This window comes from Ictalurus furcatus, chromosome 26 (genome assembly GCF_023375685.1).
Source record: "Ictalurus furcatus strain D&B chromosome 26, Billie_1.0, whole genome shotgun sequence".
Classification (NCBI taxonomy): Eukaryota; Metazoa; Chordata; class Actinopteri; order Siluriformes; family Ictaluridae; genus Ictalurus; species Ictalurus furcatus.
The window spans coordinates 1,236,861-1,304,291 of record NC_071280.1 but is presented as its reverse complement, the minus strand read 5'-3'; the positions used below and the strand labels follow the sequence as shown (position 1 = coordinate 1,304,291).

Below are 67,431 nucleotides of genomic sequence, written 5' to 3'. Positions count from 1 at the left end.
CTCATGGCTTCTCATATCATTGCTATGCTGATGACACCCAGCTCCATTTGTCCTTCCAGCCTGACGATCCATCCATCTCTGCACGCATCTCTGCTTGCCTTTCGGACATCTCGGTCTGGATGAAGGAAAACCATCTTAAGCTTAACCTGGCAAAATCTGAGCTTCTCGTGATCCCAGCCTGTCCCTCAATCAACCACAACCTCACTGTACAGCTCAGCTCACTCACACTCATGCCAACCAGGACGGCCAGGAACCTTGGGGTGATTCTTGATGACGGCTTGACCTTTACAGACCATATCTCGGCAACTGCAAGGTCCTGTAGGTTCATCCTTTACAACATCAAGAAAATCCGACCCTACATCACCAAACAGGCTACACAGATACTAGTCCAGGCTCTTGTAATCTCTAAAATGGACTACTGCAACTCACTGCTTTCAGGCCTCCCAGCCAGCTCCATCAAACCCCTTGAGATGATTCAGAATGCTGCAGCGTGCCTCGTCTTCAACCATTCCAAGAGAACCCATGTGACACCCCTCTTCATCTCCCTCCACTGGCTTCCTGTAGCTGCCCGCATCAAGTTCACGGCCTTGATGCTCACCTACAAGACCTTGTCAGGAACAGCACCCTTCTACCTCAACTCTCTCCTGAAGGCCTACGTTCCCTCTCGCAATCTACGAATCGATTAACGACCGACGTTTAGCAGTTCCAACTCAGCGTGGCGCAAGGTCCGTTTCCAGAACCTTCACACTAACTGTTCCTCAGTGGTGGAATGCACTTCCAATCTCAATCCGGACCGCAGAATCTCTCACCGATATATTTCCATGTTTTAAAAAAATGGACCTGAATGCTAGACACATACACTTTTGTCTTTATACAAGGATTTTTACGACAGAGTAAGATAATAATGTGATTAAGGTGTTTACATGAGTCGCTTTTAGAATACTCCTGTCATGTTCCTGTTTTACATGTTATAGAAAATAGATCGATTAACGGCACACGTCATTACGTCCCCGCGCCACGCGGTCCGATGTTCCTTCCAGAATTTCACGTATCAACATACAGTTGGTCTTCGTTATGGGACCGTATACCATTTTGGGTGTTTTTAATTAAAATTTTTACTAACGCTTCAAGTGCAGTTAAATATTTGTCGTGCTATATGTGCAAATAGACGACTGGTTGAAACCGTGAGCTGCATCCAAAACCGTGTACTTTCCTTCTATATAGTAGCCGAGATACATGTATTTCACCTACTACAGGCCTGTAGTAGGTAAGTATGCGGTTTGGGACGTAGCCGTGCTCTGTTGTTTGCTGTAAAACAGTTGAGCACTGCCGTGTGTATGTGTCCTGTCACACAATGTGGTGAAAACTCTCACACGACGTTAATAGTGTGATTAAGGTGTGTACATGTCTGTAACACACGCCGATAATGCGACTAAAACAGGAATACTCCACATGTCTTAATTCCATTTGTGTTACTTCGAGTATGACCTTAATCGGATTAAGGTAAGTAAAAATTGCTGTTTACATGCTAGTTTCTTAATCAGAGTTTCGTCTTAATCGGGTTAATATCGGATTATTGTTGTCCATGTAAACATACTGAATGAGGCGATGGAACTTTCATGAAATATTGTTTATAAAATGCGAACAAGTCAGTATTAGAACTCCTCCATATATTACCATCAAATTAACTCACCCCTTAGTTGGTTTAATCAACATTTTATTGGCTACCAGCTGCTATAAGAAACCATGGTCACGCTAACGTACTTCTCTGTTTTCCTCTGAAAGCAGGTAGCCAACTGGTTAGCACGTTATTCATTTTCAGTTTAAACCTAAAGCACCTGTTTCGTATTATCACCTGAGGAGTCCACCATCTGGACTTTGTCAGCATAAAATTTTACAGCAGCCTAAACTAAGTGTTTACGTATTTACAAATTCAATCATTTATCTCTCAAACACAGATCAGACAATTTGAGAAATTGTCTGTGAAATATCGCAATTAATTTTTTTTTGGTGTGTGTATAAATATCATCACGAAGAGGTTTAAAATGAAAGACAGAGAAGCGCACATGTGGGCAAACAATTGCCGTTAGTGACTGAACACAGTAGATTTTCTTTTCTCTTATTTAATGTTAAACCGTTCTCTTTTAACCTCACTTTATCCATCCAGCCATCCATTTTCTATACGGCTTAAGCTACTGGGTCATGGGGAACCTGGAGCCTATCCCTGGATGGGGTGCCAATCCATTGCAGGGCACGATCACATTCACACCTACGGACATGTCAATACAGCCTACAATGCATGTCTTTGGGCTGGGAGATTAAACCCCAGCCTGGAGGGTTTCCCATTCTCCAGTATCTGGAGGAAACCCTCACAGCACAGGGAGAACATGGAAACGCTGCACACACAGGGCCGTGGCGGATATCGAACCCCGAACCCTGTAGGCGTGAGACGAACATGCTCTGGATTTTGTCCTTTTCAGCTACTTTGATGTTGTTATAGAAAGGCATGAGTCAAAATAACTTTTACTCCCTCTGAGATCTCTATTATTGCCATTTGCTCATCATTTTAACAGTGAGCTTGGCCTTTTATGGAGTTTCGTAGGCGTTACCAAATGCAAATTGGTGAGTAGGAAGAAAACCAGTGTTTCTGAAAGTGAAATATTGACTCGTCATGAGGCTTAAGCTTACCGTATCGTACGAGCCTATATGCCACAATGTACTGGGATGCCGGAGTTCCTGTCCTTCTGGATTGATCATTCATCTACATCACTACTCCATCTCTTTAAATGGTGCACAGATACCCATTGATAATCTTAAAGGTTACAACTGGCTGTTAAAGGTTACAACTGGCTTCAACAAAAGAAACAATAACTTCTAAATCATCACTTTCCTTTTATTTAACACATGAATGTTATATATAACATTTTTTCATAGTAATATTATCTTATAGTATTATTCTAAAATTTTAGACAGAATATTTGTATTTCTTTTTCAAACAATGGCCTTAAAACGCCAGCGTAGTCGGCAGAACAAACAAGACGACCAAGATTTCTTTGGAAATCTCACAATTGGTCAGTCTGGGCCTGCCCCTATACACTATATAAGAAATATGAGAAAGCGAAACTTTATTTAGCAGATGTGGGCATACTCTATACAGATTTGAAATCATCACGACCAGCTATAGTTAAACACAACGCTCAAGAGCAGCACGACCTTCCAAGGTAATTGAGTCTTTTTATTTTTTCCACAATATCAATATTGAACGAAAGGAACATATAATTATACATATAATTCACAAGTACACTTTCTGAGTAAAAGGTTGCTAAAATCTTGAACAATGTATTCTCAGTAGATGTGATTTACTTCAAACGGTCACATATTGATTGTTTTTCTTTTTATTTCGCCTATGTAGCCTTCCCATTACACAGAAATGGGAAATCGACAATCCACTCCATCTCCTTCCTCACAAGGTGAGTTTTATCTTTCAAATAAGATTGGGTTTTTAATTGTTTTTTGTTGTGACAAAGAATTTGAGTTCAAAAATAAAACTAAATACTAACACGGGGGATATGAGAGCAGAACGAAGTAGATCAATGTTTCACAAAACTGGTCCTGGAGCATGTTTCTGAAATCATACAAATCAAATCAAAATAAATTATGTTAACCATTTTTTAATTTTTTGTACAATTTTGACATTTAGTGCACTGGTACACAGTTTGGGATGTAGCCAGTTAGGGGAAATAAAGTGACCATTATTTCTGGTTTTCTGGTTTCAGATCTGTTTTTGCCAGTTCCTGAACCAACCGGTAAGACTCGCCAGGCGTGTTGTGTTGTGATGAGAAACACTTAGATTGGCAGAAGGGTTCATATTTAGCAATATACTTTTTTTTTTTTTTACAACATATCATTTATATACAATATATTGCAATATAGTTATCACAAGGGCTGGGAATCATTGTAGAAATCATAGAGCGTCATGTCTTTGTAGGTTATGAGCAGAGAAACCACCAAAAATTGCAGAAAGGGCGGTTGTACTTTAGGACCAGGATTGAGAAACACTGAAGTGCTTTTCTTCCCTTTTTTGTGTGTAATAATTTAATAATAAATTAAATAATAAGAAAAAAATGAGTCTATACTGTAAGCTATATAACTGGTCATAATGGGGTTTTTTTGTATGTTTTATGTGGGGTAATAATGAGTCATGAAGCTAATACTAATAAACATATCATCTCCGTATTATTATTAGTAATATTTTTCCTCGCATATTTGTATTCCCAAACGTTGCGCCCAGTGCCCCTGAATTAGGCTTGGGATACGATCCGGTGCAGAATGAATGAATGAATGTTTTTATTTATAATTCACCTTTCATTTAAATGTAAATCCTGTGCTTTAAAATATCATATTTAAAACAAAGGGTAAGCTCCATATTGTTTTAGCCAGGAGGATGAGGATACTGATCAAATCTATCATTCTGTGATTCTGAGAAAAATGGACTGGTAAGAATCTGTGTTCAATTCGTTTCATTACATAAGCAATTACTTAGCCAGCCTATTATGTAAATATATATTTGAATGACTTTAGTCTTCTTACAAAACTCTTTCTGCTGACAGTGAAAGAGAGGAAATACTGCACGAAGTGAAAGAATTCAAGCCCAGCACCGAGGTCCTCAGAATTGTGCTGTATGGACCGACTGGAGTTGGGAAATCATCCTTCATCAACTCAGTCCAGAGGGTCCTCTCAGGCCGGAACGCCATGATTGCTCTGGAAAACTCCACACTTACAGGAAAAAGCTTCACAAAAAAAGTAAGTAACAACCAATTACGAGGTACAGAGATGTACACATGATACTAATATTTATAATAACCGTTGAATTAAGAATAATAGTTTGTTTCATTGTGGACACTGAAAAATGGCCAAGTCACTAGAATAAATAAGTTCCATCATTTCCACAGCTGCAAAACAGGGTTAAATTATTAAAAGTATATCCTATAAATGTCCTTCCACTTCAGCAGAGCTCATTCTGCTGAACAGATGGTTCTCCTGGGTCTCCCTCAACAGATCTTTCCTAGTCTGCATCATTTTCAGCCTTGTCCTCCATTTCAGACACCTCCTCTCCCACTCCTTCATGTCCGGTTATGTCTGGGCACATTTTTTCTTTATCAGAGTCCTAATCAGTATGTAAACAAAATCCGCAAAGGATTGTATTCAGAGCTGGGGACTTGAGTCTAAAAGGTGACCTACACCAGAGGTTGCCAGATTCTGTTGAGTAGAGATCTATCTATCTATCTAGTACACCGCCTTTAAACACAAGCTCTTGCTTTCAAGCAAAACATAAAATAAAATCAGAGATAATGTGAAAACCTTGTGGTTTTCATTGTTTTTTTGGTTGCTAGAACTCATTATTATGTTCTCATTATTCCTCATTATTATGTTCTCATTATTCTTGAGCATGCGTTAACTTAATATGAATTTGTCATTGTATATAGGTATAATGCTGACAAGTGTTTGCAGTAGGTTAGAATTTCACACACCTGCATCCTCCTCCTCACTCCTATAGTAATTGTTATGGTAATTAAAGGTTAAAGACGATTTGCCTAACCATGTTTAAACGTAATTTAGATGAACATACACAAGCTGAAGAAGGGCCGAGGTGAGCGTTATCCTCTGGAGATCGTTGACATCATGGGGATTGAATCGACAGATGGAGGAATAAAACATGAAGACATCATCAAGGCATTTTTGGGACACATTTCAGATGAGTACATCGTAAGTACGTATAGAGTACTGTGCAAAGAAATGCTGTAAAGTAAAGATGACTTAAAAAATAAGTAAATGAAATCTTTCTACTGCTCGCCTTGTGCCCGATGCTCCCTGGGATTGAATCCAGGATCCCCGCGACCTTGAGAAAGGAGTAAGCGGTAGAAGATGGATGGATGGATGGATCTTTCTACTGAGCACAACGTGCAAAATCTCGCTTGTGGTTAAACTGGTTTTAATTTAATCTTTATAATTCAAAATTAACTTTTTTTTTCATGTTGTAGTTTAATCCTGGGGCAGCCATAACCGATCACGACCCAAAATACAAAAAGAACCCAACTTTGCGTGATAAGGTTCACTGTCTGGTGTGCATTCTGTCTGCGGACTCTGTTTCAAGAATGGACGGCAAGGTCTTTGATGAATTGAGGCTCGTTCGAGAGAGTGCTAGCCTGTTGGGTAAAATATATGATTCATTATGATTTCAGTTTTTTTTCTGCTCTAGCTTTGCCCCGAACCCGTTACTGATTATTATTTTAACCCATATGTGTTACTAAAGCCAGCTGGAAATCTGTGTAGGGTAGTGGTCAACAGATATGGGTTTTTCATGGGCAATGGTGCCAATAAGACATTGATACCCCCCAGATAAAATAGAACATTATAACAATTAAAAACACCATATATATATATATATATATATATATATATATATATATATATATATATATATATATATATAAAATTGTGTATATATATATTTACATTATGAAATACAATATCCAATATCAAAAAATGAAAGAACACATTAAACTTAAAAAAATAAAAACTGTTTAGAGAACATACATGAAACAAGTTAGTTCCTATTTTCACTTACATCATGGGAGCTATAAATAACCTGTTTTTCTTCTTCTTCTTTTTTTTTTTTTTTTTAAGTCTTTTTCAATTAAATCGAGAGGAAAAATTAGAGGTTTTTCATGCTACCAAAAAATCTTAAATGTCAAATTTCTACCTACAACTTTATCTCTGGCTGTTGCAAAGTACTGAAACTGGACACTCCTTCCATAAACGTCGACTAAACATCTGTAATGTTGCCACTCTAAGGAGCGAAGTTTGGTAGCAACATTCTCCTCGGAGGCAGAAGGGGAGCGACTTCCATCACAAGGCCAGAGGGGGGAGCGACGTTCTCCACAAAGCAAGAGAGGGTTGAGGCATCCTCTGAATAGCAAGAGATAATAGTAGTAATACATTTTAAATGAATAAATAATTAATCATGATAATTTAATAAGTAATAATAATAATTGCTTACATTTATATAGCACTTTTCTAGGCACTCAAAGCGCTTTACATAGTATGCAGGAATCTTCTCAGTAATCACCAGTGTGTAGCATCCACCTGGATGATGCAACGGCAGGCATAGTGTGCCAGACCGCCCACCACACACCAGCTATTAGTGGAGAGGAGAGTGATGTAGCCAATTCAGGGATGGAGATTAGTAGGGGGCCATGATAGATAAGGGCCAGTGGGGGAATGTGGGATTTTTAATGACCACAGAGAGTCAGGACCTCGGTTTAACGTCTCCTCCATCACTATACTGGGGCATTAGGCCCCACAAAGACCATCTGGCTCTGGGAGTAAAGTACACTGCTAAGCAGAGAGGAGGAGCGATGTCCGCAGTGGAGCAGGGAAGCAGAGAGATGTCCTCAGTGGAGTAGGAAGGAGGAATGACATCCGAAGTGGAGTAAGGCATAGTGACGTCCGAGGCGGTGCAGGGAGATGGAGTGACATCCATAGCAAGACTGTGTTCTGTAGTGGTGTTTACTGCGGGACAGGGAGGCAGAGCGACGTCCTCAGCGGAGCAATGTCCTGTAACAGCCCTTAAATAAGGTGGAGGCAGTTGTCAGTAAATACTGAGAAGCAGCTGGCCAGGGCCGGTGTGGCCTGACCCTTACATTCTCCTTACAGGAAACTTCACCATATCAACAATTCCACAAATGTATCAATCCATTTATAAGTGGCTGTGAATTAGCACTTATTATTGAGACAACAACATTTTACAGTAACAATATGTCACTGTCTTTACCTATTTATAGTTACGTTTAATACTGTGGACCCTCTACAAATGAAGTTAGGTTATAGAAAAAAAAACACTTGTTTCCTCGCCAGTGTCTGTTTTCCCAACTACAATTATCTTGGTAAGTGTTCAGGGTTTAGCTAGAGCAGAAAATAAAGGAAACCAAGCATGAACATTGTTTGAGTATTCAAGAATTTAATTTTGATTTTGTAGGAATCCCTCAAGTCATCGTCATGACCAGGGTGGATAAAGCCTGTGAGATGGTTAGCCAGGATTTAAAGAAAATCTACTACAGCAAGAAGATCAAAGAGAAGGTAATTAGTGTGTGTGTGTGTGTGTGTGTGTGTGTGTGTGTGTGTGTGTGTCTTGGCATGTTTTAGCACAAGCAATAGACCCCCATTTACAGCAACATTTCACACTTTGAACCCTTTGCCAGGTCCCCACAAGGTTCATGTTAGATTTAAGTGGTCATGACTTTATCTCATTCCCATATCTTAATGATCTCATTCCCATTCCTTACTAAATCATGTCTCCAACAGTCTTCTCTATTTCTCCATATAATGCATGCTGATCTTTATTTCCTCAGGTGGATAAATGCAATGATAACATGGGCATCCCATTAAACGCCATCTACCCTGTGAAGAACTACTCTGAATCCATCACCCAAGATCTAGTAATCGACATGCTCCTCCTCACGGCATTGAGAGATATTCTAAATTTTGCCAATGACTATGTGGAACGTGAGATGGAAAAAGATGAGTAGTAATGAGCGATATAAAAATATACATTGAAATGTGGATTGAGGTCAACCTTAGTTTAGGTGTGTACTGTACTTTATTCTTTAACTTCTCCCTTCTTCATACTCGTCTCGTTTGCATCATTCAAGTTGATCAAGTTGTACAAGTTGATCTTCATCTCATCTGTTCGTAGTATGTTGTTCTAGATGTGTTTTTAAAAAAGTTTTTGGCAAACCAGTGCTTAACATCTTGTGGTAAAACCTCGGTATTTAGTCTGGTGAAGTCTTCTCTTGATTGTTGACTTTGACACAGATATGCCTACATCCTTGAGGATATTCTTGATCTGGCCAACTGTTGTGAAGGAGTTTGTCTCCTTCACAAGGAGGGAAACTCCTTCTTTCAGCAGGGGAAGAATTCTTCTGTTATCCACCACAGTTGTTTTCCATGGTCTTTTATGTTCCTGAGCTCACCAGTGCATTCTTCATTTTTAAGAAACTACCAAGTAATTGATTTGGCCACACCTACTGTTTCTGCTATCTCTCTGTTGGGTTTGTTTTCATTGTTTGTTTCAGCCTAATGATGTTATATTTCACTGCCAGTGACAACATTTTGGACTTCCCATTGAGAGCTAACAGCAACAGATTCCAAATGCGAATGCCACACTTGAAAGCAACAGTGTACTGTATTTAACAGCAATTTGCCGTTATTACAATTTCTTATGAATAAAAACCCAACATCATATTTTATCCATTTGTAGTTACGTTGAATTGTTTAATCGTGAGATGTCCACAAAACAAGTTATCATTCACATTATAGCAGTTGTAAACACTTGTTCCCATATTGGCCTCTCTTTTAATCTAAATAAATAACACATTTAAATGGGTTTGTTGTATAAATATGTAACTACCAGTGATACTGTATCTTGATAATTTAATATATGTAAACATTTTTTTCAGAATCACGAACACGCAGATATGTGGAAATGCTGACAAGACCAAGCACAATAAAGTTGAAATGTACAGCACATCTAGTCGAGGTATACGGAACATATATAGATAGGATATATAGATAGTATATATAGATATATAGATAAGATATATAGATAGGATACTGAATACTGGTCATAATAAGGTATTTGGACACTTAAGATTAACCTGGTTGACACAGTTAAGCCATAGTTAATTTAATGAACTACTGCACACATTGTGGTTACCCTGCCAGGGGACCTGAATGAAATTGAAGGTAACTGACTACATATAGCCACTATAAATAACATTGGGACCAGCTGGTTAAAAGGAATTGCAAAAATGACTAAGAAGAAGAAAGTAAGTTTTGCGAAAGTTTCTAGCATCATCTGTGTGCACAAAGAAAGCCTCTCTATTTGGCAGATAAGGAAAACTTGTAAAGACAAAACAAAACAAAACAAAAAAAACCTAGCACTAACCCAAGGACTTGTGTAAAAAAGTAAGAAAGCTAGCATTTCATTTGAAAAAGAACACACACAAGACAGCAGTCCCTGGAGAACTGATTCATCTGATTATTTTCAGATGAATCAAAATCCAATACAAGTGACTTCCTGACTTTCTGTTGAGGCACAACCACACACAACCACACACACACACACACACACACACCCGCACACCCATACACACACACACACACACACACAAAGGATAAAATGATCATAAACATGATCTTGATTTTCTTAGTCTGTGTTAAAACATTTAAATAGCTAATTTAGCTAGTATGCTAATAAAATTACATTGATAAATGATGTTAGCTACCACTTTGTAGCCTAATCAATTAGATTTACGGGCAACCACAACATGGTACTGGACAGCATATTGGACCCTTCACTTGCTAAGAAGGCTAGATAAAAAAAAAGATTTGTTCACACTTGATGTTTACACTAGTTGTTTAATTTGCGCAAGCTAAATATGAGCAAATAGCTGTTTGTACACACACAGTTTGAGGAGTACTGAGGTCTTTGTGGTCAGTACTGCTAGTAATGTGGTTAAGGATGTAAGTTAGCTATGAATAGCCTAGCCACAGGTCCGGTTAATTAGGAAGCAGTGAGATTGCAGACCTTAGCTAAAATACGGTGCGAGTCCCCTCTCATTGTGGATACAGATTAAAGACGCCTAATAATGATGATACTTAATCACTTCTATGAGCAGTTCCTGAAATTATCTTAAACATGTACTGGTTTCCCTAGCATGTTACCACGTTACATTATGGGATATTTATTATAAGCAAAAAGAACAATTACAGCAGTTTGTCCCAGATCGGTTTGAGGTTTGGTTTTTCAGGGCATCAATAGCAAGGCTCACAATCTGTTCAAGTGCCTTGAGGATCAGGACATCTATGTCATCATTCGTGTCCATCTCCTCGTGGTAGAGCTTCACAGGAAAGATGTAGTTAACTGGAATACCCAGCAGCTTACTACACTCTTGCATCTGAAAAAAATGACCAAATAGACAATTTATTATAGTGATAAGTAATATTAAAATTGTGTGAGGGCTGTCAAACGTATTGCAGTCAAATGTTCACACAGAAGATGGCCTTGATAAGTGAAACAAGCATATGAATAATTTTTTGCTAATTAACCGGTTGTTAAATTAAAGTGTACTGCACCCTCGAATGATTCACGCTTGTGCTATAAAGATAAATAGCTTTATTTTTATTTTTCATTTTAATATTTAATTCAGAATGTACTGACTAGCATGTTCGCCTCACACCTCCAGGGTCAGGGGTTCCATTCCCACCGCTGCCCTGTGTGTGCACAGTTTGCATGTTTTCTCCCCGTGCTGTGAGGGTTCCTCCAGGTACTCCGGTTTCCTCCCCCCTTCCAAAGACATGCATAGCAGGCTGATTAGCATGTCCAAGGTGTCCATAGTGTATGAACGTGTGTGTGGGATTGTGCCCTGCAATGGATTGGCACCCTTTCCTTTCCCTTACACTTTGGGACTGTTGCTACTCTACCATGAATTGGACGCCCAGTCAAAATGACACCAAGAGCACATCGAAGATTGTTGATTCAGGATAAGAGGTAATCCTTTGCTATTGGCCGGGCATGCACTGCAATTTAAGCCGGTGAATCGTGTGTCCACCCCTTCCATTGATCAAGGTCTTCCTCAAAAGAATTGGTACCGACCTTGTCAGGCCATTATAATGCAGGAGGGCATCGCTTTCTGTTACTTCCAGCGGGTTAAGCAAATTGTGTCACCTACACTTTGTACGAATTATTAGAGATGCTCGGATTTGGGATAAGTGGTTTGCATTCAGAGAGGTCCCACAAGCCTCGATGGGGTACTTCCCATTTGAAAGACTATATATCCGCAAGCCTCATAATGTCATACGTCATTCAGACACGACCTTCACAGAGTAAAAATGACACTCAAGACACTCCTTATCTGACAGCTAAACTCCACACATTGGGTCAAATAACACAGGAGAATTTGCTACAGGATCTAGAACCTCAATCCTGGCTGTATATCAGGGATGCTTGTCTAAGTGAGTTATCACTGAGAGTGCATGTATTATTATCCACTTCCTCTTGAAAGGAATTTTTGTCTCACAGACCAAGAGCTTCTCTCAGGAGGCTTCTTTCTTCAACTCGATGTCTGGCAATGTAAACACGCTTGATGACTTACATGAAACGAGTCACTTATGTGCGCTGAGCTCTCCGGCTCGGGGGAAATCCCTGACATTACTGAATGTGAAGAGTCCACCACAAAAGTCTCTGTATTTTTGTTACTCTGTAAGTTGTTACTATAGAAATAGTGAAGAATTAGATTGAGTCTCATTAATATAAACTGGTGGTTTATCTTGTGGCTGGAACTACTGTCAGAGTTCCTGTTATAAAAGATTCATTAATACCTTCTGACCAATCGAACATTCAGTACCACTGTGGGGTAAATAATATTAACATTAAATTGTAGGTACTGGATTGTTGCCAGTGGAACATCTCATAGCAGATGTTTCAATTGTAAATACATTGTTTTATTAAATAAAAGTATATTTGTAGAATTTGTGCTGGTGACATGTAAAAAAAACCAACCAATTTTTGTTTGTCCCCTCAGTGATGAGTAGCAACCAGCTCCACCTGTGACTATCCTGAAGGGCTTGAAGGGCTTCTTACATGTTAATCAAATGTTTAGTCTTGAGTTCTCCTTGTTGAGTGCTGTATTGAGGATAAGCCGGTAATTTTGTAAACACTCTCGAGTTTATCTCTCAGGTTTCCCGTCTCTCTGAAGCTTTCTCGCTGTGTCAGACCAAACCTCTTGGACCTTGTCTCTTGGGGTTCCTCTGGTTTTCTCCAGTTCCTTGCTTTAAAAAAAACTTGTTTACTTATTTCCTTTGTAAGTCGGTCCTCTCTGACTTTATTTTTCAGTTTACTCCTCGTGAGCGTTTGGCTAGGCCCACTCCATGGTCTGTTTGTGCAGGGTTGGTAGTTCACTACGCTGCACGTTGGTCTCTCAATCCTCCAGCCTCAGGTTCAAGTCCAGTGTGGTGTAACCCTTTGTTTCCCCCTCTTTGGAGGTGTTCTTCCTTAAGTTTATTTCCCGAGGCCTAGCCCTAATTACTGAGAGAGTAGTTAGTCAGTGTTCCTTGGTAGTTAATGAAAGAGGATTCGTTCTTTGGATGTTTTAGTCCTGCATATTTATGTATGAACTATGAAACAGTATTGTACATTACTCGTGTTTGTGTTATTTGTATCTGTCAAAACATGTTTAGTGTAATGGTATAAATCTTAAAAAATAAGTAGGACCAAACATCATTATATTTATTAATTTAATGGAATATAAAAAGTCCAGAGTGCAGTAGGAACGTGACAGCGACAGAAACACAAACCAGTTATGATTACAGTAGAAGAAATTAGCTTTACTTTAATAATGTACTTTAGACACAATTTCATGTCTTTTCACTGTCAAATACTCTGCACTGGTGCAGGGGTGGAAAAGAACAAAAAAAAGCCTTCACTCAGATTTCTCACTAGGGTTTTGGTTTTCCAGAGCATCGTTGGCGAGATTCACGATCTGATCGAGCGCCTTGAGGATCAGAACATCCATGTCATCGTTCTTATCCACCTCCTCGTGGTAGTTCTTCACAGGGAAGATGTTGCTCAGTGGAATACCCAGCAGATTACTACACTCCTGCATCTGAAAATATATAGAAAAAACAATGAATCAAACAATTTATTTAACCGATAAATTGTAAAAATCGGTTTTTAAAAATTAAAAAAAGAGCCAAATAAATAGAAGTTCCTTCTATTCATATCAGTATTTACATTCATTGAGAACATATCTGTTCAATCCCAATATTGTAATCAGTTACAATCCTAATATACACCATTTTATTACACAATTACCTTTTCTTTGATCTTCTTGCTGGTGTAGACCTTTCTTAGGTCCTCTTTAACCAGTGGACAGGCTTCATCCACTTTTGTCATGATGATAACTTGAGGCAAATCTGTACAATAGGATGAACAGTTTATTATCTACAATAAGACTAAAACAGGAATTCTAATATGATATGAAGATGATTTTCCTATAACAGCACGTCCTGCAGTGTTTAATTCTTATCACAGTCATTTCTCACTGATTACAATTTTTATTAATTAAAGTTTTAACTTTAATAAATTAATTAACAGTTTCTCTTACGAGTCTCTCTCTTTATTTTCTCCCCTGATGTTAATAAGATAAAAATCACAGCTTGTCGTGTTACTGAGAAACCACTAATCATAATCTCCTCTGTCCTGAAGATCAGAAAACTCTGTTGCAGCTTTACCTCTGACTGTTACAAAGTGTTGAAACTGGAGACTCCTTCCAGAGAACAAATAAAAGTCCCTGTGTGAGTTGTTACTATAGAAACTATTAGAATGAACGGATTAATCTAAACTTGTGATTTGTTTTGCAGTCAGAACTACAGTCAGGGCTGCTGTTATAGAAAAACAATCAACACCTTCGGACCAAATCAGACACAGTGGTATGTTTTTGGGGAATAATTGGGCCAATATATATATATATATATAAAAAAAAAACATTTCGAGATGATTCTAAACTATAATAACAGGACACGCACACACACACACACGCACACACACACACCCACATACACACACACCCACACAGATGCGCGCACACACAGATGCGCGCACACACAGATGCGCGCACACACACACCCCTTTCTTGAAAGAGCATGATTTACTGTAAACTGAAACTGAAAGTTTTTACGGTTATTTTTTACACCCTTAAACATGAGCTTACTCTTTACACGAAGTCCGGTGATTTCCGGGTGCACGCCCTGTGTGTTTACATCAGCTGCTGTTGTGCAGTTTTGTAGTAGTGGTCTTATATTAATGTCTTATATTAATGTAGAGTTTTAACACCTCAGGTACAGTTTATTTATATAATACAGAAATTAATAATCATGCAAATAATGACAACGGCCTCAAAAGTAAACAATCTGTTGTTTCATTCAGACATCTCTAATACAATATTACATATTTTTAGATGTTATGTTTTGTGCTGCAAAAGGTTATTAAAATGCACTTAAATCTGTAATTAATGGCGACAGCACGAAAAGCAAGGCACGATTTCAAACCACAGACCAAAGAACTTGGCTAACATGATAATTCTGCTGATTTTCAAATCTGATTTATAAACAGCTGATCTGCTGGACTGAAGGACTGAGACTGAGACATCCTGGTCAGAGTCTTACATTTACGGTGTATTAACTCTGAAAGGGAGTGAAATCTTTGTCTTATTCTAACTGTAACTAAAGTAACATAACATAATCGAATATATTCCATAAAGACAGAATATTACATTACTCTTATTTTAGCGATGCATACTTGGTACCCTTCTCCATTTAGGAATAACTGTAATCCTAATGTGTTTTTAATGCTTTGTAAAGCACTCTGTGTTGCACTAATGCCACTGAGGCGTTTGGGATCTGAGACCTTACTCAGATTTTTCACCAGAGGTCAGAGATGTCTTTTTTCTCAGTGCGTCACAGGCGACGCTCACGATCTGATCCAGTGCTTTGAGAATCACAGCATCCATGTCATCGTCTGTGTCCATCTCCTCATGGTAGTTTTTAACAGGGAAGATGTGGTTCACTGGAATACCCAGCAGATTCCTGCACGTCTCCATCTACAAAAATACAAACATATAACGACTGATGCTGAAGACCATAAATATTATGAAAGAAATAAAACACAAGGGAAAAATGTAAAAGTCTCTGTATTTTGTTACTCTGTAAGTTGTTACTCTAGAAATAGTGAAGAATTAGAATGACTCTCATTAATATAAACCTGTGTTTTATCTTGTGGCTGGAACTACTGTCAGAGTTCCTGTTATAAAAGATTCATTAATACCTTCTGACCAATCGAGCATTCAGTACCACTGTGGGGTAAATAATATTAACATTAAATTGTAGATACTGGATTGTTGCCCGTGGAACATAGCATATCTCATAGCAGAAGTTTAAATTGTAAATACATTTAAAAAAAAATTAAAGATATTTGTAGTGCTGGTGACGTTAAAAAAAAAAAAAAAATAGTTTGTTCTCCTCAGTGATTAGTGGCAACGTTAATCAAACGTTTAGTCTTGGAGTTCTCCTTGTTGAGTGCTCTACTGAGGCTAATCCGCTGTGTCAGACCAAACCTCTTGGACCTTGTCATTTGGGGTTCCTCTGATTTTCTCCAGTTCCTTGTGTCACGTTACCTTGCGAGGAGACAAGCGCGGGCAGGGCAGCAGCAGGGAGACGCAGAAATCATCGTGTGAGAAGTCCGTGATAACTTACAATGTCCAGCTCGAACTCGAGCGCAGGCGTGGACGGGAAGTGTAGTTCTTGTCGGCGGTGTAGCCGCGAATTCGCCGTGGCATAACACCTTGCTTAGAAAAAACAAAAACAAAAAAAGGCTTCAGTTTACTTATTTCCTTTGTAAGTCGGTCCTCTTATTTTTCAGTCCTTTTATTTCAGTTTACTCCTCGTGAGCGTTTGGCTAGGCCCACTCCATGGTCTGTTTGTGCAGGGTTGGTAGTTCACTGCGCTGCACGTTGGTCTCTCCATCCTCCAGCCTCAGGTTCAAGCCCAGTGTGGCGTAACCCTTTGTTTCCCCCTCTTTGGAGGTGTTCTTCCTTAAGTTTATTTCCCAAGGCCTAGCCTAACCTTGGTTTTTAATGAAAAATGATTCGTTCTTTGGATGTTTTAGTCCTGCATATTTATGTATGAACTATGAAACAGTATTGTACATTACTCGTGTTTGTGTTATTTGTATCTGTCAAAACATGTTTAGTGTAATGGTATAAATCTTAAAAAATAAGTAGGTCCAAACGTCATTATAATTATTAATTTAATGGAATATGAAAAGTCCAGAGTGCAGTAGGAACGTGACAGCGACAGAAACACAAACCAGATGATTCTAAACTATAATAACAGGACACACACACACACACACACACACACACAGATGCGCACACACACACACACACACACACCCCCTTTCTTGAAAGAGCATGATTTACTGTAAACTGAAACTGAAAGTTTTTACGGTTATTTTTACACCCTTAAACATGAGCTTACTCTTTACAGGAAGTCCGGTGATTTCCGGGTGCACGCCCTGTGTGTTTACATCAGCTGCTGTTGTGCAGTTTTATAGTAGTGGTCTTATATTAATGTCTTATATTAATGTAGAGTTTTAACACCTCAGGTACAGTTTATTTATATAATACAGAAATTAATAATCATGCAAATAATGACAACGGCCTCAAAAGTAAACAATCTGTTGTTTCATTCAGACATCTCTAATACAATATTACATATTTTTAGATGTTATGTTTTGTGCTGCAAAAGGTTATTAAAACGCACTTAAATCTGTAATTAATGGTGACAGCACGAAAAGCAAGGCACCATTTCAAACCACAGACCAAAGAACTTGGCTAACTTGCTAATTCTGCTGATTTTCAAATCTGATTTATAAACAGCTGATCTGCTGGACTGAAGGACTGAGGACTGAGACTGACATGTGAGACATCCTGGTCAGTGTTTTACATTTACGGTGTATTAACTCTGAAAGGGAGTGAAATCTTTGTCTTATTCTAACTGTAACTAAAGTAACATAACATAATCGAATATATTCCATAAAGACAGAATATTACATTACTCTTATTTTAGCGATGCATACTTGGTACCCTTCTCCATTTAGGAAGAACTGTAATCCTAATATGTGTTCTTCTGTTCAAGGTTCGTCTGTCCAAGATCCTAAAACAAAGCCTGTTTGAGCTGCCTCAAACCGCTTCTTATCGGTACACAGATTTATGTCATGCTCTGCGTTTCATATCTATAGTAGTGCTTTAGTACAAGCGCTTCAGAGCGCTCTCATTATTCTCTCCTGCTTTATTCTATCCTGTATTAACCATCTTTCTGTAAGAAACCTTTTTACCTTCAGAGGACGAGTCTGCGAGTGTTGTCTAATGTTCACGACAATTTGGCGTCTCCTGGCTGGGCTGCGTGAGTCCTTCAGGTTTTCTGGACAACAAGCAAACCGGAGGACGTTCGTGGAAAAGTTTCACCCTGAAGTAAGTGTTAACACACAGGCAATTTGCCCTTTAGTGCAGAGTGAAGACCAATGAAGCCTTACCACTGACCGGTAGGAATCTTCAAGAATTTAGAATTAGAATTAGAATTTTATGAAGTCATCGTGTATTGCTCTCTATGGAAGGGAGTGAATGATTTAGAATTAGAATTTTATGAAGTCATCGTGTATTGCTCTCTATGGAAGGGAGTGAATGATTTAGAATTAGAATTTTATGAAGTCATCGTGTATTGCTCTCTATGGAAGGGAGTGAATGATTTAGAATTAGAATTATATAAAGTCATTGTGTATTGCTCTCTATGGAAGGGAGTGAATGATTTAGAATTAGAATTATATAAAGTCATTGTGTATTGCTGTCTGTATGGAAGGGAGTCAATGATTTAAGAAATGTGTGTATTACATTGAGAGAAGTATTACATGGAGCAATTTCTTATAAGAAGTTCCAGGAACTTCGCCTCTGCGACGGCAGCGATATTGATGTTTCTTAGATCACAGCTTCAAAACTAAGATATATAACGACGGAGATCTCACAAAAGTGAGTACACCCCTCACATTTTTGTAAATATTTGATGATATCTTTTCATGTGACAACACTGAAGAAATGACACTGTGCTACAATGTGAAGTAGTGAGTGTACAGCTTGTGTAACAGTGTAAATTTGCTGTCCCCTCAAAATAACCCAACATACAGACATTAATGTCTAAACTGCTGGCGCCAAAAGTGAGTACACCCCTAAGTGAAAATGTCCAATTTGGGCCCAGTTAGCCATTTTCCCTCCCCGGTGTCATGTGACTTATTAGTGTTACAAGGTCGCATTTGTGAATGGGGAGCAGGTGTGTTAAATTTTGTCATCGCTCTCACTCCCTCATACTGGTCACTGGATTATTCTCAAGTGGCATGCCCCATTGACTCATTTCATCATTTCAGTGGTACATGATACATTTGGCAAGTTTAATAAAATCCCTAGTGTTGAATTGACACCCAGAGTGTTTGAGTCCAATGGACTCATATAAACACTGTAGGGTGTGAATTCAACACTGTGGGTGTTTAATCAACATTGGTGATTTTGCTGTGCATATAGCCTTCTAGCTCCATTGTAGTCAGTTTGCTCTTTGAGCAGAATTAGCAGCCTTTGGACTGTGGATAGTTCTATGAGAGAGATAAAAGTAGTAGACGCAGAGTGTTTCTTTTTTGTCTATATTGCTCATTTCGTTCAGTGCTTTAATGTCTATAAAACCTGCAAAGATGTTGAGTATGAGATTTGTATTGTAAACTACACCGGATTTTAGTTACTATTGTTATACTTCAAGTTAGTCATTTCTCCTGGTTTAAAATTCTGTATTCTACTGGAGAAAATGTAACTGGAGCAACGTCATTTTAAAATGATTGTCAACTTAAAAACTTGTGTTCAGAATTATGGTAATTAAGTACACAACACTTAAAATCCTGTTAAATAATGTGGAAAAATGTGTCATATTTTTGGTTGGATGTGTACGGAAATTCATTATTTGCTTATTTTTTCCACCACCACGCCATGTGTTTGTGTGTGTGATATTTTTGGTTGGATGTGTACGGAAATTCATTATTAACCCTCTTACCCCTTAGTTCCCACGGTATTATGTCCTACAACCCTATATTCCCCATAGAAACAGCATGCCAACCCTGAGTTCCCGGGCCAAAATTGGCCCCAAAATCAACATTTTAATTTTAACATTTTTAGGCCTTGAAACAACTTATAATAATGTATTTATTTTTATTTTTTATTTTATTTATTATTATATTACATTGAAATTGAAGAAGTTCAGTGTTTTTACTCCACTTGGAGCACAATTCTTAACTAGAGAAATGACAAAAAATGCTCACTAAAATCCTTATACTCATTTAGAAGTACCATACGAGCATTTTTAGTTAACTTCTACTATTACACCATAAGTTCATCAACTACATTCACGCTTATTCAGCGTAATCTTCAGCATAATGACGTCATCAACCTTCCGGGTCCAAAAATAATAATTAAATAAGTAAGGTATCACAGCAGAGTAATGCCGGTATACTGGCCTTACGGGGATAACGTTTACACTGTAAAGCCGCTATATCGGCCTTACGGGTACTTGGCATAGATGACCAAGCCGGTATATCGTCCTTACCGGAATAGGTCAAAGACTGTCAAGTCGGGTTTTCGGCCTTACGGGGTTAGTGGGTTAATCATTTGCTAATTTTTCATCAGCCTTATATATATAAAAAATGTGAGTGTGTGTCATATTTTTGGTTGGATGGTTGATTTATTTGTTGTCGTATTCTCATTATTACAGAAATGTAATGAGAATAATATCATGTGCACACCACTGTATCAGCTCTTATTGTTTTTGTGCAGCTCTCTCCAGCAGATGTCACTTCCTCTGTTTGACTACAATTCTTCCTTTGAATACGCTCTCCGTGGAGTTTATAAAGCAGGATCTCCCAGCCCCAACGGGTCCATGAAGCAGGATTCTGAAATGGCTGATTCCTGGATAGTTAAGCTGAAATCCACTTAACTCAGATTTCAAGAGTTCCTTTGCATTGTTTGGGACAAATAAGTTGACAGTTTAACTGAAACACAGGCAAAAACGCAACTTTCTGAGGGCCACATTGAATTGTTTCAGCATATTTGGGTTAATTAAAAGACGAAATGACATCAACAACCAGTGAAATGTTTGTAGACCATCATGCTAATTATTTTTTAGATTTTCTACCATTTCCTTTTAATTAATAATGAAGACATTAACACTATGAACTAATCGGAGCTATTTTATACACAGATCAGACATAATGTTTAAACCGTGGGCAGGTAAAGTGAATAACATTGTTTATCTTGTATGGCACCTGTTGAGGGGCGGGATATATTAGGCCGTGTGTGAGCAGTCACTTCTTGAAGTTGATATGTTGGAAGCAGGATAAATGGGCAAGCGTAAGGATCTGAGTGAGTTTTACAAGGGCCAAATTGTGATGGCTATGCAGTGGTTAGTACCTACCAAAAGTGGTCCAAGGAAGAACAACCGGTGAACCGGTGACAGGGTCATGGGTGATGAGCAGAGTTGGATTTCTACCAAACATAGCACTTTGCACCAGGAAAAAGGAGACTCGAACCTTGCTTTCCATCATTTGTTATGGGGAATGTAAGATCACTGGCCAACAAGTCAGATGAGATTGAAGCACTGACGAGTAGCCAGCACGAGTACAAGGAGGCCAGTTTGTTGTGCTTCACGGAGACATGGCTAACAGGGAACATTCCTGATTCTTTGGTCGAGCTAGCTGGCCTCACACTAGTGTGAGCAGACAGAGGAAAACATAGTGGTAAAAAGAAGGGAGGAGGTATATCCATCTTTGTCACCTCAAAATGGTGCAATGCTGGGCACATAACAGTGAAGGAGAGCATGTGTACTCCAGATCTAAAGCTACTGGCTGTAGGACTGAGACCATAGAACTTGCCCAGGCAGTTCTCTCATGCCATTATTGTGACTGTGTACATTCCACCATTGGCAGTAGCAGCACGCACCTGTGACATCATCCACTCCACCACTGCAAAACGTCAGACACACCCAAACTCACTCATGATAATTAACGGGGCCTTAATTTGCTTGTATTTTCTCATTTGTAAATTGCTTTGGATAAAAGTGTCTGCTAAATTAATAAATGTAAATGTGCTTCAACCATGTCGCCCTCTCTAAAACCCTTACAAACTTCACACAGTATGTAAAATGCAAAACAAGGGAAAATGTAATCTTGGACCAGCTGTATGCCAATGTGAAGGGAACATACAGCTCCACCGCCCTTCCCCCTCTGGGCAGATCAGACCACAACTTGATCACTTCCGGTTCTGGTGACAGGGTATGCTGGCGCATGTTGCTGCCGCTTCTATTACTGTTTTTTTTTTTGTTTGTTTGTTTGTTATTTTAAGTCATAGTGTTTTAAATAACTGCGAGTTTTTTAAGTTACATTGTTTTTAGTGCCATTATGATTGCGATGTGGTGGTGCCATTTTATATACTTTGGACTATTGTTTTTATTTCTGTGTCCCACCTGGAATAACCTGCAGCGTGCAATGGGGAATCAATGCCTCGGTTTGGCTGCGTGTATGTATTATACGACTTTGTGCTCACAGTGCACTTCAGAGTTTCAACGCCTTGGCCTTGTGAGTGTGCACTCAATGACCATGGCCTTAAGGTACACTACACTCCAGATTCTGAAGTTAAAACAGAGCTTTTATTGCCTAGCCAAAGACTCTTACAGAATCTGTCGAGACTCTGGATTGCTACATCCTAAACCATATATCCATCGTTGTTTGAGGCACGGTTTTGCTGTCTCATCCTCTCCTAACATCTTTGTCCCTACCTGTCGACGTAAGACCAACAAACTGTTTCATACTGGTGTTGATCACAGTAATTTAATATCGGTTCCCCGCGTGGAGATTAAACCACCGTCGTCTCCGCTTCAGAGCCAGGCTTACGCCGCATTATTCAGTGCGAGGTCCGTGAATAACAAGGCACTGCTTTTATCGGATTTTCTTACAGATAAAAAGCTGGACTTGTTGCTTTTAACTGAAATCTGGCATAAAGAAAATGATGGGCTCCTGTTTAACCAGATCACTCCAGCGGGCTTTGGAGTATTTGACCTCCCGAGGCTATCTGGCAGAGGCGGAGGCATTATTGTGGTTTACAACCTGAAGTTCAACACAAGCTCTGTGTCCGTTCCCCAGTTTTCATCATGTGAATGCCTGGTCTTGAGTATTTCTGCTCCTATATCCACCGTCATCGCTACAGTCTATAAGCCACGTAAGGCTAATACACATGCAGCTTTTATGTCAGACTTTGCTGACTTCCTGTCAATGTTGAGAATGAAGTTTGACAGAATTGTAATTGTGGGAGATCTTAACATTCATGTGGACTGTAGTGACTCTGGGGAGGTCAAGGAATTTCTGTCGCTATTTGATTGTTTTAGCTTCACACAGTTTGTAACTGACCCGACTCATAACAAGGGCCACACCCTGGATCTCGTGATCGCAATCGGCTCGTTTGTATCGCAGTTTTCATCTGATGACATTGGACTGTCTGATCATTCAGCGGTCTTTTTTAATCTGGAACTGTATCATCCAAGTGAGCCGACCATCCGAACAGTAACCTTGGTGGAAGTCTATTGATCAGACTTCTCAGACTTCTCCAGTCTATTGATCAGACTTCTCCAGTCTATTGATCAGACTTCTCAGACTCACCCAGTCTACTGATCAGACTTCTCAGACTTCTCCAGTCTATTGATCAGACTTCTCAGACTTCTCCAGTCTATTGATCAGACTTCTCCAGTCTATTGATCAGACAGTTTTCTCCAATTCTGTTGTTTCCACCTTAACCGATCTGCATCCCTCATCGCTGGAAGAGAAAGTTCTGCAGATAAATTCTGCTCTTGCTGCTAATCTAGACTCTTTTGCTCCCCTAAGGTCACATTCTCCCGCTCTGCTCCCTGGTATAATTACAACCTGCACTCTAGAAAGGCTGCTTGTCGGAAAATGGAGCATAAATGGCGCCTTACTGGACTGAATGTCTACTATCAAGCGTGGACGGATCTTCTTGGTGATTGCCGAGCATTAATCGAGACGGAAAGATCATCTTACTTCTCTCAGGCTATTGTAAATAATCAAAATAATCCCTGACACTTGTTCCAAACCATAAACAGATTGCTTCAAGTTAATGCTGTTACCACCTTTCCTGTTTCTCAGCAGCTCTGTGATTCTTTTCTACAGTTTTTTAATTCTAAGATTGATAATGTTTGCAAAGAAATTCCTGTCACACCTGACTCTGGGTTCACTGGTGTTTCTTTCACTCATTTCTCACTGCTTGATTCCGAGGCTCTCACAAGGGAGGTGTCCAGCATGAAATCTACCACTTGCTTGATGGATCCAATTCCCACAAACCTATTTAAATCGTGCATCGATGTTTGGTATCCTGCTATCCTCAGCATTATAAATGAATCACTGGAGACTGGGGTTGTTCCAGCAGTACTAAAGACTGCTGCTGTTATACCTGTGCCAAAGAAAGAAAATGCGGCCGTGGATGATTTTAACAATTTTCAAATATTTAACATCTCAAATCTTCCGTTTTTGGCAAAAATACTTGAGCGTGTTGTTGCCTCTCGACTATGTAATCATCTTGCAATTAATAACCTCTTTGAACCCCTTCAGTGAGGTGTTCGTAAATTTCACAGCACTGAAACGTCGTTGGTCAAAGTTACCAATGACTTGTTGATGGCCTCTGATTCTGGAGCTACTTCCATTCTTATTCTTCTTGATCTTGGAGCTGCTTTCGATACTGTGGATCATGGTCTTTTACTTACCTGCCTTGAAAGTGTTTTTGGTGTGTCCGGGATAGTTTTAAGCTGGTTGAGTCCTATTTTACTGACCGCTCCCAGTTTATTTCTATGGGTGGTTACAGGTCTAACTCTAGCTCTGTGCTCACTGGTGTTCCTCAGGGTTCAGTTTTAGGCCCTTTACTTTTCAATATCTATCTATCTCCATTTGGGCATCTGCTGTGATCGCTCGGCCTCCATTATCACTTTTATGCTGACGATACCCAAATCTACATTCACTCAAAATTTGGTGAAAACCTTGATGTTTGTTTTTCTTTCTGAATGTATTTCTGAGATAAAAACATGGATGAATAATAACTTTCTGTGCCTGAACAGCGGGAAAACCGAAGTTATGCTTATAGGCTCCCGTCGTCAAATTCTCGAAGCTGGTCCACTGTCTGTTTGTTGATGGCTCTGTTCTAGAGACCCAAAGTAAGATGAGGAACCTTGGAGTAATTTTCAATACCAGCCTCACATTTGATTCTTTTGTTCAGAGCACTGTTAAAACATCCTTTTTTCACCTGAGAAATTTAGCTAGATTGCAAACAATGCTAAACTTCTCTGTCGCTGAAAAGCTGCTACTCATTTGTTGTCACTCGGCTGGATCACTGTAATGCCGTTTTAGCCGGTGCTTCTAAATCCACAAACTGCAATATGTATAAAACTCTGCTGCCAGGATCCTGACGGGAACCAGGAAATTTGAACATATTACTCCTGTTCTGGAGTCCTTGCACTGGCTCCCGGTCAGGTTCTGTGTCCATTTTAAGATCATGAGGTTGACATACAAGGCATTACATGGCTTGGCTCCTCAGTACTTACCTAGTTTATTAATCCCTTTGTTACGGCCCAGTCTAGGTTAGGCCGCACAGAATAACCAGCTTGAGATTCAATTGGGTTGATCTTTAAATAAGGGAAGACAGGAATAACAACACAAACAAGGTTGTGTGAAAAAGGTTGTGGTATATTGTAACAGACAATATATACATATAATTGTACAAATTAACCAAACCAGGCATATCTTCGGGCTGGTCAAGGCCAAAATAATAAACAAAAGGATTCTATTATTAGGTAGTTAGCTTACCTAAAAGGAAAGGAAAGAAAAATACAAGAATACTTCCCTAACTACCTAAGCAAAGAAACAGAGACAAAAGGAACCCTCTCCCAAAAGAAATGGCAGCCACACCCCTACTGCCAGTGAACCAAGTGAACATATATACAAAAGTGAAGAGAATGCACAATAACCGATTTAGGGACAACCAAAGTCGAAGTCAAACACCAAAACAGCAGTCAGAAAATAGCATACAATCAACCACAATCTCCAAACACATAAAACCACCTCCAACATCCTACACATTCTCACTCCGTCTTCCTCTTTAAAAATGGCCGCCAATCAGTGAGGTCATCCTGGGAGGCGGGAGCAAGGCAGGCTAGGGCAAGCTGGAAAGTCTGGGAGGGAGTTTGAACCTGCACACAAAATGTCACAGCACACAAAAACTTCCCGTCCCAAGATAGCGGGTTGTAACACCTTACACGCCAAATCCCAGACTACGCTCCTCAGAGTGTAATTTGTTAACTATTCCACAAACACGCTTAAAATCTATGGGTGACAGGGCTTTTTCTGTTTATGCTCCTTAACTTTGGAACTTCCCTGAACCCAGGGAAGCTCAGACCTTTGGCATTTTTAAAGCTCAACTTAAGACACACGTTTTTAAACTTGCATTTGACTGCTGATGCCGCCTTCTATTATTGTTGTTGTTGTAATTATTATTATTATTATTATTATTATTATATGAAAATGGCTAATTGGGCCCAATTTGGACATTTTCACTTAGGGGTGTACTCACTTTTGTTGCCAGCGGTTTAGACACTAATGGCTGTGTGTTCAGTTATTTTGAGGGGACAGCAAATTTACACTGTTACACAAGCTGTACACTCACTACTTTACATTGTAGTAAAGTGTCATTTCTTCAGTGTTGTCACATGAAAAGATATCATCAAATATTTACAAAAATGTGAGGGGTGTACTCACTTTTGTGGGATACTGTAAGTGGTGATGTACATTATGCTTCCCATCTTCAACTGAACACTGGTAAGCAAGTGTCGTGTTTTCTTCCTAAGGGATAAAGACCAAACTATACTGACCTTGTTATCTATACACACACTTCAGGTGGCTGCTGTGCTACAGAACAAATCCTGAAGCTCACCTCATCTTGAGCATCACTATGTTGCAACACGATGGATACCAACAACAACCACAAGTTGTACAGAGACTAAAAGCGTTGGGTGAGGGGACTAGGATCCTGTTGCTCACTTAGTCTTCCTTAGTTAAGTTTTGAATAATTCCCCTACAAGGTGGTTGTACATAGCCTTCCACCACACATACTTGGTACCCTTCTCCATTTAGAAATAACTGTAATCCTTTGTGTTTTTAATGCTTTGTAAAGCACTCTGTGTTGCACTAATGCCACTGAGGCGTTTGGGATCCGAGACCTTACTCAGATTTTTCACCAGAGGTCAGAGATGTTTTTTTTTCTCAGTGCGTCACAGGCGATGCTCACAATCTGATCCAGTGCTTTGAGAATCAGAGCATCCATGTCATCGTCTGTGTCCATCTCCTCATGGTAGTTTTTAACAGGGAAGATGTGGTTCACTGGAATACCCAGCAGATTCCTGCACATCTCCGTCTACAAAAATACAAACATATAATGACTGATGCTGAAGGCCAGTGAGGGCTTTCTATGATTATTTCACTTTTTTTCTGTGATCAGTTCTCGGCTAGTAGCCATTGGAGGACTATCTGACTGGGAGTATGAAATGTCAGGACATCGGATTTAACAAAACCCTGTCTATTTCCACGCTGTCTACAGCAACATGATAAAGAAAACTGGTCCCAAGGCCCCAAAATATATGAATTCATTGTAACACAAACGCCAACAAAAAAGTCCCTCTCTTCTTATTTTGTTACTCTGTAAGTTGTTACTCTAGAAATAGTGAAGAATTAGAATGAGTCTCATTAATATAAACCTGTGGTTTATCTTGTGGCTGGAACTACTGTGAGAGTTCCTGTTATAAAAGATTCATTGATACCTTCTGACCAATCGAGCATTCAGTACCACTGTGGTGTAAATAATATTAACATTAAATTGTAGGTACTGGATTGTTGCCAGTGGAACATCTCATAGCAGATGTCCATCCATCCATCCATCTTCTACCGCTTACTCCTTTTCAGGGTCGCAGGGGAACCTGGAGTCTATCCCAGGGAGCATCAGGCACAAGGCGGGGTACACCCGGGACAGGGTGCCAGTCCATTGCAGGGCACAATCACATACACATTCACACACCCATTCATACACTACGGACACTGTAGACACGCCAATCAGCCTACCATGCATGTCTTTGGACTGGGGGAGGAAACCGGAGTACCCGGAGGAAACCCCCGCAGCACGGGGAGAACATGCAAACTCCACACACACAGGGCCCCGGCTCATAGCAGAAGTTTCAACTGTAAATACATTGTTTTATTAAATAAAAGTATATTTGTAGAATTTGTGCTGGTGACATGTAAAAAAAAACAACAACCAATTTTTGTTTGTCCCCTCAGTGATGAGTAGCAACCAGCTCCACCTGTGACTGTACTGAAAGGCTTGAAGGGCTTCTTACATGTTAAATGGCGTCAAGCAGGGTTGTGTCCTGGGGCCAACCCTGTTCAGCCTCATGTTCTCCGCAATGCTGACTGACGCCTTTGGAGACGGTGATGCTGGGATAGGCATCAAGTACCGCACAGATGGTAATCTGTACAACCTCAGGAGGCTCCAAGCGAAAACCAAGGTTTCGACAGACATCATCAGGGACTTCCTCTTTGCTGATGACCGTGCCCTTAACAATAGCACAGAAACGGACATGCAACGCAGCGTTAACAGGTTTTCTAGTGCCTGCACAAACTTCGGTCTCACCATCAGCACCAAGAAGACTGAGGTCATGCATCAGCCAGCCCAGGGAAGCCCTATACAGAGTCCAACATCACTGTCAATGGTCAGAGACTGAAAACAGTGACCAAGTTCACCTCGGCAGCACGTTGTCACAAAATGCCACAATAGATGACGAAGTTAACGTCCGCATTGCGAGAGCCAGTTCAGCTTTCGGGAGATTGTATGCCATGGTTTGGAACCGAAGAGGCATCACCATCCAGACCGAGCTGAAAGTGTACAGGGCAGTTGTGCTCCCCACACTGCTGTATGCATGCGAAACGTGGACAGGGTACCAACGTCATGCCAGGAAACTGAACCATTTTCACACCACCAGTCTCAGGAAAATCCTTGCAATCAAGTGGCAGAACAAAGTCCCAGACACTGTGGTTCTCAATCAAGCAGGCCTCCTAAGCATCTTCACCATCTTGATGATGACCCAGCTATGCTGGGCAGGACGTGTGATACGCATGACAGACCAACGTCTACCAAAAAGACTTCTCTATGGCAAGCTCCAGCAAGGTCAGCGTTGCCAAGAAGGCCAAAAGAAACGCTTCAAAGATACCCTCAATGCCTCAATGAAAGCATTTAACATCAATCCTGCCTCCTGGGTTACAGACTGCATTGGATCGTGACACCTGGCGATCCTCCATCCATAAGGGGTCTTTGCTGTGTGAGATAAATTGGACAGATGTAGCCGAACGAAAGAGGCCAGCCAGAAAAACCCGTGCCAGCAACCTTCCCGGAGACGTGCACCCCATCCCCTGTCCCACCTGCCATAGGACTTTCCGTGCAGAGATTGGTCTGACCAGCCATCTACGCATGCATCATCTCTGATGGCAAAATGGTCTTCGTCGCCACGACGGACAACTAAGAAGAACTAGGAAGTTCTCCTTGTTGAGTGCTGTATTGAGGCAAAGCCGGTAATTTTGTAAACACTCTCGAGTTTATCTCTTAGGTTTCCCGTCTCTCTGAAGCTTTCTCGCTGTGTCAGTCCAAACCTCTTGGACCTTGTCTCTTGGGGTTCCTCTGGTTTTCTCCAGTTCCTTGCTTTAAAAAAAACTTGTTTACTTATTTCCTTTGTAAGTCGGTCCTCTCTGACCTTATTTTTTTCAGTTTACTCCTCTTGAGCATTTGGCTAGGCCCACTCCAAGGTCTGTTTGGGCAGGGTTGGTAGTTCACTGTGCTGCATGTTGGTCTCTCCATCCTCCAGCCTCAGGTTCAAGCCCAGTGTGGCGTAACCCTTTGTTTCCCCCTCTTTGGAGGTGTTCTGCCTTAAGTTTATTTCCCGAGGCCTAGCCCTAATTACTGAGAGAGTAGTTAGTCAGTGTTCCTTGGTAGTTAATGAAAGAGGATTTGTTCTTTGGATGTTTTAGTCCTGCATATTTATGTATGAACTATGAAACAGTATTGTACATTACTTGTGTTTGTGTTATTTGTATCTGTCAAAACATGTTTAGTGTAATGGTATAAATCTTAAAAAATAAGTAGGACCAAACATCATTATATTTATTAATTTAATGGAATATAAAAAGTCCAGAGTGCAGTAGGAACGTGACGGCGACAGAAACACAAACCAGTTGTGATTACAGTAGAATAAATTAGCTTTACTTTAATAATGTACTTTAGACACAATTTCATGTTTTTTCACTGTCCTAAATACTCTGCACTGGTGTAGGGGTGGAAAAGAACAAAAAAAAAGCCTTCACTCAGAGTTCTCACTAGGGTTTTGGTTTTCCAGAGCATCGTTGGCGAGATTCACGATCTGATCGAGCGCCTTGAGGATCAGAACATCCATGTCATCGTTCGTATCCACCTCCTCGTGGTAGTTCTTCACAGGGAAGATGTTGCTCAGTGGAATACCCAGCAGATTACTACACTCCTGCATCTGAAAATATATAGAAAAAAACAATGAATCAAACAATTTATTTAACCGATAAATTGTAAAAATATACCACAATTATAACAAATCACAAGTTGCAGAACGGAACTTTAACTCCTTAACCAGATGCACTGACAAGCTTTTTGCTGTTTATAGTTGACAGCAACATCTAATAATATTTAATAATTAGATTTACTTCAGTTTTTGGGGTTTGTTACTTTCCAGAAGTTCACTAGACTCGTTATCAGAACCTACTGCGAAGCGGAGAAACAGTGCTGCTGTGAGATCAATCTGGGATCCATTTCATTTTAATGCCTTTATGACTTCCAGGAAGATTTACTTTTACTTTGTGCTGTGTGAAAGTAAATATTCTAATATGGTGATATTGAGCTCTATTTGATTAAAAAAAGAGCCAAATAAACAGAAGTGCCTTCTATTCATATCAGTATTTACATTCATTGAGAACATATCTGTTCAATCCCAATTTTGTCATCAGTTACAATCCTAATATACACCATTTAATTACACAATTACCTTTTCTTTGATCTTCTTGCTGGTGTAGACCTTTCTTAGGTCATCTTTAACCAGAGGGCAGGTTTCATCCACTTTTGTCATGATGATAACTTGAGGCAAATCTGTACAATAGGATGAACAGTTTATTATCTACAATAAGACTAAAACAGGAATTCTAATATGATATGAAGATGATTTTCCTATAACAGCACGTCCTGCAGTGTTTAATTCTTATCACAGTAATTTCTCACTGATTACAATTTTTATTAATTAAAGTTTTAACTTTAATTAATTAATTAACAGTTTCTCTTACGAGCCTCTCTCTTTATTTTCTCCCCTGATGTTAATAAGATAAAAATCACAGCTTGTCGTGTTCCTGAGAAACCACTAATCATAATCTCCTCTGTCCTGAAGATCAGAAAACTCTGTTGCAGCTTTACCTCTGACTGTTACAAAGTGTTGAAACTGGAGACTCCTTCCATAGAACAAATAAAAGTCCCTGTGCGAGTTGTTACTATAGAAACTATTAGAATGAACGGATTAATCTAAACTTGTGATTTGCTTTGCAGTCAGAACTACAGTCAGGGCTGCTGTTATAGAAAAACAATCAACACCTTCGGACCAAATCAAACACAATGGTATGTTTTTGGGGAATAATTGTGCCAATATAAAAAAAAAAAAAAAAATTCGAGATGATTCTAAACTATAATAACAGTACTTACTATACTCTGAAGCCACCTCACAGATCGCTTTCATCTTTTGAATAAGCTTTTGGTCCATGAGTGACACTTTGTTTGCAGCTAGAATGTTGACCAGGCAGAAGGTTTGATCAGAAACTTTGGGATTTGTTTTGTAGTTGGAGTTATTCTCAGATAATAGCAGGATTAAACTGCAAATTGGTGAAAGAATAAATATTACAGATGTTTTACTGTGCAAAAATCAGTGTAGGTTACTACAGAACTACAGCTGTACTATAAAGACTGACTACATGAACAGTATTCTAACGTCATATATATTAACATTATATACCGTAACAATGCTAAAAATAACTGTTTTGTCTCATACTGTGAGAGTAAAATGTGCCCCTCACTTTATATCCTTCCTCAAGAAACCCCTTTAAGGCTGTGATGATGTCCTTTACATGTGCTCCTTGTCCATCGGCAGGTTCAAGTAGCATGTCGTCACTGAACACAAAAGGTAAACGGGTGATGACCTTCCCCTTGATATAATGGGTTTTGTACTGTAAAAAGACACAAATTGTATATGATTCTGACTCAGGATCAAATTCCATATTAAACACAATATTGAACTGTACAGTGCTGTGCCTCGTTAAAGGCATGGCACATGGCATTTAAAGGCATGTCATTGGAATACTCCAATATTCGGCTGAAGCGAGCCATAGACCGACTTTTTCAAGAGGACCAGGGATTGTATCTCTGAGACCAGTCCTGAGCTTGAAAACTTTTGTCTGGAAGTGTGAAAATGACCTTAGTTTAAATCAAACTGGTTTATCTGTCTGCATTAAGAAATCAAACCAGTGAATATGTTGAAGTTGTACTTACATTTTTTGTGAAACTGGTTCCAGATGTTGTATCAACAAGAGCCGCACTGGTGATTCGTTCTTGGAAAGCATTATTGACTGAATTTATAAATCTGGACTTTCCTGCTCCAACTTGACCAATGATCAGAAGCCTGACAAACTTAACATCAGAACTGCAGAGCTTAAAGTTCTTCAGTTTCTCTTCTAAACTGTCTTTGTTCCTATCAAAAACGCTCTCTGAATGCGGCCTCTGCAGGTTCCATCTCATTGTCAGTCGGACTTTGGAACTGTCAATCTGCTGTCAACAAGGCAGATTTCATTTCTGCATTTGCAAACCACTCCAATCTCAGCGTGCTGGCTCTGACTGAGACCTGGATCCATGCTGAGAACGCTGCCACACCCGCTGCCCTGGCCTCCAACTTCAACTTCTCCCATACCTCACGCCCCAACAGACGAGGGGGTGGTACAGGTTTGCTTCTCTCCAAAACATGGAAATTTACCTGCCTTTCTCCCTCTTGCTCATACACGTCCTTTGAATTTCATGCTTTTACAGTCACTGACCCTGCCAAAATGCACTTTCTTGTTGTTTACCGTCCTCCAGGTCAACTGGGGAAGTTCATCGATGAATTTGACACGCTACTGTCCACCATCCCAGATGATGGAACTCCTCTTCTGGTCCTTGGTGATTTCAACATTCATCTAGACAAGCCACATGCAGCTGACTTTCTTGCTCTCCTTCCCACATTCGACCTCAAGCAGTTCACCACACCAGCACCCCACAAAGCCGGTAAACAGCTTGACCTCATCCTCACACGTAATTGCACCACACATAATCTTCTCATTACTCCTCTCCACACTTCTGACCATTTCTTTATCCAGTTCTCTATTTCTCTCCCCTCACCACCATCAATGTCTCCTCCCTCTATCTCTTTTCGTCGCAATCTTCGCTCCCTTTCCCCTTCACATTTCTCCTCCGTTGTCACAACCTTACTTCCCTCCGAAAGCCACCTTTCCTCACTTGACTTAAACACCGCAACCGACATGCTATGTTCCACTCTAACATCTTCTCTTGACAGCATATGCCCCCTAACCTCCAGACCTGCTCGCACATCACCCTCTAGTCCTTGGCTCTCAGAAGCTCTGCGTAACAACCGGGCCAAACTAAGAGCATCTGAAAGGAAATGGCGCAAATCAAACAACCCAATTGACCTAACCAATTACCAGACACTTCTCTCTTCTTTTTCCAATAGCATCTCCATTGCTAAAGCCACATTCTACCAAGAGAAGATTCTTAGTTCTCCCAACACCCACATTCTTTTCAAAACCTTTTCCTCTCTACTTTGTCCCCCTCCTCCCCCTTCCCCTACTTCTCTCACTGCAGATGACTTTGCCACTTTCTTTACCAACAAGGTTACATCAATCAGGAACCTGTTCTCAGCCCCAGACATGCATAGACTGACTCCTCCTCCGGGTAACTCCCAACTGACTTCCTTCTCTCCCCTCTCAGAGACTGATGTCTCTAAACTCCTCCTCTCTAGGCATCCCACAACCTGTCCTCTTGACCCTATCCCTTCTCACCTTCTTCAGTCCATCTCTCCCACACTATTACCTGCACTCACACACATCTTTAACACATCGCTCTCTACTGGCACATACCCTATCTCATTTAAGCAAGCCCGGGTTACCCCACTGCTTAAAAAACCATCACTCAACCCTGCTATGGTTGACAACTACAAACCGGTTTCCCTACTCCCTTTTCTTTCGAAAACACTTGAAAGAGCCGTTTTTAATCAACTCTCAAATTTTCTCACACAGAACAACCTCCTGAACACCAAGCAGTCTGGCTTCAAGAGCAACCACTCCACGGAGACTGCTCTGCTTTCCGTCACTGAAGCCTTACGACTAGCAAGAGCAACCTCTAGATCATCTGTCCTCATCCTACTTGACCTCTCTGCTGCTTTTGACACTGTGAACCATCAGATCCTCCTGTCGACTCTCTCCAGCCTGGGCATCACTGGAACGGTTCTGCGCTGGGTGGAATCCTATCTCTGTGACAGATCCTTCAAGGTATCATGGAGGGGAGGTATTTCTGAAACTCAGCAACTCACAACTGGCGTTCCACAGGGGTCAGTTCTGGGTCCACTCCTCTTTTATATCTACACTACATCTCTAGGGCAGGTGATTGAGTCTCATGGCTTCTCATATCATTGCTATGCTGATGACACCCAGCTCCATTTGTCCTTCCAGCCTGACGATCCATCCGTCTCTGCACGCATCTCTGCTTGCCTTTCGGACATCTCGGTCTGGATGAAGGAAAACCATCTTAAGCTTAACCTGGCAAAATCTGAGCTTCTCGTGATCCCAGCCTGTCCCTCAATCAACCACAACCTCACTGTACAGCTCGGCTCACTCACACTCATGCCAACCAGGACGGCCAGGAACCTTGGGGTGATTCTTGATGACGGCTTGACCTTTACAGACCATATCTCAGCAACTGCAAGGTCCTGTAGGTTCATCCTTTACAACATCAAGAAAATCCGACCCTACATCACCAAACAGGCTACACAGATACTAGTCCAGGCTCTTGTTATCTCTAAACTGGACTACTGCAACTCACTGCTTTCAGGCCTCCCAGCCAGCTCCATCAAACCCCTTGAGATGATTCAGAAAGCTGCAGCGCCTCGTCTTCAACCAGTCCAAGAGAACCCATGTGACACCCCTCTTCATCTCCCTCCACTGGCTTCCTGTAGCTGCCCGCATCAAGTTCCCGGCCTTGATGCTCACCTACAAGACCTTGTCAGGAACAGCACCCTCCTACCTCAACTCTCTCCTGAAGGCCTACGTTCCCTCTCGCAATCTGCGATCGATTAGCGACCGGCGTTTAGCAGTTCCAACTCAGCGTGGCGCAAGGTCCCTTTCCAGAACCTTCACACTAACTGTTCCTCAGTGGTGGAATGCACTTCCAATCTCAATCCGGACCGCAGAATCTCTCACCAATATATTTCCATGTTTTAAAAAAATGGACCTGATTGCTAGACACATACACTTTTGTCTTTATAAAAGGATTTTTACGACAGAGTAAGATAATATTGTGATTAAGGTGTTTACATGAGTCGCTTTTAGCATACTCCTGTCATGTTCCTGTTTTACATGTTATAGAACATAGATCGATTAACGGCACACGTCATTACGTCCCCGCGCCACGCGGTCTGACGTTCCTTCCAGAATTTCACGTATCAACATACAGTTCGTCTTCGTTATGGGACCGTATACCATTTTGGGTGTTTTTGATTAAAATTTTTACTAACGCTTCAAGTGCGGTTAATTATTTGTCATGCTGTACGTGCAAATAGACGACTGCTTGAAACCGTGGGCTGCGTCCCAAACCACGTACTTACCTACTATATAGTAGCCGAGATACATGTATTTCACCTACTATAGGCCTGTAGTAGGTAAGTATGCGGTTTGGGACGTAGCCGTGCTCTGTTGTTTGCTGTAAAACAGTTGAGCGCTGCCGTGTGTATGTGTCCTGTCGCACAATGCGGTGAAAACTCTCACACGACGTTAATAGTGTGATTAAGGTGTGTACATGTCTGTAACACACGCCGATAATGCGACTACAACAGGAATACTCCACATGTCTTAATTCCTTTTGTGTTTACTTCGAGTATGACCTTAATCGGATTAAAGTAATTAAAAATTGCTGTTTACATGCTAGTTTCTTAATCAGAGTATCGTCTTAATCGGGTTAATATCGGATTATTGTTGTCCATGTAAACATACTGAATGAGGCGATGGAACTTTCATGAAATATTGTTTATAAAATGCGAACAAGTCAGTATTAGAACTCCTCCATATATTACCATCAAATTAACTCGCCCCTTAGTTGGTTTAATCAACATTTTATTGGCTACCAGCTGCTATAAGAAACCATGGTCACGCTAACGTACTTCTCTGTTTTCCTCTGAAAGCAGCTAGCCAACTGGTTAGCACGTTATTCATTTTCAGTTTAAACCTACAGCACCTGTTTCGTATTATCACCTGAGGAGTCCACCATCTGGACTTTGTCAGCATAAAATTTTACAGCAGCCTAAACTAAGTGTTTACGTATTTACAAATTCAATCATTTATCTCTCAAACACAGATCAGACAATTTGAGAAATTGTCTGTGAAATATCGCAGTTAATTTTTTTTTGGTGTGTGTAAATATGATCAAGAAGAGGTTTAAAATGAAAGACAGAGAAGCGCACATGTGGGAAAACAATCGCCGTTAGTGACTGAACACAGTAGATTTTCTTTTCTCTTATTTAATGTTAAACCGTTCTCTTTTAACCTCACTTTATCCATCCAGCCATCCATTTTCTATACGGCTTAAGCTACTGGGTCATGGGGAACCTGGAGCCTATCCCTGGATGGGGTGCCAATCCATTGCAGGGCACGATCACATTCACACCTACGGACATGTCAATACAGCCTACAATGCATGTCTTTGGGCTGGGAGATTAAACCCCAGCCTGGAGGGTTTCCCATTCTCCAGTATCTGGAGGAAACCCTCACAGCACAGGGAGAACATGGAAACGCTGCACACACAGGGCCGTGGCGGATATCGAACCCCCGACCCTGTAGGCGTGAGACGAACATGCTCTGGATTTTGTCCTTTTCAGCTGCTTTGATGTTGTTATAGAAAGGCATGAGTCAAAATAACTTTTACTCCCTCTGAGATCTCTATTATTGCCATTTGCTCGTCATTTTAACTGTGAGCTTGGCCTTTTATGGAGTTTTGTAGGCGTTACCAAATGCAAATTGGCGAGTAGGAAGAAAACCAGTGTTTCTGAAAGTGAAATATTGACTCGTCATGAGGCTTAAGCTTACCATATTGTACGAGCCTATATGCCACAATGTACTGGGATGCCGGAATTCCTGTCCTTCTGGATTGATCATTCATCTACATCACTACTCCATCTCTTTAAATGGTGCGCAGATGTAACCTTAAAGGTTACAACTGGCTGTGATTTTTCCTTCAACAAAAGAAACAATAACTTCTAAATCCTCACATGTCCCTTTATTTAACACATGAATGTTATATATACCACTTTTTCATAGTAATATTATCTCATAGTATTATTCTTAAAATTTTAGACAGAATATTTGTATTTCTTTTTCAAACAATGGCCTTAAAACGCCAGCGAAGTTTGCAGAACAAACAAGACGACCAAGATTTCTTTGGAAATCTCATGATTGGTCAGTCTGGGCCTGCCCCTATACACTATATAAGAAATATGAGACCACGAGAAAGCGAAACTATTTAGCAAATGTGGGCACACTCTATGCAGATTTGATATCGTCGCGACCAGCTATAGTTAAACACAACGCTCAAGAGCAGCACAACCATCCAAGGTAATTGAGTCTTTTTATTTTTTCCACAATGTCAATATTGAACGAAAGGTACATATAATTATACATATAATTCACAAGTACACTTTCTGAGCAAAAGGTTGCTAAAATCTTGAACAATGTATTCTCAGTAGATGTGATTTACTTCAAACGGTCACATATTGATTGTTTTTCTTTTTCTTTCGTCTATGTAACCTTCCCATTACACAGAAATGGGAAATCGACAATCCACTCCATCTCCTTCCTCACAAGGTGAGTTTTATCTTTCAAATAAGATTGAGTTTTTAATTGTGTTTTTTTGTGACGAAGAATTTGAGTTCAAAAATAAAACTAAACACTAACACGGGGGATATGAGAGCAGAACGAAGTAGATCAATGTTTCACAAAACTGGTCCTGGAGCATGTTTCTGAAATCATACGTAACTTTGTAAGCTTTTCTCAACTGATCAAATTATGTTAACCATTTTTAAATTTTTTGTACAATTTTGACATTTAGTGCACTGGTACACAGTTTGGGATGTAGCCAGTTACGGGAAATAAAGTGACTGTTATTTCTGGTTTTCTGGTTCAAGATCTGTTTTTGCCAGTTCCTGAACAAACCGGTAAGACTCGCCAGGCGTGTTATGCTGTGATGAGAAACAGATTGGCAGAAGGGTTCATATTTAGCAATATACTTTTTTTTTTTTTTTTACAACATATCATTTATATACAATATATTGCAATATAGTTATCACAAGGGCTGGGAAATCACTGTAGAAATCATAGAGCGTCATGCCTTTGTAGGTTATGAGCAGAGAAACCACCAAAAATTGCAGAAAGGGCGGTTGTACTTTAGGACCAGGATTGAGAAACACTGAAGTGCTTTTCTCCCCTTTTTTGTGTGTAATAATTTAATAATAAATTAAATAATAAGAAAAAAATGAGTCTATACTGTAAGCTATATAACTGGTCATAATGGGGTTTTTTTTGTGTGTTTTATGTGGGGTAATAATGAGTCATGAAGCTAATACTAATAAACATATCATCTCCGTATTATTATTAGTAATATTTTTCCTCGCATATTTGTATTCCCAAACGTTGCGCCCAGTGCCCCTGAATTAGGCTTGGGATACGATCCCGTGCAGAATGAATGAATTAATGTTTTTATTTATAATTCACCTTTCATTTAAATGTAAATCCTGTGCTTTAAAATATCATATTTAAAACAAAGGGTAAGCTCCATATTGTTTTAGCCAGGAGGATGAGGATACTGATCAAATCTATCATTCTGTGATTCTGAGAAAAATGGACTGGTAAGAATCTGTGTTCAATTCGTTTCATTACATAAGCAATTACTTAGCCAGCCTATTATGTAAATATATATTTGAATGACTTTAGTCTTCTTACAAAACTCTTTCTGCTGACAGTGGAAGAGAGGAAATACTGCACGAAGTGAAAGAATTCAAGCCCAGCACCGAGGTCCTCAGAATTATGCTGTATGGACCGACTGGAGTTGGGAAATCATCCTTCATCAACTCAGTCCAGAGGGTCCTCTCAGGCCGGAACGCCATGATTGCTCTGGAAAACTCCACACTTACAGGAAAAAGCTTCACAAAAAAAGTAAGTAACAACCAATTACGAGGTACAGAGATGTACACATGATACTAATATTTATAATAACCGTTGAATTAAGAATAATAGTTTGTTTCATTGTGGACACTGAAAAATGGCCAAGTCACTAGAATAAATAAGTTCCATCATTTCCACAGCTGCAAAACAGGGTTAAATTATTAAAAGTATATCCTATAAATGTCCTTCCACTTCAGCAGAGCTCATTCTGCTGAACAGATGGTTCTCCTGGGTCTCCCTCAACAGATCTTTCATAGTCTGCATCATGTTCAGCCTTGTCCTCCATTTTAGACACCTCCTCACCCACTCCTTCATGTCCGGTTATGTCTGGGCACATTTTTTCTTCATCAGAGTCCTAATCAGTATGTAAACAAAATCCGCAAAGGATTGTATTCAGAGCTGGGGACTTGAGTCTAAAAGGTGACCTACACAAGAGGTTGCCAGATTCTGTTGAGTAGAGATCTATCTATCTATCTAGTACACCGCCTTTAAACACAAGCTCTTGCTTTCAAGCAAAACATAAAATAAAATCAGAGATAATGTGAAAACCTTGTGGTTTTCATTGTCTTTTCGGTTGCTAGATCTCATTATTATGTTCTCATTATTCCTCATTATTATGTTCTCATTATTATGTTCTCATTATTCTTGAGCATGCGTTAACTTAATATGAATTTGTCATTGTATATAGGTATAATGCTGACAAGTGTTTGCAGTAGGTTAGAATTTCACACACCTGCATCCTGCTCCTCACTCCTATAGTAATTGTTATGGCAATTAAAGGTTAAAGACGATTTGTCTAACCGTGTTTAAACGTAATTTAGATGAACATACACAAGCTGAAGAAGGACCGAGGTGAGCGTTATCCTCTGGAGATCGTTGACATCATGGGGATTGAATCGACAGATGGAGGAATAAAACATGAAGACATCATCAAGGCATTTTTGGGACACATTTCAGATGAGTACATCGTAAGTACGTATAGAGTACTGTGCAAAGAAATGCTGTAAAGTAAAGATGACTTAAAAAATAAGTAAATGAAATCTTTCTACTGCTCGCCTTGTGCCCGATGCTCCCTGGGATTGAATCCAGGATCCCCGCGACCTTGAGAAAGGAGTAAGCGGTAGAAGATGGATGGATGGATGGATCTTTCTACTGAGCACAACGTGCAAAATCTCGCTTGTGGTTAAACTGGTTTTAATTTAATCTTTATAATTCAAAATTAACTTTTTTTTTCATGTTGTAGTTTAATCCTGGGGCAGCCATAACCGATCACGACCCAAAATACAAAAAGAACCCAACTTTGCGTGATAAGGTTCACTGTCTGGTGTGCATTCTGTCTGCGGACTCTGTTTCAAGAATGGACGGCAAGGTCTTTGATGAATTGAGGCTCGTTCGAGAGAGTGCTAGCCTGTTGGGTAAAATATATGATTCATTATGATTTCAGTTTTTTTTCTGCTCTAGCTTTGCCCCGAACCCGTTACTGATTATTATTTTAACCCATATGTGTTACTAAAGCCAGCTGGAAATCTGTGTAGGGTAGTGGTCAACAGATATGGGTTTTTCATGGGCAATGGTGCCAATAAGACATTGATACCCCCCAGATAAAATAGAACATTATAACAATTAAAAACACCATATATATATATATATATATATATATATATATATATATATATATATATAAAATTGTGTATATATATATTTACATTATCAAATACAATATCCAATATCAAAAAATGAAAGAACACATTAAACTTAAAAAAATAAAAACTGTTTAGAGAACATACATGAAACAAGTTAGTTCCTATTTTCACTTACATCATGGGAGCTATAAATAACCTGTTTTTCTTCTTTTCTTTTTTTTAAGTCTTTTTCAATTAAATCAAGAGGAAAAATGAGAGGTTTTTCATGCTACCAAAAAATCTTAAATGTCACATTACTACCTACAACTTTATCTCCTGCTGTTGCAAAGTACTGAAACTGGACACTCCTTCCATAAACGTCGACTAAACATCTGTAATGTTGCCACTCTAAGGAGTGAAGTTTGGTAGCAACATTCTCCTCGGAGGCAGAAGGGGAGCGACTTCCATCACAAGGCCAGAGGGGGGAGCGACGTTCTCCACAAAGCAAGAGAGGGTTGAGGCATCCTCTGAATAGCAAGAGATAATAGTAGTAATACATTTTAAATGAATAAATAATTAATCATGATAATTTAATAAGTAATAATAATAATTGCTTACATTTATATAGCACTTTTCTAGGCACTCAAAGCACTTTACATAGTATGCAGGAATCTTCTCAGTAATCACCAGTGTGTAGCATCCACCTGGATGATGCAACGGCAGGCATAGTGTGCCAGAACGCCCACCACACACCAGCTATTAGTGGAGAGGAGAGTGATGTAGCCAATTCAGGGATGGAGATTAGTAGGGGGCCATGATAGTTAAGGGCCAGTGGGGGAATGTGGGATTTTTAATGACCACAGAGAGTCAGGACCTCGGTTTAACGTCTCATCCATCACTATACTGGGGCATTAGGCCCCACAAAGACCATCTGGCTCTGGGAGTAAAGTACACTGCTAAGCAGAGAGGAGGAAGTGGAGTAAGGCATAGTGACGTCCGAGGCGGTGCAGGGAGATGGAGTGACATCCATAGCAAGACTGTGTTCTGTAGTGGTGTTTACTGCGGGACAGGGAGGCAGAGCGACGTCCTCAGCGGAGCAATGTCCTGTAACAGCCCTTAAATAAGGTGGAGGCAGTTGTCAGTAAATACAGAGAAGCAGCTGGCCAGGGCCGGTGTGACCTGACCCTTACATTCTCCTTACAGGAAACTTCACCATATCAACAATTCCACAAATGTATCAATCCATTTATAAGTGGCTGTGAATTAGCACTTTTTATTGAGACAATAACATTTTACAGTAACAATATGTCACTGTCTTTACCTATTTGTGGTTGCGTTTAATACTGTGGACCCTCTACAAATGAAGTTAGGTTATAGAAAAAAAAAACACTTGTTTCCTCGCCAGTGTCTGTTTTCCCAACTACAATTATCTTGGTAAGTGTTCAGGGTTTAGCTAGAGCAGAAAATAAAAGAAACCAAGCATGAACATTGTTTGAGTATTCAAGAATTTAATTTCGATTTTGTAGGAATCCCTCAAGTCATCGTCATGACCAAGGTGGATAAAGCCTGTGAGACGGTTAGCCAGGATTTAAATAAAATCTACTACAGCAAGAAGATCAAAGAGAAGGTAATTAGTGTGTGTGTGTGTGTGTGTGTGTGTCTTGGCATGTTTTAGCACAAGCAATAGACCCCCATTTACAGCAACATTTCACACTTTGAACCCTTTGCCAGGTCCCCACAAGGTTCATGTTAGATTTAAGTGGTCATGACTTTATCTCATTCCCATATCTTAATGATCTCATTCCCATTCCTTACTAAATCATGTCTCCAACAGTCTTCTCTATTTCTCCATATAATGCATGCTGATCTTTATTTCCTCAGGTGGATAAATGCAATGATAACATGGGCATCCCATTAAACGCCATCTACCCTGTGAAGAACTACTCTGAATCCATCACCCAAGATCTAGTAATCGACATGCTCCTCCTCACGGCATTGAGAGATATTCTAAATTTTGCCAATGACTATGTGGAACGTGAGATGGAAAAAGATGAGTAGTAATGAGCGATATAAAAATATACATTGAAATGTGGATTGAGGTCAACCTTAGTTTAGGTGTGTACTGTACTTTATTCTTTAACTTCTCCCTTCTTCATACTCGTCTCGTTTGCATCATTCAAGTTGATCAAGTTGTACAAGTTGATCTTCATCTCATCTGTTCGTAGTATGTTGTTCTAGATGTGTTTTTAAAAAAGTTTTTGGCAAACCAGTGCTTAACATCTTGTGGTAAAACCTCGGTATTTAGTCTGGTGAAGTCTTCTCTTGATTGTTGACTTTGACACAGATATGCCTACATCCTTGAGGATATTCTTGATCTGGCCAACTGTTGTGAAGGAGTTTGTCTCCTTCACAAGGAGGGAAACTCCTTCTTTCAGCAGGGGAAGAATTCTTCTGTTATCCACCACAGTTGTTTTCCATGGTCTTTTATGTTCCTGAGCTCACCAGTGCATTCTTCATTTTTAAGAAACTACCAAGTAATTGATTTGGCCACACCTACTGTTTCTGCTATCTCTCTGTTGGGTTTGTTTTCATTGTTTGTTTCAGCCTAATGATGTTATATTTCACTGCCAGTGACAACATTTTGGACTTCCCATTGAGAGCTAACAGCAACAGATTCCAAATGCGAATGCCACACTTGAAAGCAACAGTGTACTGTATTTAACAGCAATTTGCCGTTATTACAATTTCTTATGAATAAAAACCCAACATCATATTTTATCCATTTGTAGTTACGTTGAATTGTTTAATCGTGAGATGTCCACAAAACAAGTTATCATTCACATTATAGCAGTTGTAAACACTTGTTCCCATATTGGCCTCTCTTTTAATCTAAATAAATAACACATTTAAATGGGTTTGTTGTATAAATATGTAACTACCAGTGATACTGTATCTTGATAATTTAATATATGTAAACATTTTTTTCAGAATCACGAACACGCAGATATGTGGAAATGCTGACAAGACCAAGCACAATAAAGTTGAAATGTACAGCACATCTAGTCGAGGTATACGGAACATATATAGATAGGATATATAGATAGTATATATAGATATATAGATAAGATATATAGATAGGATACTGAATACTGGTCATAATAAGGTATTTGGACACTTAAGATTAACCTGGTTGACACAGTTAATCCATAGTTAATTTAATGAACTACTGCACACATTGTGGTTACCCTGCCAGGGGACCTGAATGAAATTGAAGGTAACTGACTACATATAGCCACTATAAATAACATTGGGACCAGCTGGTTAAAAGGAATTGCAAAAATGACTAAGAAGAAGAAAGTAAGTTTTGCGAAAGTTTCTAGCATCATCTGTGTGCACAAAGAAAGCCTCTCTATTTGGCAGATAAGGAAAACTTGTAAAGACAAAACAAAACAAAACAAAAAAAACCTAGCACTAACCCAAGGACTTGTGTAAAAAAGTAAGAAAGCTAGTATTTCATTTGAAAAAGAACACACACAAGACAGCAGTCCCTGGAGAACTGATTCATCTGATTATTTTCAGATGAATCAAAATCCAATACAAGTGACTTCCTGACTTTCTGTTGAGGCACAACCACACACAACCACACACACACACACACACACCCGCACACCCACACACACACACACACACACACACACACAAAGGATAAAATGATCATAAACATGATCTTGATTTTCTTAGTCTGTGTTAAAACATTTAAATAGCTAATTTAGCTAGTATGCTAATAAAATTACATTGATAAATGATGTTAGCTACCACTTTGTAGCCTAATCAATTAGATTTACGGGCAACCACAACATGGTCCTGGACAGCATATTGGACCCTTCACTTGCTAAGAAGGCTAGATAAAAAAAAAAAAAAGATTTGTTCACACTTGATGTTTATACTAGTTGTTTAATTTGCGCAAGCTAAATATGAGCAAATAGCTGTTTGTACACACACAGTTTGAGGAGTACTGAGGTCTTTGTGGTCAGTACTGCTAGTAATGTGGTTAAGGATGTAAGTTAGCTATGAATAGCCTAGCCACAGGTCCGGTTAATTAGGAAGCAGTGAGATTGCAGACCTTAGCTAAAATACGGTGCGAGTCCCCTCTCATTGTGGATACAGATTAAAGACGCCTAATAATGATGATACTTAATCACTTCTATGAGCAGTTCCTGAAATTATCTTAAACATGTACTGGTTTCCCTAGCATGTTACCACGTTACATTATGGGATATTTATTATAAGCAAAAAGAACAATTACAGCAGTTTGTCCCAGATCGGTTTGAGGTTTGGTTTTTCAGGGCATCAATAGCAAGGCTCACAATCTGTTCAAGTGCCTTGAGGATCAGGACATCTATGTCATCATTCGTGTCCATCTCCTCGTGGTAGAGCTTCACAGGAAAGATGTGGTTAACTGGAATACCCAGCAGCTTACTACACTCTTGCATCTGAAAAAAATGACCAAATAGGCAATATATTATAGTGATAAGTAATATTAAAATTGTGTGAGGGCTGTCAAACGTATTGCAGTCAAATGTTCACACAGAAGATGGCCTTGATAAGTGAAACAAGCATATGAATATTTTTTTTGCTAATTAACCGGTTGTTAAATTAAAGTGTACTGCACCCTCGAATGATTCACGCTTGTGCTATAAAGATAAATAGCTTTATTTTTATTTTTCATTTTAATATTTAATTCAGAATGTACTGACTAGCATGTTCGCCTCACACCTCCAGGGTCAGGGGTTCCATTCCCACCGCTGCCCTGTGTGTGCACAGTTTGCATGTTCTCCCCGTGCTGTGAGGGTTCCTCCAGGTACTCCGGTTTCCTCCCCCCTTCCAAAGACATGCATAGCAGGCTGATTAGCATGTCCAAGGTGTCCATAGTGTATGAACATGTGTGTGGGATTGTGCCCTGCAATGGATTGGCACACTTTCCTTTCCCTTACACTTTGGGACTGTTGCTACTCTACCATGAATTGGACGCCCAGTCAAAATGACACCAAGAGCACATCGAAGATTGTTGATTCAGGATAAGAGGTAATCCTTTGCTATTGGCCGGGCATGCACTGCAATTTAAGCCGGTGAATCGTGTGTCCACCCCTTCCATTGATCAAGGTCTTCCTCAAAAGAATTGGTACCGACCTTGTCAGGCCATTATAATGCAGGAGGGCATCGCTTTCTGTTACTTCCAGCGGGTTAAGCAAATTGTGTCACCTACACTTTGTACGAATTATTAGAGATGCTCGGATTTGGGATAAGTGGTTTGCATTCAGAGAGGTCCCACAAGCCTCGATGGGGTACTTCCCATTTGAAAGACTATATATCCGCAAGCCTCATAATGTCATACGTCATTCAGACACGACCTTCTCAGAGTAAAAATGACACTCAAGACACTCCTTATCTGACAGCTAAACTCCACACATTGGGTCAAATAACACAGGAGAATTTGCTACAGGATCTAGAACCTCAATCCTGGCTGTATATCAGGGATGCTTGACTACGTGAGTTATCACTGAGAGTGCATGTATTATCCACTTCCTCTTGAAAGGAATTTTTGTCTCACAGACCAAGAGCTTCTCTCAGGAGGCTTCTTTCTTCAACTCGATGTCTGGCAATGTAAACACGCTTGATGACTTACATGAAACGAGTCACTTATGTGCGCTGAGCTCTCCGGCTCGGGGGAAATCCCTGACATTACTGAATGTGAAGAGTCCACCACAAAAGTCTCTGTATTTTGTTACTCTGTAAGTTGTTACTATAGAAATAGTGAAGAATTAGATTGAGTCTCATTAATATAAACCGGTGGTTTATCTTGTGTCTGGAACTACTGTCAGAGTTCCTGTTATAAAAGATTCATTAATACCTTCTGACCAATCGAGCATTCAGTACCACTGTGGGGTAAATAATATTAACATTAAATTGTAGGTACTGGATTGTTGCCAGTGGAACATCTCATAGCAGATGTTTCAATTGTAAATACATTGTTTTATTAAATAAAAGTATATTTGTAGAATTTGTGCTGGTGACATGTAAAAAAAAACAACCAATTTTTGTTTGTCCCCTCAGTGATGAGTAGCAACCAGCTCCACCTGTGACTATCCTGAAGGGCTTGAAGGGCTTCTTACATGTTAATCAAATGTTTAGTCTTGAGTTCTCCTTGTTTAGTGCTGTATTGAGGATAAGCCGGTAATTTTGTAAACACTCTCGAGTTTATCTCTCAGGTTTCCTGTCTCTCTGAAGCTTTCTCGCTGTGTCAGTCCAAACCTCTTGGACCTTGTCTCTTGGGGTTCCTCTGGTTTTCTCCAGTTCCTTGCTTTAAAAAAAAACTTGTTTACTTATTTCCTTTGTAAGTCGGTCCTCTCTGACCTTATTTTTTTCAGTTTACTCCTCTTGAGCGTTTGGCTAGGCCCACTCTAAGGTCTGTTTGTGCAGGGTTGGTAGTTCACTGCGCTGCACGTTGGTCTCTTCATCCTCCAGCCTCAGGTTCAAGTCCAGTGTGGTGTAACCCTTTGTTTCCCCCTCTTTGGAGGTGTTCTTCCTTAAGTTTATTTCCCGAGGCCTAGCCCTAATTACTGAGAGAGTAGTTAGTCAGTGTTCCTTGGTAGTTAATGAAAGAGGATTCGTTCTTTGGATGTTTTAGTCCTGCATATTTATGTATGAACTATGAAACAGTATTGTACATTACTCGTGTTTGTGTTATTTGTATCTGTCAAAACATGTTTCGTGTAATGGTATAAATCTTAAAAAAGAAGTAGGACCAAACATCATTATATTTATTAATTTAATGGAATATAAAAAGTCCAGAGTGCAGAAAAATACAAACATATAATGACTGATGCTGAAGACCATAAATATTATGAAAGAAATAAAACACAAGGGAAAAATGTAAAAGTCTCTGTATTTTGTTACTCTGTAAGTTGTTACTCTAGAAATAGTGAAGAATTAGATTGAGACTCATTAATATAAACCTGTGTTTTATCTTGTGTCTGGAACTACTGTCAGAGTTCCTGTTATAAAAGATTCATTAATACCTTCTGACCAATCGAGCATTCAGTACCACTGTGGGGTAAATAATATTAACATTAAATTGTAGATACTGGATTGTTGCCCGTGGAACATACCATATCTCATAGCAGAAGTTTAAATTGTACATACATTAAAAAAAAAATTAAAGATACTTGTAGTGCTGGTGACATTAAAAAAAAAAAAAAAAGTAACCGTATGACTTCCTGATTAGCCCGTTCTGCCTGTCCGTTGGCCTGGGTGTGAGAACCGGACGTGAGGTTAACGGTGACTCCCATTTTCTCCATAAAACTGGCCCATATTCGAGATGAGAATTGCGGCCCCCTGTCACTCACAATCTCCTCCGGGATGCCAAAGTAGCGGAAAACATGTTGGAACAGTAATTCGGCTGTGGCAAAGGCCGATGGAAGCTCAGGAAGTGGAATCAGGTGTAGCGATTTGGAAAACCAATCCACGACCACCAGTATCACCCTGTTACCTTGAGACTGTTACCTTGTGATGAAGTCCAGAGCCAGATGCGACCATGAGCGTACGGGTATGGGAAGCAGTACCAGATTTCCGGCCGATAGGGCCCGCGGCACCTTCGACTGAGCACAGGTGGAACATGAGGACACGATAAGTGCGACGAGCTCCCGGATGCCCTGTTGCAAGTGTCGTATGGGCCCAGGTGACAAGTTCCAAACGGTAGCGTGTGGGCACGAATTGTCTCCCGGGAGGACAGGCTGTCCGGACTCATGATTTGGGGAAGCGAGCTAAGGCCTGATCTAGAACCCACTCTATGCTGCCAACAACACTGGAGGGGGGCATGATATACTCTTCATGGTTTGCTCGACATTCAGGAGAGTGGGTAATGGTGGACAGTGTACCACTGGACGTTAGCAGCGGGGGGGAACGCTGTTTGCCCCCCGGAAGCGCCTAGGCGCTACAATCTCTGGGTCAATTCTACTACCTGAGCCTGCTGTGCATTTATCGCGCGGTTTTGCTAGGCGCTTTGCCAGTCTGAGCTACCCACTGCCTCCATAGACGGCGAAGTAATCTGTCACATTACCTTGCGAGGAGACAAGCGCGGGCAGGGCAGCAGCAGGGAAACGCAGAAATCGTCGGCATGTTCAGTCAACGTAGCGTAAACAATCCGAAAGGGGTAATCCAGAGAATCGTGGTCAGGTACGAGAAAGGAATCCGTGAACCAGGGAAATCCGAAACGTAAACAAAGGCTTGGTAGAACGGCAGTGTTGAAGATACTGAGCGTTTACTTCACACCGAGCTGTCGTTAAGGAGGTCTTATATAACCTTGGGCGAAGCGCAGGTGTTCGCACTCAGTACTCTGGCGAACTCGAGCGCAGGCGTGGACGGGAAGTGTAGTTCTTGTCGGCGGTGTAGCCGTGAATTCGCCGTGGCATAACACCTTGCTTAGAAAAAACAAAAACAAAAAAAGGCATCAGTTTACTTATTTCCTTTGTAAGTCGGTCCTTTTATTTCAGTTTACTCCTCGTGAGCGTTTGGCTAGGCCCACTCCATGGTCTGTTTGTGCAGGGTTGGTAGTTCACTGCGCTGCACGTTGGTCTCTCAATCCTCCAGTCTCAGGTTCAAGCCCAGTGTGGCGTAACCCTTTGTTTCCCCCTCTTTGGAGGTGTTCTTCCTTAAGTTTATTTCCCAAGGCCTAGCCTAACCTTGGTTTTTAATGAAAAATGATTCGTTCTTTGGATGTTTTAGTCCTGCATATTTATGTATGAACTATGAAACAGTATTGTACATTACTCGTGTTTGTGTTATTTGTATCTGTCAAAACACGTTTTGTGTAATGGCATAAATCTTAAAAAAAGTAGGACCAAACATCATTATATTTATTAATTTAATGGAATATAAAAAGTCCAGAGTGCAGTAGGAATGTGACAGCGACAGAAACACAAACCAGTTATGATTACAGTAGAAGAAATTAGCTTTACTTTAATAATGTACTTTAGACACAATTTCATGTCTTTTCACTGTCCTAAATACTCTGCACTGGTGTAGGGGTGGAAAAGAACAACAACAACAAAAAAGCCTTCACTCAGATTTCTCACTAGGGTTTTGGTTTTCCAGAGCATCATTGGCGAGATTCACGATCTGATCGAGCGCCTTGAGGATCAGAACATCCACGTCATCGTTCGTGTCCACCTCCTCGTGGTAGTTCTTCACAGGGAAGATGTTGCTCAGTGGAATACCCAGCAGATTACTACACACCTGCATCTGAAAGTATATAGAAAAAACAATGAATCAAACAATTTATTTAACCGATAAATTGTAAAAATCGGTTTTTAAAAATTAAAAAAAGAGCCAAATAAACAGAAGTGCCTTCTATTCATATCAGTATTTACATTCATTGAGAACATATCTGTTCAATCCCAATATTGTAATCAGTTACAATCCTAATATACACCATTTTATTACACAATTACCTTTTCTCTGATCTTCTTGCTGGTGTAGACCTTTCTTAGGTCCTGTTTAACCAGAGGGCAGATTTCATCCACTTTTGTCAAGATGATAACTTGAGGCAAATCTGTACAATAGGATGAACAGTTTATTATCTACAATAAGACTAAAACAGGAATTCTAATATGATATGAAGATGATTTTCCTATAACAGCACGTCCTGCAGTGTTTAATTCTTATTACAGTCATTTATCACTGATTCCAATTTTTATTAATTAAAGTTTTAACTTCAATTAATTAATTAACAGTTTCTCTTACGAGTCTCTCTCTTTATTTTCTCCCCTGATGTTAAGATAAAAATCACAGCTTGTCGTGTTACTGAGAAACCACTAATCATAAACTCCTCTAGCCTGAAGATCAGAAAACTCTGTTGCAGTTTTACCTCTGACTGTTACAAAGTGTTGAAACTGGAGACTCCTTCCATAGAATAAATAAAAGTCCCTGTGTGAGTTGTTACTATAGAAACTATTAGAATGAACGGATTAATCTAAACTTGTGATTTGCTTTGCAGTCAGAACTACAGTCAGGGCTGCTGTTATAGAAAAACAATCAACACCTTCGGACCAAATCAAACACAGTGGTATGTTTTTGGGGAATAATTGTGCCACTTTAAAAAAACATTTCGAGATGATTCTAAACTATAATAACAGGACTTACTATACTCTGTAGCCACCTCACGGATCAGATTCATCTTTTTAATAAGCTTTTGGTTCATGAGTGACACTGTGCTTGCAGATAGAACGTTGACCAGGCAGAAGGTTTGATCAGAAGCTTTGGGATTTGTTTTGTAGTTGGAGTCCTTCTCAGACGCGGGATTAGCAGGATTAAACTGCAAATTGGTGAAAGAATAAATATTACAGATGTTTTACTGTGCAAAAATCAGTGTAGGTTACTACAGAACTACAGCTGTACTATAAAGACTGACTACATGAACAGTATTCTAACGTCATATATATTAACATTATATACCGTAACAATGCTAAAAATAACTGTTTTGTGTCATATTGTGAGAGTAAAATGTTCCCCTCACTTTATATCCTTCCTCAAGAAACCCCTTTAAGGCTGTGATGATGTCCTGTACATGTGCGCCTCGTCCATCGGCAGGTTCAAGTCCCATGATGTCATTGAACACAAAAGGTAAACGGGAGCCGTCCTTCCCCTTGATATGATGGGTTTTGTACTGTAAGAAAAAGACACAGATTGTATATGATTCTGACTCAGGATCAAATTCCATATTAAACACAATATTGAACTGTACAGTGCTGTGCCTCGTTAAGAGCTGAGGTCCACACACTAAGGCTTTTAGGGTGTTTTAAAAAACATTTTAAAGGCATGTCAATGGACCACTCCAATGTTCGACTGAAGCGAGCCATAGAATGACTTTTTCAAGAGGACCAGGGATTGTATCTCTGAATCAGTCCTGAGCTTGAAAACTTTTGTGTGGAAGTGTGAAAATGACCTTAGTTTAAATCAAACTGCTTTGTCTGCATTAAGAAATCAAACCAGTGAATATGTTGAAGTTGTACTTACATTTTTTGTGAAACTGGTTCCAGATGTTGCATCAACAAGAGCCCCACTGGTGATTCGCTCTTGGAAAGCATTATTGACTGAATTTATAAAGCTGGACTTTCCTGCTCCAACTTCACCAACGATCAGAAGCCTGACAAACTTAACATCAGAACTGCAGAGCTTAAAGTCCTTCAGTTTCTCTCCTAAAGTGGGTTTGTTCCTATCAAAAACACAAAACGTCACAGAAGGATCGTACCATCCTGCCACTTAATTTCCTGGCAGTTAGTGACTGAAGAAGAACTTTAATTAAGAAGAAGTCAATAATCGTCAATAATAAAAGAAAATCAGAATATGTCACACTGATACAGTAAGTGAGCAGAAATGGACAGTTTTGTCAAAATCTAACAGGATTTGAGGCTGAAATATGAACATTTATGGAAGTTAATACAACTCACCCCCAAGGCATTATCCTCCATGGCTTATCAAATTCTTAAAAACAAACAAAAAAATAATGTTACCCTGGTTACAGTTTTGCATTTATATGTGAAATACAGTTAACATGTAAGTTTCTAAGTCAATGGACATGCAGAGTGTTCAATATATTTCCATGTTTAAAAAAAATGGACCTGATTGCTAGACACATACACTTTTGTCTTTATACAAGGATTTTTACAACAGAGACACTGCAACAAGTTCACTCCTGTGTTTACATTTGTTGTTGTTTTTATTGTTATAAATGGATAATTTTTCATCCCAGAAATTCTAATCTATCTAGAAAGCATGAGAAACACATCAGTGTTAAACCTGTTCCAAATAATGTTCATTTTATGCTGTGCTCCATGATTTTAGTCGAGTCACATCACGTACTCGTGCATTACACATTCTCACTCCTAGATTAACTCCCATAATTGGGAAAATAAATTCATTAATAACTAGGCTAAATCGGGAGTAAATAATAAACAGTATCAGTATGTAATATTAAGGTTAACATATTGATCATCATCCGATAAATATTATAAGACTAAGACTCACCTGGAGGCGGTGGAGGTGTTTGAGGTCGTGGAGGTGGTCCAGGTTGTGGAGGTGGTTGAGGTGTAGACTCAGACCCTCCCATTTTATTCAGTTCACTGAATCCAGATGAACAATGCTGATGAGAAAAGTAGATTTTGTCATGTAAGAAAAGGTTTTAATGTTCCAGCAAAAAATTAATAAATAAATAAAATATTAATAAAAAAGTTTTATATACATAGAAAATATGTGTGTTTGTGTGTGTGTGTAGTCATACAAATAAAAATAACTCCAAATTCAATGCTACAGAGTTTAATTTTGCTTGTTAATTAAGATTTGTAAAGATGTACTCACAGCTTCTGACTGGGTCGACTGGTAGAGCAGCTTCCCCAGTCCCCACTTTTATACCTTCAGTTTTTGAACCCTATTCTACTTTCACTTTCTGTCCAGACACACACATACACACACACACACACACACACACACACACACATACACACACACACACATACACACATACACATACACACACACATACACACACACATACACACACACACATACACACACACACACACACACACACACACACACACACACACACACACACATACACACACACACATACACACACACCCTTCTTGAAAGAGCATGATTTACTGTAAACTGAAACTGAAAGTTGTTCACATCATTTGTTTTTCACCGTTATCTTTACACCCTTAAACATGAGCTTACGCTTTACAGGAAGTCCGGTGATTTCCGGGTGCACGCCCTGTGTGTTTACATCAGCTGCTGTTGTGCAGTTTTGTAGTAGTGGTCTTATATTAATGTCTTATATTAATGTAGCGTTTTAACACCTCAGGTACAGTTTATTTATATAATACAGAAATTAATAATCATGCAAATAATCACAACGGCCTCAAAAGTAAACAATCTGTTGTTTCATTCAGACATCTCTAATACAATATTACATATTTTTAGATGTTATGTTTTGTGCTGCAAAAGGTTATTAAAATGCACTTAAATCTGTAATTAATGGCGACAGCACGAAAAGCAAGGCACCATTTCAAACCACAGACCAAAGAACTTGGCTAACATGCTAATTCTGCTGATTTTCAAATCTGATTTATAAACAGCTGATCTGCTGGACTGAAGGACTGAGGACTGACATGTGAGACATCCTGGTCAGTGTTTTACATTTACGGTGTATTAACTCTGAAAGGGAGTGAAATCTTTGTCTTATTCTAACTGTAACTAAAGTAACATAACATAATCGAATATATTCCATAAAGACAGAATATTACATTACTCTTATTTTAGCGATGCATACTTGGTACCCTTCTCCATTTAGGAATAACTGTAATCCTAATGTGTTTTTAATGCTTTGTAAAGCACTCTGTGTTGCACTAATGGCACTGAAGCGTTTGGGATCCGAGTCCTTACTCAGATTTTTCACCAGAGGTCAGAGATGTTTTTTTTTCTCAGTGCGTCACAGGCGACGCTCACGATCTGATCCAGTGCTTTGAGAATCAGAGCATCCATGTCATCGTCTGTGTCCATCTCCTCATGGTAGTTTTTAACAGGGAAGATGTGGTTCACTGGAATACCCAGCAGATTCCTGCACGTCTCCGTCTACAAAAATACAAACATATAACGACTGATGCTGAAGACCATAAATATTATGAAAGAAATAAAACACAAGGGAAAAATGTAAAAGTCTCTGAATTTTGTTACTCTGTAAGTTGTTACTCTAGAAATAGTGAAGAATTAGATTGAGACTCATTAATATAAACCTGTGTTTTATCTTGTGTCTGGAACTACTGTCAGAGTTCCTGTTATAAAAGATTCATTAATACCTTCTGACCAATCGAGCATTCAGTACCACTGTGGGGTAAATAATATTAACATTAAATTGTAGATACTGGATTGTTGCCCGCGGAACATAGCATATCTCATAGCAGAAGTTTAAATTGTAAATACATTTTTTTAAAAATTAAAGATATTTGTAGTGCTGGTGACATTAAAAAAAAAAAAAAATTGTTTGTTCTCCTCAGTGATTAGTGGCAACGTTAATCAAACGTTTAGTCTTGGAGTTCTCCTTGTTGAGTGCTTTATTGAGGCTAAGCCGCTGTGTCAGACCAAACCTCTTGGACCTTGTCATTTGGGGTTCCTCTGATTTTCTCCAGTTCCTTGTGTCACGTTACCTTGCGAGGAGACAAGCGTGGGCAGGGCAGCAGCAGGGAGACGCGGAAATCATCGTGTGAGAAGTCCGTGATAACTTACAATGTCCAGCTCGAACTCGAGCGCAGGCGTGGACGGGAAGTGTAGTTCTTGTCGGTGCTGTAGCCGCGAATTCGCCGTGGCATAACACCTTGCTTAGAAAAAACAAAAACAAAAAAAGGCTTCAGTTTACTTATTTCCTTTGTAAGTCGGTCCTCTTATTTTTCAGTCCTTTTATTTCAGTTTAGTCCTCTTGAGCGTTTGGCTAGGCCCACTCCAAGGTCTGTTTGTGCAGGGTTGGTAGTTCACTGCGCTGCACGTTGGTCTCTCCATCCTCCAGTCTCAGGTTCAAGCCCAGTGTGGCGTAACCCTTTGTTTCCCCCTCTTTGAAGGTGTTCTTCCTTAAGTTTATTTCCCAAGGCCTAGCCTAACCTTGGTTTTTAATGAAAAATGATTCGTTCTTTGGCTGTTTTAGTCCTGCATATTTATGTATGAACTATGAAACAGTATTGTACATTACTCGTGTTTGTGTTATTTGTATCTGTCAAAACATGTTTAGTGTAATGGTATAAATCTTAAAAAATAAGTAGGTCCAAACGTCATTATAATTATTAATTTAATGGAATATGAAAAGTCCAGAGTGCAGTAGGAACGTGACAGCGACAGAAACACAAACCAGATGATTCTAAACTATAATAACAGGACACACACACACACACACACCCCCACATACACACACACACACAGATGCGCACAGATGCGCACACACACACACACACACACACACACACACACACACACACACACACACACACACCCTTTCTTGAAAGAGCATGATTTACTGTAAACTGAAAGTTTTTACGGTTTTCTTTACACCCTTAAACATGATCTTACTCTTTACAGGAAGTCCGGTGATTTCCGGGTGCACGCCCTGTGTGTTTACATCAGCTGCTGTTGTGCAGTTTTATAGTAGTGGTCTTATATTAATGTCTTATATTAATGTAGCGTTTTAACACCTCAGGTACAGTTTATTTATATAATACAGAAATTAATAATCATGCAAATAATGACAACGGCCTCAAAAGTAAACAATCTGTTGTTTCATTCAGACATCTCTAATACAATATTACATATTTTTAGATGTTATGTTTTGTGCTGCAAAAGGTTATTAAAATGCACTTAAATCTGTAATTAATGACGACAGCACGAAAAGCAAGGCACCATTTCAAACCACAGACCAAAGAACTTGGCTAACATGATAATTCTGCTGATTTTCAAATCTGATTTATAAACAGCTGATCTGCTGGACTGAAGGACTGAGACTGACATGTGAGACATCCTGGTCAGAGTCTTACATTTACGGTGTATTAACTCTGAAAGGGAGTGAAATCTTTGTCTTATTCTAACTGTAACTAAAGTAACATAACATAATCGAATATATTCCATAAAGACAGAATATTACATTACTCTTATTTTAGCGATGCATACTTGGTACCCTTCTCCATTTAGGAAGAACTGTAATCCTAATATGTGTTCTTCTGTTCAAGGTTCGTCTGTCCAAGATCCTAAAACAAAGCCTGTTTGAGCTGCCTCAAACCGCTTCTTATCGGTACACAGATTTATGTCATGCTCTGCGTTTCATATCTATAGTAGTGCTTTAGTACAAGCGCTTCAGAGCGCTCTCATTATTCTCTCCTGCTTTATTCTATCCTGTATTAACCATCTTTCTGTAATAAACCTTTTTACCTTCAGAGGACGAGTCTGCGAGTGTTGTCTAATGTTCACGACAATTTGGCGTCTCCTGGCTGGGCTGCGTGAGTCTTTAAGCTTTTCTGGACAACAAGCAAACCGGAGGACGTTCGTGGAAAAGTTTCACCCTGAAGTAAGTGTTAACACACAGGCAATTTGCCCTTTAGTGCAGAGTGAAAGACCAATGAAGCCTTACCACTGACCGGTAGGAATCTTCAAGAATTTAGAATTAGAATTAGAATTTTATGAAGTCATCGTGTATTGCTCTCTATGGAAGGGAGTGAATGATTTAGAATTAGAATTATATAAAGTCATTGTGTATTGCTCTCTATGGAAGGGAGTGAATGATTTAGAATTAGAATTATATAAAGTCATTGTGTATTGCTGTCTGTATGGAAGGGAGTCAATGATTTAAGAAATGTGTGTATTACATTGAGAGAAGTATTACATGGAGCAATTTCTTATAAGAAGTTCCAGGAACTTCGCCTCTGCGACGGCAGCGATATTGATGTTTCTTAGATCACAGCTTCAAAACTAAGATATATAACGACGGAGATCTCACAAAAGTGAGTACACCCCTCACATTTTTGTAAATATTTGATGATATCTTTTCATGTGACAACACTGAAGAAATGACACTGTGCTACAATGTGAAGTAGTGAGTGTACAGCTTGTGTAACAGTGTAAATTTGCTGTCCCCTCAAAATAACCCAACATACAGACATTAATGTCTAAACTGCTGGCGCCAAAAGTGAGTACACCCCTAAGTGAAAATGTCCAATTTGGGCCCAGTTAGCCATTTTCCCTCCCCGGTGTCATGTGACTTATTAGTGTTACAAGGTCGCATTTGTGAATGGGGAGCAGGTGTGTTAAATTTTGTCATCGCTCTCTCTCCCTCATACTGGTCACTGGATTATCATCAAGTGGCATGCCCCATTGACTCATTCCATCATATCAGCGGTACATGATACATTTGGCAAATTTAATAAGATCCCTAGTGTTGAATTGACACCCAGAGTGTTTGAGTCCAATGGACTCATATAAACACTGTAGGGTGTGAATTCAACACTGTGGGTGTTTAATGAACATTGGTGATTTTGCTGTGCATATAGCCTTCTAGCTCCATTGTAGTCAGTTTGCTCTTTGAGCAGAATTAGCAGCCTTTGGACTGTGGATAGTTCTATGAGAGATAAAAGTAGTAGACGCAGAGTGTTTCTTTTTTGTCTATATTGCTCATTTCGTTCAGAGCTTTAATGTCTATAAAACCTGCAAAGATGTTGGGTATGAGATTTGTATTGTAAACTACACCGGATTTTATACTTCAAGTTAGTAATTTCTCCTGGTTTAAAAGGCTGTATTCTACTGGAGAAAATGTAACTGGAGCAACGTCATTTTAAAATGATTGTCAACTTAAAAACTTGTGTTCAGAATTATGGTAATTAAGTACACAACGCTTAAAATCCTGTTAAATAATGTGGAAAAATGTGTCATATTTTTGGTTGGATGTGTACGGAAATTCATTATTTGCTTATTTTTTCCACCACCACGCCATGTGTTTGTGTGTGTGATATTTTTGGTTGGATGTGTACGGAAATTCATTATTAACCCTCTTACCCCTTAGTTCCCACGGTATTATGTCCTACAACCCTATATTCCCCATAGAAACAGCATGCCAACCCTGAGTTCCCGGGCCAAAATTGGCCCCAAAATCAACATTTTAATTTTAACATTTTTAGGCCTTGAAACAACTTATAATAATGTTTTTATTTTTATTTTTTATTTTATTTATTATTATATTACATTGAAATTGAAGCAGTTCAGTGTTTTTACTCCACTTGGAGCACAATTCTTAACTAGAGAAATTACGAAAAATGCTCACTAAAATCCTTATACTCATTTAGAAGTACCATACGAGCATTTTTAGTTAACTTCTACTATTACACCATAAGTTCATCAACTACATTCACGCTTATTCAGCGTAATCTTCAGCATAATGACGTCATCAACCTTCCGGGTCCAAAAATAATAATTAAATAAGTAAGGTATCACAGCAGAGTAATGCCGGTATACTGGCCTTACGGGGATAACGTTTACACTGTAAAGCCGCTATATCGGCCTTACGGGTACTTGGCATAGATGACCAAGCCGGTATATCGTCCTTACCGGAATAGGTCAAAGACTGGCAAGTCGGGTTTTCGGCCTTACGGGGTTAGTGGGTTAATCATTTGCTAAATTTTCATCAGCCTTATATATATAAAAAAATGTGAGTGTGTGTCATATTTTTGGTTGGATGGTTGATTTATTTGTTGTCGTATTCTCATTATTACAAAAATGTAATGAGAATAATATCATGTGCACACCACTGTATCAGCTCTTACTGTTTTTGTGCAGCTCTCTCCAGCAGATGTCACTTCCTCTGTTTGACTACAATTCTTCCTTTGAATACGCTCTCCATGGAGTTTATAAAGCAGGATCTCCCAGCCCCAACGGGTCCATGAAGCAGGATTCTGAAATGGCTGATTCCTGGATGGTTAAGCTGAAATCCACTTAACTCAGATTTCAAGAGTTCCTTTGCATCGTTTGGGACAAATAAGTTGACCGTTTAAACTGAAATACAGGAAAAACCGCAACTTTCTGAGGGCCACATTGAATTGTTTCAGCATATTTGGGTTAATTAAAAGACGAAATGACATCAACAACCAGTGAAATGTTTGTAGACCATCATGCTCATTATTTTTAGATTTTCTACCATTTCCTTTTAATTAATAATGAAGACATTAACACTATGAACTAATCGGAGCTATTTTATACACAGATCAGGCATAAAGTTTAATCCATGGGCAGGTGAAGTGAATAACATTGATTATCTTGTATGGCACCTGTTGAGGGGCGGGATATATTAGGCCGTGAGTGAGCAGTCACTTGTTGAAGTTGATATGTTGGAAGCAGGATAAATGGGCAAGTGTAAGGATCTCAGTGACTTTTACATGGGCCAAATTGAACCTATTTAAATCGTGCGTCGATGTTTGGTGCCCTGCTATCCTCAGCATTATAAATGAATCACTGGAGACTGGGGTTGCTCCAGCAGTACTAAAGACTGCTGCTGTTATACCTGTGCCAAAGAGAGAAAATGTTTCTGTGGATGATTTTAACAATTTTCAAATCTTTAACATCTCAAATCTTCCGTTTTTGGCAAAAATACTTGAGCGTGTTGTTGCCTCTCAACTATGTAATCATCTTGCAATTAATAACCTCTTTGAACCCCTTCAGTCAGGTGTTCGTAAATTTCACAGCACTGAAACGTCGCTGGTCAAAGTTACCAATGACTTGTTGATGGCCTCTGATTCTGGAGCTACTTCCATTCTTATTCTTCTTGATCTTGGAGCTGCTTTCGATACTGTGGATCATTGTCTTTTACTTACCCGCCTTGAAAGTGTTTTTGGTGTATCCGGGACAGTTTTAAACTGGTTTAAATCCTATTTTACTGACTGTTCCCAGTTTATTTCTATGGGTGGTCACAGGTCTGACTCTAGCTCTGTGCTCACTGGTGTTCCTCAGGGTTTAGTTTTAGGCCCTTTACTTTTCAATATCTATCTATCTCCACTTGGGCATCTGCTGTGATCGCTCGGCCTCCATTATCACTTTTATGCTGACGATACCCAAATCTACATTCACTCAAAATCTGGTGAAGACCTTGATGTTTGTTTTCTTTCTGAATGTATTTCTGAGATAAAATCATGGATGAATAATAACTTTCTGTGCCTGAACAGCGGGAAAACCGAAGTTATGCTTATAGGCTCCCGTCGTCAAATTCTCAAAGCTGGTCCACTGTCTGTTTGTTGGTGGCTCTGTTCTAGAGACCCAAAGTAAGATGAGGAACCTTGGAGTAATTTTCAATACCAGTCTTACATTTGATTCTTTTGTTCAGAGCACTGTTAAAACATCCTTTTTCACCTCAGAAACTTAGCTAGATTGCAAACAATGCTAAACTTCTCTGTAGCTGAAAAGCTGCTACTCATTTGTTGTCACTCAGCTGGATTACTGTAATGCCGTTTTAGCCGGTGCTTCTAAATCCACAAACTGCAATATGTATAAAACTCTGCTGCCAGGATCCTGATGGGAACCAGGAAATTTGAACATATTACTCTTGTTCTGGAGTCCTCTGGAGTCCTTGCACTGGTTCCCCATCAGGTTCTGTGTCCATATTAAGATCATGAGGTTGACATACAAGGCATTACATGGCTTGGCTCCTCAGTACTTACCTAGTTTATTAATCCCTTTGTTACGGCCCAGTCTAGGTTAGGCCGCACAGAATAACCAGCTTGGGATTCAATTGGGTTGATCTTTAAATAAGGGAAGACAGGAATAACAACACAAACAAGGTTGTGTGGAAAAAGGTTGTGGTATATTGTAACAGACAATATATACATATAATTGTACAAATTAACCAAACCAGGCATATCTTCGAGCTGGGCCAAGGCCAAAATAATACACAAAAGGATTCTATTGTTAGGTAGTTAGCTTACCTAAAAGGAAAGAAAAATACAAGAATACTTCCCTAACTACCTAAGCAAAGAAACAGAGACAAAAGGAACCCTCTCCCAAAAGAAATGGCAGCCACACCCCTACTGCCAGTGAACCAAGTGAACATATATATAAAAGTGAAGAGAATACACAATAACCGATTTAGGGACAACCAAAGTCGAAGTCAAACACCAAAACAGCAGTCAGAAAATAGCATACAATCAACCACAATCTCCAAACACATGAAACCACCTCCAACATCCTACACATTCTCACTCCGTCTTCCTCTTTAAAAATGGCCGCCAATCAGTGAGGTCATCCTGGGAGGCGGGAGCAAGGCAGGCTAGGGCAAGCTGGAAAGTCTGGGAGGGAGTTTGAACCTGCACACAAAATGTCACAGCACACAAAAACTTCCCGTCCCAAGATAGCGGGTTGTAACACCTTACACGCCAAATCCCAGACTACGCTCCTCAGAGTGTAATTTGTTAACTATTCCACAAACACGCTTAAAATCTATGGGTGACAGGGCTTTTTCTGTTTATGCTCCTTAACTTTGGAACTTCCCTGAACCCAGGGAAGCTCAGACCTTTGGCATTTTTAAAGCTCAACTTAAGACACACGTTTTTAAACTTGCATTTGACTGCTGATGCCGCCTTCTGTTGTTGTTGTTGTTGTTGTTGTTATTATTATTATTATTATTATTATTATTATTATTATATGAAAATGGATAATTGGGCCCAATTTGGACATTTTCACTTAGGGGTTTACTCACTTTTGTTGCCAGTGGTTTAGACACTAATGGCTGTGTGTTCAGTTATTTTGAGGGGACAGCAAATTTACACTGTTACACAAGCTGTACACTCACTACTTTACACTGTAGTAAAGTGTCATTTCTTCAGTGTTGTCACATTAAAAGATACAATCAAATATTTACAAAAATATGAGGGGTGTACTCACTTTTGTGGGATACTGTAAGTGGTGTTGTACATTATGCTTCCCATCTTCAACTGAACACTGGTAAGCAAGTGTCGTGTTTTCTTCCTAAGGGATAAAGACCAAACTATATTGACCTTGTTATCTATACACACACTTCAGGTGGCTGCCGTGCTACAGGACAAATCCTGAAGCTCACCTCATCTTGAGCATCACTGTGTTGCAACACGATGGATACCAACATACAACCACAAGTTGTACAGAGACTAAAAGCATTGGGTGAGGGGACTAGGATCCTGTTGCTCACTCAGTCTTCCTTAGTTAAGTTTTGAATAATTCCCCTACAAGGTGGTTGTACATAGCCTTCCACCACACATACTTAGTACCCTTCTCCATTTAGGAATAACTGTAATCCTAATGTGTTTTTAATGCTTTGTAAAGCACTCTGTGTTGCACTAATGCCACTTAGGCGTTTGGGATCCGAGTCCTTACTCAGATTTTTCACCAGAGGTCAGAGATGTCTTTTTTTTCTCAGTGCGTCACAGGCGACGCTCACGATCTGATCCAGTGCTTTGAGAATCAGAGCATCCATGTCATCGTCTGTGTCCATCTCCTCATGGTAGTTTTTAACAGGGAAGATGTGGTTCACTGGAATACCCAGCAGGTTCCTGCACGTCTCCATCTACAAAAATACAAACGTATAATGACTGATGCTGAAGGCCAGTGAGGGCTTTCTATGATTATTTCACTTTTTTTCTGTGATCAGTTCTTGGCTAGTAGCCCTGGGAGGACTATCTGACTGGGGGGATGAAATGTCAGGACATCGGATCTAACAAAACCCTGTCTATTTCCATGCTATCTTCAGCAACATGATAAAGAAAACTGGTCCCAAGGCCCCAAAATATATCTGAATTCATTGTAACACAAAAAACTCTTCTTATTTTGTTACTCTGTAAGTTGCTACTATAGAAATAGTGAAGAATTAGAATGACTCTCATTAATATAAACCTGTGTTTTATCTTGTGTCTGGAACTACTGTCAGAGTTCCTGTTATAAAAGATTCATTAATACCTTCTAAACAATCGAGCATTCAGTACCACTGTGGGGTAAATAATATTAACATTAAATTGTAGATACTGGATTGTTGCCAGTGGAACATCTCATAGCAGATGTTTCAATTGTAAATACATTGTTTTATTAAATAAAAGTATATTTGTAGAATTTGTGCTGGTGACATGTAAAAAAAACAACCAATTTTTGTTTGTCCCCTCAGTGATGAGTAGCAACCAGCTCCACCTGTGACTGTACTGAAAGGCTTGAAGGGCCTCTTACATGCTAAACGGTGTCAAGCAGGGTTGTGTCCTGGGGCCGACCCTGTTCAGCCTCATGTTCTCCGCAATACTGACTGACGCCTTTGGAGACGGTGATGCTGGGATAGGCATCAAGTACCGCACAGATGGTAATCTGTTCAACCTCAGGTTGCTCCAAGCGAAAACCAAGGTTTCGACAGACATAATCAGGGACTTCCTCTTTGCTGATGACCGTGCCCTTAACAATAGCACAGAAACGGACATGCAACGCAGCGTTAACAGGTTTTCTAGTGTCTGCACAAACTTCCTTCTCACCATCAACACCAAGAAGACTGAGGTCATGCATCAGCCAGCCCAGGGAAGCCCTATACAGAGTCCAACATCACTGTCAATGGTCAGAGACTGAAAACAGTGACCAAGTTCACCTACCTCGGCAGCACATTGTCACAAAATGCCACAATAGATGACGAAGTTAACGTCCGCATTGCGAGAGCCAGCTCAGCTTTCGGGAGATTGTATGCCAAGGTTTGGAACCGAAGAGGCATCACCATCCAGACCGAGCTGAAAGTGTACAGGGCAGTTGTGCTCCCCACACTGCTGTATGCATGCGAAACGTGGACAGGGTACCAACGTCATGCCAGGAAACTGAACCATTTTCACACCACCAGTCTCAGGAAAATCCTTGGCATCAAGTGGCAGAACAAAGTCCCAGACACTGTGGTTCTCAATCAAGCAGGCCTCCTAAGCATCTTCACCATCTTGATGACGACCCAGCTACGCTGGGCAGGACGTGTGATACGCATGACAGACCAACGTCTACCAAAGAGACTCCTCTGTGGCAAGCTCCAGCAAGGTCAGCGTTGCCAAGGAGGCCAAAAGAAACGCTTCAAAGATACCCTCAAAGCCTCACTGAAAGCGTTTAACATCAATCCTGCCTCCTGGGAACAGACTGCATTGGATCGTGACACCTGGCGCTCCTCCATCCACAAGGGCTCTTTGCTGTGTGAGATAAATTGGAAAGCTGCAGCCGAACGAAAGAGGCAAACCAGAAAAACCCATGCCAGCAACCTTCCCGGAGACGTCCACCCCATCCCCTGTCCCACCTGCCTTAGGACTTTACGTGCAAAGATTGGCCTGACCAGCCATCTACGCATGCTTCATCTCTGATGACAAAATGGCCTTCGTCGCCACGATGGACAACTAAGAAGAACTAGGAAGTTCTCCTTGTTGAGTGCTGTATTGAGGATAAGCCGGTAATTTTGTAAACACTCTCAAGTTTATCTCTCATGTTTCCCGTCTCTCTGCAGCTTTCTCGCTGTGTCAGATCAAACCTCTTGGACCTTGTCTCTTGGGGTTCCTCTGGTTTTCTCCAGTTCCTTGCTTTAAAAAAAAAACTTGTTTACTTATTTCCTTTGTAAGTCGGTCCTCTCTGACTTTATTTTTCAGTTTACTCCTCTTGAGCGTTTGGCTAGGCCCACTCCAAGGTCTGTTTGTGCAGGGTTGGTAGTTCACTGTGCTGCATGTTGGTCTCTCCATCCTCCAGCCTCAGGTTCAAGTCCAGTGTGGCGTAACCCTTTGTTTCCCCCTCTTTGGAGGTGTTCTTCCTTAAGTTTATTTCCTGAGGCCTAGCCCTAATTACTGAGAGAGTACTTAGTCAGTGTTCCTTGGTAGTTAATGAAAGAGGATTCGTTCTTTGGATGTTTTAGTCCTGCATATTTATGTATGAACTATGAAACAGTATTGTACATTGCTCGTGTTTGTGTGATTTGTATCTGTCAAAACATGTTTAGTGTAATGGTATAAATCTTAAAAAAGAAGTAGGACCAAACGTCATTATAATTATTAATTTAATGGAATATAAAAAGTCCAGAGTGCAGTAGGAACGTGACAGCGACAGAAACACAAACCAGTTATGATTACAGTAGAAGAAATTAGCTTTACTTTAATAATGTACTTTAGACACAATTTCATGCTTTTTCACTGTCATAAATACTCTGCACTGGTGTAGGGGTGGAAAAGAACAACAACAACAAAAAAGCCTTCACTCAGATTTCTCACTAGGGTTTTGGTTTTCCAGAGCATCGTTGGTGAGATTCACGATCTGATCGAGCGCCTTGAGGATCAGAACATCCGTGTCATCGTTCGTATCCACCTCCTCGTGGTAGTTCTTCACAGGGAAGATGTTGCTCAGTGGAATACCCAGCAGATTACTACACTCCTGCATCTGAAAATATTTATTTAAAAAAAAACAACAACAATGAATCTAACAATTCATTTAACTGTTAAATGATCAAATCTACCACAATTATAACAAATCACAAGTTGCAGAACGGAACTTTATTTAACTCCTTAACCAGATGCACTGACAAGCTTTTTGCTGTTTATAGTTGACAGCAACATCTAATAATATTTAATAATTAGATTTACTTCAGTTTTTGGGGTTTGTTACTTTCCAGAAGTTCACTAGACTCGTTATCAGAACCTACTGCGAAGCGGAGAAACAGTGCTGCTGTGAGATCAATCTGGGATCCATTTCATTTTAATGCCTTTATGACTTCCAGGAAGATTTACTTTTACTTTGTGCTGTGTGAAAGTAAATATTCTAATATGGTGATATTGAGGTCTATTTCATTAAAAAAAAAGAGCCAAATAAATAGAAGTGCCTTCTATTCATATCAGTATTTACATTCATTGAGAACATATCTGTTCAATCCCAATATTGTAATCAGTTACAATCCTAATATACACCATTTAATTACACAATTACCTTTTCTTTGATCTTCTTGCTGGTGTAGACCTTTTTTAGGTTACGTTTAACCAGTGGACAGGTTTCATCCACTTTTGTCATGATGATAACTTGAGGCAAATCTGTACAATAGGATGAACAGTTTATTATCTACAATAAGACTAAAACAGGAATTCTAATATGATATGAAGATGATTTTCCTATAACAGCACATCCTGCAGTGTTTAATTCTTATTACAGTCATTTATCACTGATTGCAATTTTTATTAATTAAAGTTTTAACTTTAATTAATTAATTAACAGTTTCTCTTACGAGCCTCTCTCTTTATTTTCTCCCCTGATGTTAATAAGATAAAAATCACAGCTTGCCGTGTTCCTGAGAAACCACTAATCATAATCTCCTCTGTCCTGAAGATCAGAAAACTCTGTTGCAGCTTTACCTCTGACTGTTACAAAGTGTTGAAACTGGAGACTCCTTCCATAGAACAAATAAAAGTCCCTGTGTGAGTTGTTACTATAGAAACTATTAGAACGAACGGATTAATCTAAACTTGTGATTTGCTTGCAGTCAGAACTACAGTCAGGGCTGCTGTTATAGAAAAACAATCAACACCTTCGGACCAAATCAAACACAATGGTATGTTTTTGGGGAATAATTGTGCCAATATATAAAAAACATTTTGAGATGATTCTAAACTATAATAACAGGACTTACTATACTCTGAAGCCACCTTACGGATCTCTTTCATCTTTTGAATAAGCTTTTGGTTCATGAGTGACACTGTGCTTGCAGATAGAACGTTGACCAGGCAGAAGGTTTGATCA

The 67,431-nt window shown here is 39.7% G+C and overlaps 7 protein-coding genes across 23 annotated transcripts in view; 3 read left to right on the top strand and 4 right to left on the bottom strand.

The window, feature by feature from the left end:
• Positions 1 to 4,488: 4,488 nt before the first annotated feature.
• LOC128602363 (interferon-induced protein 44-like) lies at positions 4,489 to 9,230 on the top strand. Its single transcript, XM_053616121.1, has 6 exons — positions 4,489 to 4,496; positions 4,611 to 4,803; positions 5,620 to 5,766; positions 6,042 to 6,213; positions 8,039 to 8,139; positions 8,412 to 9,230. The coding sequence occupies exons 1-6, from the start codon at positions 4,489 to 4,491 to the stop codon at positions 8,586 to 8,588; spliced, it is 798 nt and encodes a 265-aa protein (XP_053472096.1). The 3' UTR covers positions 8,589 to 9,230.
• Positions 9,231 to 13,339: 4,109 nt separating this feature from the next.
• LOC128602428 (interferon-induced protein 44-like) lies at positions 13,340 to 18,371 on the bottom strand. Of its 8 annotated transcripts, none has more exons than XM_053616211.1 (5): positions 18,014 to 18,371; positions 15,881 to 16,463; positions 15,545 to 15,719; positions 13,934 to 14,034; positions 13,340 to 13,724 (listed from the first exon to the last, which is right to left on the bottom strand). In XM_053616211.1, exons 3-5 carry the CDS (start codon positions 15,717 to 15,719, stop codon positions 13,542 to 13,544), a joined length of 459 nt encoding a protein of 152 aa, XP_053472186.1. In that variant the 5' UTR covers positions 15,881 to 16,463; positions 18,014 to 18,371; the 3' UTR covers positions 13,340 to 13,541. The 8 variants fall into 8 exon arrangements, with proteins under 8 accessions (XP_053472186.1, XP_053472188.1, XP_053472187.1 ...); XM_053616213.1 differs by having other exon boundaries at positions 16,233 to 16,463; XM_053616212.1 differs by having other exon boundaries at positions 16,293 to 16,463.
• An 8,156-nt stretch (positions 18,372 to 26,527) lies between these two features.
• On the top strand, positions 26,528 to 34,800 carry LOC128602404 (uncharacterized). Of its 3 annotated transcripts, XM_053616174.1 has the most exons (6): positions 26,528 to 26,629; positions 28,142 to 29,428; positions 32,065 to 32,097; positions 32,697 to 33,227; positions 34,256 to 34,566; positions 34,688 to 34,800. In XM_053616174.1, the coding sequence occupies exons 3-5, from the start codon at positions 32,076 to 32,078 to the stop codon at positions 34,330 to 34,332; spliced, it is 630 nt and encodes a 209-aa protein (XP_053472149.1). In that variant the 5' UTR covers positions 26,528 to 26,629; positions 28,142 to 29,428; positions 32,065 to 32,075; the 3' UTR covers positions 34,333 to 34,566; positions 34,688 to 34,800. The 3 variants fall into 3 exon arrangements, with proteins under 3 accessions (XP_053472149.1, XP_053472146.1, XP_053472147.1); XM_053616172.1 differs by lacking the exons at positions 26,528 to 26,629; positions 28,142 to 29,428 and having other exon boundaries at positions 31,786 to 32,097; XM_053616171.1 differs by lacking the exons at positions 32,065 to 32,097; positions 32,697 to 33,227; positions 34,256 to 34,566; positions 34,688 to 34,800 and having other exon boundaries at positions 28,142 to 29,990.
• On the bottom strand, positions 30,107 to 31,705 carry LOC128602405 (interferon-induced protein 44-like). Its single transcript, XM_053616175.1, has 3 exons — positions 31,623 to 31,705; positions 30,922 to 31,022; positions 30,107 to 30,393 (listed from the first exon to the last, which is right to left on the bottom strand). Exons 1-3 carry the CDS (start codon positions 31,678 to 31,680, stop codon positions 30,211 to 30,213), a joined length of 342 nt encoding a protein of 113 aa, XP_053472150.1. The 5' UTR covers positions 31,681 to 31,705; the 3' UTR covers positions 30,107 to 30,210.
• Positions 34,801 to 39,304: 4,504 nt separating the features above from the next.
• On the top strand, positions 39,305 to 43,764 carry LOC128602361 (interferon-induced protein 44-like). Its single transcript, XM_053616120.1, has 5 exons — positions 39,305 to 39,433; positions 40,264 to 40,410; positions 40,686 to 40,857; positions 42,591 to 42,691; positions 42,946 to 43,764. The coding sequence occupies exons 1-5, from the start codon at positions 39,305 to 39,307 to the stop codon at positions 43,120 to 43,122; spliced, it is 726 nt and encodes a 241-aa protein (XP_053472095.1). The 3' UTR covers positions 43,123 to 43,764.
• Positions 43,765 to 47,656: 3,892 nt separating this feature from the next.
• On the bottom strand, positions 47,657 to 57,309 carry LOC128602283 (interferon-induced protein 44-like). Of its 8 annotated transcripts, none has more exons than XM_053615979.1 (12): positions 57,091 to 57,309; positions 55,329 to 55,499; positions 54,568 to 54,756; positions 53,479 to 53,566; positions 53,149 to 53,263; positions 52,572 to 52,605; positions 52,138 to 52,336; positions 51,638 to 51,787; positions 51,265 to 51,436; positions 50,574 to 50,674; positions 50,199 to 50,364; positions 47,657 to 49,544 (listed from the first exon to the last, which is right to left on the bottom strand). In XM_053615979.1, exons 5-12 carry the CDS (start codon positions 53,228 to 53,230, stop codon positions 49,417 to 49,419), a joined length of 1,032 nt encoding a protein of 343 aa, XP_053471954.1. In that variant the 5' UTR covers positions 53,231 to 53,263; positions 53,479 to 53,566; positions 54,568 to 54,756; positions 55,329 to 55,499; positions 57,091 to 57,309; the 3' UTR covers positions 47,657 to 49,416. The 8 variants fall into 8 exon arrangements, with proteins under 8 accessions (XP_053471954.1, XP_053471955.1, XP_053471957.1 ...); XM_053615980.1 differs by having other exon boundaries at positions 55,408 to 55,499; XM_053615982.1 differs by having other exon boundaries at positions 55,329 to 55,495.
• An 8,398-nt stretch (positions 57,310 to 65,707) lies between these two features.
• LOC128602339 (interferon-induced protein 44-like) overlaps positions 65,708 to 67,431 on the bottom strand; it is a 9,664-nt gene continuing 7,940 nt past the window's right edge. Inside the window, exons 6-8 of the mRNA XM_053616089.1 lie at positions 67,322 to 67,431; positions 66,628 to 66,728; positions 65,708 to 66,084 (exon numbers count right to left, since the gene is read on the bottom strand). The exon at positions 67,322 to 67,431 is cut by the window's right edge and continues 62 nt beyond it. Coding sequence (XP_053472064.1) covers positions 65,902 to 66,084; positions 66,628 to 66,728; positions 67,322 to 67,431 — 394 coding nt within the window. The 3' untranslated portion in view covers positions 65,708 to 65,901. The remainder of the gene's footprint in view (positions 66,085 to 66,627; positions 66,729 to 67,321) is intronic.

Excerpts from the sequence above, each read along its gene's own strand:
- LOC128602363 (XM_053616121.1), top strand. Across the intron at positions 5,767-6,041 it reads ACATTTCAGATGAGTACATC|TTTAATCCTGGGGCAGCCAT; the intron begins GTAAGTACGTAT and ends TTCATGTTGTAG. Across the intron at positions 6,214-8,038 it reads AGAGAGTGCTAGCCTGTTGG|GAATCCCTCAAGTCATCGTC; the intron begins GTAAAATATATG and ends TTGATTTTGTAG.
- LOC128602428 (XM_053616211.1), bottom strand. The coding sequence starts at position 15,719 with ATGGAGACGTGCAGGAATCTGCTGGGTATTCCAGTGAACCACATCTTC. Across the intron at positions 14,035-15,544 it reads AAAGACATCTCTGACCTCTG|ATTTGCCTCAAGTTATCATC; the intron begins GTGAAAAATCTG and ends CCTATTGTACAG. Across the intron at positions 13,725-13,933 it reads GCAAGAAGATCAAAGAAAAG|ATGCAGGAGTGTAGTAATCT; the intron begins GTAATTGTGTAA and ends ATATATTTTCAG.
- LOC128602404 (XM_053616171.1), top strand. The coding sequence starts at position 28,325 with ATGGTAATCTGTACAACCTCAGGAGGCTCCAAGCGAAAACCAAGGTTT.
- LOC128602405 (XM_053616175.1), bottom strand. The coding sequence starts at position 31,680 with ATGGACCAAAAGCTTATTCAAAAGATGAAAGCGATCTGTGAGGTGGCT. Across the intron at positions 31,023-31,622 it reads TGAGGTGGCTTCAGAGTATA|ATTTGCCTCAAGTTATCATC; the intron begins GTAAGTACTGTT and ends CCTATTGTACAG. Across the intron at positions 30,394-30,921 it reads GCAAGAAGATCAAAGAAAAG|ATGCAGGAGTGTAGTAATCT; the intron begins GTAATTGTGTAA and ends ATATATTTTCAG.
- LOC128602361 (XM_053616120.1), top strand. The coding sequence starts at position 39,305 with ATGCTGTATGGACCGACTGGAGTTGGGAAATCATCCTTCATCAACTCA. Across the intron at positions 39,434-40,263 it reads GAAAAAGCTTCACAAAAAAA|ATGAACATACACAAGCTGAA; the intron begins GTAAGTAACAAC and ends AACGTAATTTAG. Across the intron at positions 40,858-42,590 it reads AGAGAGTGCTAGCCTGTTGG|GAATCCCTCAAGTCATCGTC; the intron begins GTAAAATATATG and ends TCGATTTTGTAG.
- LOC128602283 (XM_053615979.1), bottom strand. The coding sequence starts at position 53,230 with ATGGGAGGGTCTGAGTCTACACCTCAACCACCTCCACAACCTGGACCA. Across the intron at positions 52,606-53,148 it reads AACACCTCCACCGCCTCCAG|AATTTGATAAGCCATGGAGG; the intron begins GTGAGTCTTAGT and ends TTTGTTTTTAAG. Across the intron at positions 52,337-52,571 it reads TGGAGGATAATGCCTTGGGG|GAACAAACCCACTTTAGGAG; the intron begins GTGAGTTGTATT and ends TGTTTTTGATAG.